Source organism: Pygocentrus nattereri, chromosome 12 (genome assembly GCF_015220715.1).
Source record: "Pygocentrus nattereri isolate fPygNat1 chromosome 12, fPygNat1.pri, whole genome shotgun sequence".
Classification (NCBI taxonomy): Eukaryota; Metazoa; Chordata; class Actinopteri; order Characiformes; family Serrasalmidae; genus Pygocentrus; species Pygocentrus nattereri.
The window spans coordinates 39,641,838-39,713,926 of NC_051222.1; the positions used below are offsets into that span (position 1 = coordinate 39,641,838).

Below are 72,089 nucleotides of genomic sequence, written 5' to 3' on the forward strand. Positions count from 1 at the left end.
CCAACCTGCAGTATGTTGGAGGTAACTCACAGTCTTTGAAACAAAGTGCACAGGTTATTAAGTTAGCTCTACTGAATATCAGATCTCTTACAAATAAGTCTTATATAATTAATGATTTAATTACAACTCACAGGCTTGATTTCATGCTTTTAACAGAGACATTAAACTCATATAGTGCTGATATTGTGTTAACTGAGACGGCTCCACCAAACTTTAACTTTTTAAACGTTTCACGCACCGGCAAGAAAGGCGGAAGTGTAGCAATGCTGTTTAATGATACTTTCCAATGCAAGCAGTTACCACTTGGTGATTTCACATCTTTTGAATATTTAGATGCGATTTTAAAGGGGGCACAAAGAATATTATTAGTAACTGTCTACAGACCTCCAAGGTACAATGCTAATTTTATTGATGACTTCACAGATATGTTATCTTTTATTTCTACTGAATTTGATCATTTTGTTATTGCTGGTGATTTTAACATTCATATTGATAATCACAAGGATAATTACGCCAAAGAACTCTATGATGTACTTGAATCTTTTGAACTTTCTCAGCATGTGACTGGAAGCACACATTGCCATGGTCACACTTTGGATGTGGTTATCTCAAAGGGTCTTAACATTTCAGCCTCTATTAAGGATGTTGCATTGTGTGATCACTACTGTGTATTTTTTGACATGTGGACTTCAATCCACAGCAGTGCCAGGCAAGTTAGGTTTAAGAAAAGACAGATAAATAACAGGACATCTGCACTTTTTGTTACCAAAATGTGCTCTTCCCCTTGCCAACCATCTGAATCATGACCTTCCTGTTGTGTCTCTCAATGTATCTGGTGTTGATTATAATTTTCTCATTGATACCGGCGACACGCTCTCTTCGCTATGAGGGGCCTTTATCATCTAGAATCACTAGCTCTGTGGGTATTACAGGACCGCCCTTCTAATCTCCGTATACGCCCCCACTTCAGTTTGTATGCGACGCAGTGCAATTTACTCATTCTTTCGTGTTCATGCCAGATTGTCCATTTAACCTTATGGGGCGGGATTTAATGAGTAAACTTGGTCTATCCCTGTCCTTTTCTGGTTCGCGCATGACCGTGTCCACGGGAGATTTCAATCGCAATCTCAACATCGCCAATAAATCCTTTAAATCACCTGTGTCTGCTCTGCTGTCTGTCTCACACGCCACAGAGGTTCCTGAGCCTCTGCGTTCTATACCACACACTGTTTGGGCTGCACATAGGGATGATGTTGGCAGGGTTGACTGTAAACCATATGAGGCTACTCTAAAAAGCCCCACTCCTGTTTTTGTTAAACAATACCCTTTGCCCGAGAACAAACTGTGTGGTATAGACTCTATTCTACAGAAACTTCTCTCTTTAGGTGTGGTCGTCCCATGTCAAAGTGCGTATAACACACCGATTAACCCAGTCCCCAAGCCGGACGGTTCTTGGCGATTCACTCAAGATTTTCGACGCCTTAATGACGCCATCGTGCCTATCGCCCCAATTGTGCCTGATGTCTCTTCGATATTGATCTCCATTCCGTGTCAACACGCATTTTTTACTGTCTTAGACGTTAGTTCTGCTTTTTTCAGCATTCCTGTTGAACCTGACACCCAGCCGATTTTCGCTTTCACTCATCGCCAACGCCAATACACGTGGTCTCGTTTGCCGCAAGGTTTCTGCGACTCGCCTGCGGCGTTCGCCGCGTCGCTCTGGACCTCATTTCTGACCTTTCCCTCCCCAGGGGTGCTGTGCTCCTGCAGTATGCAGATGACCTTCTGATTTCGGCCCCTGACAGCTCCACGTGCACTGAGGCATCTAAACTGGTCCTCATGCGCTTGGCTACCCTGGGCTTCAAGGTTTCACTAAAGAAACTGCAGTTCTGCCTACCCCGGGTCCAATATCTGGGTCATGAACTATCTCAAGGTCAACGCCTCCTCTCCGCTGACCGAGTGTCATGCATCACGCAGCTTCCCAAGCCCGCCACCAAGCAGGCTATGATGTCTTTCCTCGGCCTCATCAATTACTGCAGACAGTGGATTCCTGACTGCTCCGCGCATGACAAAACACTGCGTGCCTCCTTCACTCACGAACAGGCCATGACTCAACGCCTCACATGGACTACAGCCATGAACTGTGCATATTCTGCTCTACTGTCCTCACTGCAGTCTGCACCAGCCTTGGGCCTGCCCAACTACGCTCTGCCATTTCACCTGTGGGTGTCAGAGTCGGGGGGCACTGCTGCTGCGGTTCTGGCTCAGCCCCACGGGGGAGGTTTGCGCCCTTGCGCATATTATTCTAAAACATTGGACGTTACGGCCCGAGGCCTTCCGTCCCGTCTCCGAGCGGTCGCGGCGTGCGCACTAATGGTACAGGATGCTGAAAAAATCGTTCTAGGTCATGACTTGACCTTACACACCTCTCATCAGGTCTGTCAGCTCCTAAATAACTGTTCTACACAGCACTTGTCTGCTCAGCGGCGTGCAGGCTATGAGAACATTTTGTTGAACATCGAAAACCTCACTGTGCGTCCGCACTCCTCACTAGATACTGTCTCTTCCGCTTTAATGCGTTTACTTCTGTTACCACACGACGCCTCCAGTCCCACTCTAGACGTGCATGACTGCGAGACCCGTCTGGCCGGTGAAACTTCTATTCGTGTCTTCCACCCCGTTGCCTTCTGGCCTTGCATTTTATGTTGATGGATCATGTTCCGAGCCATCATCGGATGGCTCAAGACCAAGATGTCACTATATACACGGACAGCCGTTACGCTTTCGCCGTAGTTCATGATTTTGGGGGAATCTGGCATCAACGCGGTTTCGTTACTACTGATAACAAACCCATTTCCCATGCGTCGCTTATCGAGGACCTGATCAGGGCTAGCTTCCTGCCCTCCCGACTGGCCGTTGTTAAAGTTTGCGCTCACCAGCGTAGTAGCGACCCTGACTCTGTTGGTAACAATACCGCCGACTCTGCCGCAAAACGCGGAGCTCTTCATGGCCCCACTTGCCCTTTTATGAATCCGGCTTCCTTCTCCTGTGCTGCACTCACGGTTGACTTACTTCCTGGTCTTGATCTTGACTGTATTCAGGCCACCGCCTCGGACTCTGATATCAAGCATTGGCTGTCATCGGGCTACGATCCAGCCGTCAAACCGCTGCGCGACGCCCGCACATTGTGTTCCGTTCCTCTTCCCGATTTTCATGGTATTTCGCATCGGGAACGAAGAGGGGTAAAGCGTGACATGTCCGAATTGTTTTGCATTCACAATTTGAACTCTGCCGTTGATCGCATATTAGACCATTGTCTTACATGTGCACAGAATAACCCAAAACCGGCCGGACCGCACCAAGTTCTTCCTAAACCGGAAACACCTTTCCAAGAATGGCAAATCGATTTCACACACATGACGACTGTAGGGCCATACAAATATTTACTGGTCTTAGTAGATAAATTTTCTCGTTGGACAGAGGCGTTCCCATGCAATAAAGAAAATGCAAGTACAGTTGTGACAAAACTATGCCAAGAAATCATACCGCGTTACGGTGTCCCCTTAGGAATAGACTCCGACAAAGGCACACCGCTCACCTCCAAAGTCACACAGATGCTCGCGAAGCACCTGAGCATAGACTGGGCTTTCCACATCCCCTATCACCCTCAATCCTCGGGTATGGTCGAAAGGGTTAATCGGACTATAAAAGGGCGGTTATGAAAGGCCGTGCAGACGCAGAACACTACTAATTGGGTGAAGGTTTTACCTGTAGTTTTGGCCAAACTGCGGATGGCGCGCACAGACACTCTGGGTGGTCTGTCGCCGTATGAAATTGTCATGGGACGTCCGTTCCCCCTCCCATGGCGGACTTGGATGTGCGTCGCAGCGAGTACACCGCAGGGTTGTTAACTGTTCTGAATGAATACTGGGAGAGGGTCAACCAAACCATCACAGACCCTCCCAAGGCCCCAACCCATGCTTTTAAGCCGGGCGATCAGGTATTGGTCAAGAAATTTGAGAGAAAGGGTTTTTCAGACTCCCCTTTCTCTGAACCCACTACTGTACTCGCTGTCACACGCACGGGGGTATTAACCGATCTTTTTCCACAGTGGATTCATGCCTCCAGATGTCAGTCAGCCCCGCAGTGATGTATATACATGTTAGACGTCTAACTATTTTTGTTTCCTATCTCTAACCTGTCCTGTGTTACAGAAGTATGTTGCAACTAATATTAATCCTGTGCCTGGTGGAATGTGCTGGCGGATCCCCCATGGATAACGTTTTCTGGCAGTATGCTAACTGGACAGCCAAGCAGTACAACAATGACTCCTGCTACGTGTGTCACCTGATGCCCTCCAGTGTGAACAAGCACTCCATGGTCACGGCCCCTCTGGATCTCTCTGCTACTCTGCAGGCTGTAGCACACACCTGTCTGTCTCCTGACTGTTTGAATGTTACTCATTATGATTACCCTCACATTAATTATTCTCTTTCTCTATCACAGGATTTTTGTTCTAAAACTCGCAACACTACAGATTTTGCTACATGTTTGCAGTACATTCTTAAATATGTCCTTACTAACTCCTTACTAACTCCTTATTAACTACTTACTCCTTATTTTGCCATGGCTGTCCCCATTATCTGTATGGTTTTGCTGTTGTTGTGTTTGGGTCCTTGTTTTTTTCAGATGCCTCATGGAAAGGGTCTACGCGCTGGCCTCTGCGATGCGACCCCCGCGGCCCGTATACCAGCCTCTCATCTCCAGCACCAACCATATGTATGTGTGTTCTCACGCACCACAGTAACTCGCCCAGTTGGTGAGGCATAAAAGAGGGGAATGAAAGGGTTAACTCTGCTCTAACTCTGCTCTAAGCAGACTTTGCAGCAAGCATAGCTACTGTCCTTGGCAGTTTGCACAAACAACTTGCTCCTCTTATCGGGACAACATTCTGTCCAGAACCATTTGTTCTCTTTCGTAGGTAAGATTATCGTACACAGAGCAGAAGCCCCTCTCCTTTGGGCAGTTCCGGTGGTCCGTGAGTGTCAGCTTAGCATTTCATGACTGTTAGACAACTTATTTGGGTCCACCCTGTTTGCTTGTACGCAACAGGGCAGGACGTGTTTGTATAAAAGAAGGAGTGCCCTTCTTTCTGTGTGCAGAAGACTTAATAAACTCTTTGATTGATTAAGAGAGTCGTTCTGTCTTCCTGCACCGAGCGCTCCCGCTGCAACTGAGACTTTCCACAGGACAGGTGATCCACTCTCTGGTTCCTCTTCATGAACGGACCAAAAACGGCCGGTCCTTTCAGTCATGTACAAGGCTGACAAACAGGTTTATATTAAACCTTTACACCACTGTAAACCACTGCTGGACCACCTTTGGACCACTCACATTACTGTCCTGCATACAAGCCAGAAAATAATCGAAGACAACTATTGCAAACAACTGAGCTAACATATACCGTCTGACATACAACGATCTTATAGGAAAAGCTGTTGCTGACACTGAGCTACACTCTTAAAAAGATGGTTCTTCAAGTTTTCTTTAGTAAAGAAAATGGTTCTATACAGAACCATGAGCACTCAAAGAATCCTTTGCATGATTGAAGCGTTCTTTGTATCATAAAATGGTTCTTCAGATTGATAGAGAACGTGCTGTGGATGGTTCTATACAGAACCCATAAGGGTTCTGCGATTGTAACAGTCTTGACATTGTAATAATAGACCGTAAATCAATGATGCGGTTCTTAATACTCAATATGTCTTATTAATAGTTTAATTAATCACATCAATCCAGAGAAAAGGAAGTTGTAATGATTTTGTAAGGATTTAAATGATGTAGTGATGTCATTTAACCACCAGAGGTCGCAAAATAGGCTGTAATGATCTTTACCCACCGGAGAAGATGAGACACAAAGACAAACCCTGGCAGTGGCGTGTTTATCAGACAATATTCATAATTTAATCTTTTTTATCTTTCATTTCCCCTCTGTTAGACGAGCTCCTTGTGGAACATGGAGAAAGGTGGTGATGAACTCACTTTACTGCACATATAAAATTTTAATCATATAATATTTTGACCACCATAAAATATAATTTATAACCATTTATTTAGTCTATAGGATCTGAGTTTTTAAAAATCACTTAGACCAAAAATCTTTACATATAAACAATAACGTAAATCATCCCAAAAAGCTGCAGAGTATTTACATAAAACAAACAAATGTTCAGTCATTTCTTTATAGAAAGCACAAGCGTTTTCATCCAACGTAACCACTGTAAAGTCCTCAGAAGGATGTTATGTACATAGTTCAGAGTTTACATACAGAAAGCTTTGCGAGAAAAAGAAGGATTGAATTCCTACAAAACACATTTGGGGACAGTGTCCTGTTAGAACAGCTCCTCAGAAAGTTACTGGAAAGTTTTGTATTTTAAAATGTTCCCTTGTGTTTAAAGCTGTTTCTTTGTGTCAGTGGTGGTGAGGTGTAGCAGGTGTATGAGTCTGGCCCTGGTGGAGAGGTGTAGGAGGCTGGCGTAAATGAAATTATAAGCGATCATAAATTTGACTTTTTTTGTCTTACTGAAACGTGGGTTAGACCAGGTGAATATTTAGCTTTAAATGAAGCCACGCCTGTAGGCTATAATTATGCACATAGGCCAAGCTTATCAGGCAAGAGAGGTGGAGTCTGTATCTTCTTCGTCTTTCGGCTGCTCCCTTTAAGGGTCGCCACATCGGATCATCTGCCTCCATCTTGCCCTATCCATTGCCTCCTCTACTTTTACACCAACCATCTCCATGTCCACCTTCACTACATCCATAAACCTCTGAGGTCTACCTCTTCTCCTTCTACCCGGCAGCTCCATCTCCAACATTCTTTGACCAATATATCCACTATTCCTCCTCAACACATGTCCAAACCATCTCAACCTGGCCTCTCTGGCTTTATCTCCAAACTGCTCCACCTTCACTGTCCCTCTGATCTGCTCATTTCTAATCTTGTCCATCCTTGTCACTCCCAACGAAAATCTCAGCATCTTCATCTCCGCCACCTCCAGCTCATCCTCCTGTCTTTTAGACAGAGCCACAGTCTCCAAACCATACATCATATCAGGAAGCACTACTGTCTTGTAAACCTTCCCTTTCACTCTTGCTGCTATCCTTCTGTCACACATCAGCCCTGACACCCGTCTCCACCCACTCCATCCTGCCTGCACCCTCTTCTTTACCTCTTTTCTATCAAATCAAATCAAATTTATTTCTATAGCGCTTTTTACAACAGATGTTGTCACAAAGCAGCTTTACAGAAATTCAGAAAAGACAAAGTTTCAACAGGACTGTAAGAATGTACAGAAACCCCCTGATGGGCAAGCCAGGGGCAACAGTGGCAAGGAAAGACTGAAGAAGAAACTGACTATGACAGCTTAACTAAAAGGAGAGAACCAGAAGGACACACAGACACGGCAGCACTCAAAAACAGTTTGGCATCCCTCCGCTCCACCGTCCACAAACTTGAGTGACTGCGTGCGAGCAGCAGGAAGACAGCACAGCAACTCAGTTTACTATAATTCCCTGTGTCCATGGACCCCTGGATCTGCTGCCTTTATCTAAGGGGGACCATTAGCTACCAAAAGCTAAACTGAACAACACTGTTTCTACACTGTCCATTGCTCTGGATGGTTGACCCAAGATATTTGAAGTCATCCACCTTTACGACCTCTACTCCTTGCATCTTCACCTTTCCACCTGCCTCCCTCTCATTCACACACATGTATTCCGTCTTGTCTCTACTGACCTTCATTCCTCTCCTCTCCAGTGCAAACCTCCACCTCTCCAGATTCTCTTCCACATGTTCTCTACTCTCACCACAGAATACAATGTCATCTGCAAACATCATGGTCCTTGGAGCCTCCTGCCTGACCTCATCTGTCAACCTGTCCATCACCATTGCAAACAAGAAGGGGCTCATAGCTGATCCCTGATGTAACCCCACCTTCACCTTGAAACCATTTGTCACTCCAACTGCACTCCACTATCCTAATACATGTCCTGCACCACCCTATCATACTTTTCAGCTACACCTGACTTCCTCATACAGTACCACAGTTCCTGTCTTGGCACCCTATCATATGCCTTCTCTAGATCCACAAAGACACAATGTAGCTCCTTCTGACCTCCTCTGTACTTCTCTTTTTTTTTTTTTAACAATTCAATTCAAGTTTATTTGTATAGCACTTTTTACAACAATGTTGTCACAAAGCAGCTTTACAGAAGTTTGAAAACACACAGTTACAACATAAATCCCCCAGTGAGCAAGCCAGAGGCGACGGTGGCAAGGAAAAACTCCCTCAGTCTGGAGGAAGAAACCTTGGGAGGAACCAAGACTCACAAGGGGAGACCCATCCTCCTCTGGTCAAACAGTGTTTACAATTTAATGAGCTAAATACCAAATAAAAGCTAAGAGGATCTCTGTTTGAAGACTGGATGGTAAAGCTTTAGAAACTGCACTGGTAGAGGAAGTTTCTGACTGAGTCTTTATGAAAAGTGGGAGTGAGCTGAAACAGTCCCATCCTATCTCAAAGCTGGTACATCTGGATTGCACAGTGATGTAATTGAGTCTGTTGCGGTTGGCACAAATGAACAGGAAAGCAGGTTGGTGATGGTGAGGAGGAGGCCCTGATGGGAGGGCAGTCATTATCTCAGGAAGAGTAAAGAGACAAAATTAGTTCTGGTCAGGAGTATGACTGTAATAAATATGATTTCCCCCAGAGTGTGGTTGGTGACTCCGGCAGATCTAACTATAACAGCATAAACTAAAAGGAGAGAACCAGAAGGTAGGATAGATATGAGAGTACCCTGAGACACTGGGATTCCCCCACTCCACCGTCAATAAACCTGTGTGATCACATGACACATTCATCCTCTATATACACCCACACATCCACCTGCTCTCATATATACACCTACACATAGACCCACACACCTATATACACCTGTACCGAACCATTCCAGTCAAACAACAACAGACATCAACGAGACAGAAGACAAGCTGGCCTGAGTCAGGAACCCATTGCCCCCAGTCCACCCCACACCCCCCCCCACTGGACATCGCCCCACCCCCGCCACTCAGGCACCCCAGAACCCCAAGGCACAGACCCGACGCCCCGACGCAAGGTCAACCCGCCCCACCCGGTGGTGCGCCCGCAGCGGCGCAAGCCATCCCCGCACGGGCAGGGACCCAGCATGGGGTCGGGCAGCTATAAGGCATCGGGCCCCGTGTCCCGCCACCAGCCCCGGAGGGGAGGCCAGCTACCCCACCCAGGGCCTGCACCCGCCCTCCACGCATCCCCGGACCTGCACCCGAGGCAAAACGTCGGCGCCCCCCGAGCCCCCACCCATCCACCACCAACCAGGGCGAGCACACAGACACCCCAGGTCAGCCGCCGAGGCCCCCCAGCTTACTCAGGAAGTTACCAACACAAGCAGTCATCCCAGAGTCAATTCCCAGCCACCAACTAGGCCACCCGGGAGATGAAACCACAGCCAACCACCCCGACTAACTAGTGGAGTTGATCAGTGGGAGCCAAAGAGAGTTAAATTCCTCCAACTGGTTTTTAGAGGAAGCAGACATTCTTTCCAGACTAATGTGATCAAATAATGAATTTTTGTAAAGAGTAATATGTAGATCTTTTTTTTGCTTCCAGTTAATGAGGATGGTTTTCTTGGCGATGCATAGGGCAGTGAGAACTATGTGTGATGTATTTGCATCCATAACCAATTCACTGACATCTCCTAAGATGCACAGTCTGGGTGAGGTTGGGATGCAACATTTAAGCCACGTGGACAAGTCTGTACATATCCTGTGCCAGAACATCTGAACAGGCCTACAATCCCATATAGCATGCAGATAGTTATCGGTTACATTGGCTGTACAGTGGGTGCATATGTTTGATTGTGCTAGGCCCATTTGGAACATCCTTTGTCCTGTATAATGTACTCTATGAAGGACTTTGTATTGTATAAGTTGTAAGTTGGGGCTTTTACTTATTTTGAAGATATTTGAACATATTTCTGTCCAAAAGCTTTGATCTTGATTGATAGAGAGATCACGTTCCCATTTGGCTATCGGGAGGGAGATTGAGTCATCAAATTTTAATAATAATTTGTACAGTTTTGATAATAGTTTAGGGGTACATAAATTTAAAAATTCAGTTACCCATGTTGATATTTCCAAATTTAGTTGGTTGGGATTAAATCTCTCTTGAATGATGGATTTCAATTGTTGATATTCAAGAAATTTACTGTTGTCCATATTCTGATATGAGTTCCTGGAATGTGACAAAGTTTCCCTCTTTAATAACATGTTCTAAATTTTTTATTCCCTTTTCATGCCATGATGTGAAATTTAGTACTTTCTTATTCTGACAAATGTCTGGATTGTTCCAAATGGGTGTTAGTTTGCATGGAATAAGTGGAGACTGAGTTAGTTTTAGAAATTCCCACCAGGCTGTCAGTGAGCTATTTATACTGAGGCTTTTAAAAGCGTCGTGGCGCTTAATAATAGAGCTAATGTAAGGTAAGTCTGAGAGTTTTGTTTTTCTACAGAATGCTTGTTCTAGGTCCAACCATGGACTGTCTAGTAAGTCAGGTTTGATCCATTTTGAAATGTATTGTAATCTATTGGCTAAGAAATAATTATAAAAATTTGGTAGTTCTAAACCACCATTGTTTTTCGGCTTTTGTAGAGTTTTCAGACTTATTCTTGATGGCTTATTTTTCCATAAAAATTGTGAAATGTTTGAATCTAAGGACTTAAACCAAGCAGCAGGGGGTTTATTTGGGATTAGTGAGAATAAATAGTTGATTTTTGATAAAACCATCATTTTAATGGTAGCGACTCTCCCCATGAGTGATATAGGTAAGGCGTTCCAATGTTTGAGATCATCTTCTATTGTTTTCAGTAAAGGGATATGATTTAACTGCACTAAGTCTGAAAGCCTAGCAGAGACATGTATGCCTAAATATCTAATATTACCTGATTGTAGTGGAATGGCTGTTGTGTTCTGGAAACTACAGTTTATAGGCAAAACTGTTGATTTTCCCCAGTTGATGGAATAGTCTGATATAGAAGAGAAGCTATCTATTAGTCTATTTGTATTCGGGAGGGAAGCTTGGGAGTTTTCCAGGAAAAGTAATACATCATCTGCATAAAGACTTATCTTGTGGTTTGTAGTTTCTGTGTTAATTCCTTTAATATTTGTATTTTGTCGAATTGCTGCTGCTAATGGCTCAATGAAGATAACGAAAAGTGAGGGTGATAGTGGGCAGCCCTGCCTTGTGCCCCTCTGCAGAGTGAAGCTTTGTGAAGTGATATCGTTTGTCCTAACACGTGCACTAGGAGAGCTATGTAAGGTTTTGATCCAGTTTGTGAAGGTTGAACCAAATCCGAATTTGTGTAGGACTGCTAATAAATATTTCCAGTTTACCCGATCAAATGCCTTTTCTGCGTCTAAAGGTACAATGGTTGTTTCTAATTTGTTAATTGTGCAGTAATCTATTATGTTTACTAGTCTGCGTGTGTTATTGGCTCATTGTCTACCCTTGATAAAACCTGTCTGGTCAGGATGTACTATAAGTGGAGTGATTTCCTCTAATTTTCTGGCAAGGACTTTGCAAATAATTTTAAGATCTACGTTTATGAGTGAAATTGGGCGATAGCTAGAAGGCAGTGTAGGGTCTTTGCCTGCCTCTGTACTTCTCTACCAACACTCTCAATGCAAAAATTGCATCTGTGGTACTCTTTCTGGGCATGAAACCAAACTGCTGCTCACTGATCTGGACCTGTCGCCTTAGCCTTGCTTCAACTCTTTCCCATACCTTCATGGTGTGGCTCATCAACTTTTTACCTCTGTAGTTACTGCAGCTCTGCACATCACCCTTGTTCTTAAAAATGGGGACCAGTTCACTGCTTCTCCACTCATCAGGCATCCTCTCACTCTCCAGGATTTTGTTAAACAACCTGGTTAAAAAAATCCACTGTCTTCTCCAGGTATGTCATCTGGACCAACTGCCTTTCCATTCTTCATCCTTTTAAAAGCTGCCTTCACTTCCACCTTACTAATTCTCTGCACTTTCTGATCCACTATCTCACCCCCGTTGTCCTCCTCTCTCTTGTTTTCCTCATTCATTAGTTCTTCAAAATACTCCTTCCACCTACTCAAAACTCTCTGTTCACTCACTAGTGCATTTCCCTCTCTATCCTTTATCAGCCTAACATGCTGTACATCCTTTCCAGCTCTTTCTCTCTGTTTAGCCAAACGATACAAGTCCTTTACTCCTTTACTGTCCAGCCTCTCATACAGCTCATCATAGGCCTGAGCCTTTGCCTTTGCCACCATTCTTTTCACTATTCAAGGAGATTTTATTGTCATTCGCATCACATGGTACATGAGGTGGAATGACAATAAAATCTCCTTGAATAGTGAAAAGAATGGTGGCATCACTATGTGACTAGCCTCACAGTACTCCTGCCTACTTCCTTCATCTCTCTGGTTATCCCACTTTTTCTTAGCTGCCTTCTTCTTCTGAATACTCTCCTGGACTTCCTCATTCCACCACCAACTTTCCTTCCTGTTGCAATTTTTCCCTGAACTGCCTGCAACCATCCTCCTCCTTCAGCTTCCACCATCTAATCTTTGGCTCTGTCTTCACTCTCTTCCTCTTCTTTGTTTCTAATCTCATTCTACAGACAACCACCCTATGCTGCCTTGCTATACTTTCCCCTGGCACCACTTTACAATCTCCAATCTCCTTTAGGTGGTATCTCCTGCTAAGGATATAATCCACCTGTGTGCACCTCCCTTCACTCTTGTATGTCACCCCGTGTTCTTCCCTCTTCTGAAAATACGTGTTCACCACAGCCATTTCCATTCTCTTTGCAAAATCTACAATCATCTGACCTTCCGCATTTCTGTCTTTCACACCATACATACCCAGCACCTCTTCATCCCCTCTGTTCCCTTCACCAACATGTCCATTGAAGTCTGCACCAATCACCAATTTCTCCTCTCTAGGGACACCATCTACCACTTCATCCATCTTACTCCAAAATTCCTCTTTCTCCTCTGACAACCAACTGACAACCAACCTGTGGTGCATATGAACTGACCACATTCAAAATTACACCATCAACCTCCAACTTCAGGCTCATGATCCTGTCTGACACTTTCTTTACATCCAGAACACTTTTCACAAGCTGTTCCTTTAGGATTATCCCTACTCCATTTCTCTTCCTCTCTACACAATGATAGAACAGTTTGAATCCACCTCCAATGTTCCTGGCCTTGCTTAGTTTCCATCTGGTCTCCTGGACACACAGAATATCTACCTTCCTTCTCTCCATCATGTCTACAAGCTCTCTGCCTTTACCAGTCATTGTCCCTATGTTCAGAGTCCCTACTCTAACCTCCACACTCCTGCCTTTCCTTCTCTCTCGCTGCCTTCTAACCCGCCTTCCTCCTCTCCTCTTTGATGGTCTTCGACCTACAGTAGTCCAATTTCCACCGGCACCCTGCTGTCAACAGCACCGGAGGCGGTCGTTGTTAACCCGGGCCTCGACCGATCCGGTATGGCAATCATATTTGTCATCCGCATGATAGTTTTGGCACAAGTATTATGCCGGATGCCCTTCCTGACGCAACCCTCACCATTTATCAGGGCTTGGGACTGGCACCAGAAGTACACAAAGTACACCCCTAATGGCTGGTTTAGGTGGAGTCTGTATAATATACCAAAATACTCTCGATATCAGTCAGACACAATGTGACACTTTCACTTCCTTTGAGGTCCTTTCTATTCACGTTACAAATCCGGTCACAAGAAAGAAGGCATTTTCATTATTTAACATTTACAGGCCACCAGGGCCCTACTCTGAATTTATAAAAGAATTTAGTGACTTCGCTGCAAACCTGGCTGTGTGCAACGATAAAGTAATAATTGTAGGGGATTTTAAAATTCACTTTTGAGAAGGTAGATGACCCTCTAAAAAAGGCATTTACTTCAATTCTATTGGTTTTACCCAAAATGTAACAGGGCCTACACACTACTGTAGTCATATGTTAGATTTAGTTTTGACACTAGGTCTTAACATAGACAGGCTTAATATCCTACCGCACACCACAGCAATCTCCGACCATTATCTAATTTCATATGAGCTACATCTTAGCCATTTTTACTGCCACTATTTTGATTTATACATGTTTATTTTGAAAATCCACAGGGAGGAACAAGTCTTTACGTTAGTTTCCATCCGGTCAATTAAGAAGCTCGGAGGTGCAAAGTGATGTAACTTGTTGTACCCATGTGCTAAGTTAAGAAGTCTCAATATAAGAACATTAAGTTCTCATTTCTCTTCTCAAGCTCAGGTCAGCCAGCGAGGTATGTTTATGTTAACCTTTCGTCATTTTTGTGTATTTATTTTCCTGCTTTATACCTGGTCGTAATTTGTGCGTTATGTTATGTTCATTCTTAGTTCAACGGTGGCACATTTGCAAAGCGAACACATTTGCAAGGCGACACAGTTGTAAAGGTGATATCATGGATGTATCAAGAATATAAATAAACATCCACAACAAGCCACAATAAAACACCATTTGAGCCATCTGTAAAAGAACTCTTTATTGACTACAAGAGAAGAGGAGTGATAGCCATAATATATATACGTCCCCTCGTTATTCAACAAAGAGCTCAATAAAACCTTCTACCGCCCTATAATTTATAGAAAATCTCCCAGAGTTATCAACCCCAGTCTCCACTGCATCAGACCCAATGGAACTAGATTTACTACCCGATTATTTAGAAAATACCTTGCGATCCACTTTAGAAAATGTGGCCCCACTTAAAATAAAAAGAATAAGGCAGAAAAAGCCCCATGGTACAACGATAAAACCCGGACCTTAAAACAAACAGTTCAGAAATTAGAGCGGAAATGGCGTCAAACCAAGCTGGAAGTGTTGCACTCTGGAAGGATGGCCTTATAGAGGATAGAAATGCCCTCACTGAAGCTCGCTCAGCTTATCTGGCCTTGCTGATCGAGAATAATAAGTGTAATCCTAGCATACTGTTTAATGTGATTTCCCAAATCACAAAAAATCAGGCAGGTGCTGAACTGAAAATATTGAATATAACTGAAAATTGAAAATATTAGACAACAAATTCAACCCACAGTATCAAATTCAAATCCAGCTTGGCTGTCATCTGACTTGGCTGGTATAGAACAAAACACAGCTGTAGAAAAGAGCCTGGAAACTTTTTACCCACTCCCACAGCTGGAGCTAGAGAAGATTATCTCTTCTGCAAATTGCACAACCTGCATACTCGATGCAATTCCATCAAAATTACTCAAATAAGTACTACCAGTTATTATAAACCATATTTCAACTATTTTAAACTCGTCCCTTAGCTTTGGGCCATGTACCCAAAGCTTTTAAACTAACAGTTATCAAACCCCTGATCAAGAAACCAAATCTTGATGTCACCGTTTTGTCTAATTTCTAGCTTATCGTTTATATCAAAGATCTTAGAAAAAGCTGTGGCCCAACAACTTAGTTCATATCTACACAAGAACCATATATATGAAAAATTTCAATCTGGATTCAGGCGACACCACAGCACTGAGACGGCTCTAGTTAAGATAACTAATGATCTTCTTCTTGCCTCTGATCAAGGCTACATATCTCTCTTAGTGCTACTTGACCTCAGCGCAGCTTTCGATACAGTAGACCACAATATTCTCCTAGAAAGGTTAGAAAACATGGTTGGAGTCACAGGGACAGCCCTATCATGGTTCAGATCTTACCTATCAGAACGTTATCAGTTCGTTAGGGTAAACAATTTATCTTCCAATTATTCATAAGTGAGATTTGGAATTCCGCAGGGCTCTATATTAGGACCATTATTATTTACGCTATACATGTTACCTTTAGGCACAGTTGTAAGTAACCATGGCGTAAACTTTCATTGTTATGCAGACAATACGCAACTGTACATATCAGCCAAGCCTGATGACAAATACAAGTTAAAGAAAATGGAGGACTGTGTAAAAGACGTGAAAGGCTGGATGTCACATAACGTCCTCCTATTAAACAGTAACAAAACAGAGGTTCTAGTTCTGGGTCCAAAATTAGCAAGAAGTAAATCACCAGATTTAATCTTAAATCTCGCCGACTTTCCAGCCGCACCTGGATCAGCAGCAAAAAATCTTTGCGTTATAATAGATTCAGATTTATCATTCGATCAACACATAGGCGGCATCACTAGGACAGCTTTTCTACATCTTCACAACATCGACAAGATCAGAAATGCCCTGTCCCTGCGTGATGCAGAAACACTAGTACACGCCTTTATTACTTCCAGGCTGGACTACTGTAACGCACTACTGTCAGGATGCACGAGCAGGAATTTAAACAAACTCCAACTAGTCCAAAACGCAGCAGCCAGGGTCCTCACTAAAACTAGAAAATTTGATCATATTAGTCCAGTGCTATCATCACTTCATTGGCTGCCTGTTAAATTCCGTATTGATTATAAAATCCTTTTATTGACTTATAAAGCCCTACATGGTCTTGCTCCCGAGTACTTACAAGACCTTGTTTCTCATTATGAGCCTTCACGACCACTCAGATCCCAGAGTGCTGGCTTATTAATAGTCCCCAGAATTCAGAAGGTTTCAGTTGGGGGAAGAGCTTTTTCTTTTAAAGCCCCCAAACTCTGGAATGATCTTCCAGAAACTGTTCGGGACTCAGACACAGTCTCTATCTTTAAGACTAGGCTGAAACTCACTTGTTCAGTTTAGCTTTTGGTAGGTAATGTTCCTCCTTAGATAAAGGCAGCAGATCCTGGGGTCCATGGACACAGGGAATTATAGTAAACTGAGACGCTGGTGCCGTCGTCCCGCTGCTCGCACGTGGTCACTCAAGTTTGTGGACGGTGGAGTGGAGGGACGCCAGACTGTCTCAGAGTGCTGCCGTGTCTGTGTCCTTCTGGCTCTCTCCTGTAGGTTAACCTGTCATAGTCAGATCTGCCGGAGTCGTTAGCCACACTCTGGAAATGTTCACATTCCCTGTTTATGTACAAACGGATAGAATAAAACTAATTCCATCTCCCTGCTTTCTTTCCGAGTATACAACCGCCCACATGTCCGGCTGGACACTGAAGGACGATCGACTGCCGAGCCCTCCTGCTACCCACTTCAGACCAGCTGCCCACGCCCCAGCTGCCACCACCTGCCTTGGACTAGCTGCCCACCCTACACTGATATTCTCATAGACTCCTAGCTATTCCTAATACCAATAATACTGCTATTAATATTAGTAGTATAATCACTTGTAGGTAGTTTGACCAGAGGAGGATGGGTCCCCCCTGGTGAGCCTGGTTCCTCCCAAGGTTTCTTCCTCAGTTCTGAGGGAGTTTTTCCTTACCACTGTTGCCCCTGGCTTGCCCACTGGGGGGGGGGTTGTACATTCTTACAGTCCTGTTAAAACGGTCTTTTCCGAAATTCTGTAAAGCTGCTTTGTGACAACATCCGTTGTAAAAAGCGCTATACAAATAAATTTGATTTGCGGAGAGGTGTAGGAGGCTGGCCCTGGCAGAGAGGTGTAGGAGGCTGACTCTCAGGTTTGCTTTCTGTAAAGCTGAATGCATTGGTCTTATAGTGGATATATTCTCAGAGTAGTGGGGGTGCTCAAAGCACAGATTTTGTAGAGCCATGAAAAAATAACTGGTGGATTTTATGTTTGATTGACTTAAATTAGACTAAAATCATTTGCTCTGATTGACCCTGTACCTTGATTTTGTCCCATAAAACCTTTCCTTTCTCCGTCCCCAGCATTTTGGGAAATACAGGGAAATTAACTCGAAAGAGGGCCCAAATAATATAAAGAAATCTGAACCAGAATATACACTACATTCCTTGACGTATGTTTCACCGTTTGCATTACGTGTGATGCTGGAAGTGAATCTCTGTTTTCTGCCAGACACATTTCAATGCGGCGTGCCATGTTCCTGAACATATCAGCAGGCATACTGGGGGAAATAGCGCCAAATGGGGTGCACCTGGAAGTTGAGGTAGAATGTAAGAGCAGCTGTCTGGAACCTACCTCATCGCTCCGATGCAGGCGCATCCTGGCTCGTTCGAAGTTCCATATCCTGAGGAGCTCATTGTACGTTGTTTTGCTTATATTGATTCTTCCTAAAGAGAGTTATTATACAATATTCAGGGCATCTTTCAAGTGAATCTCCCTGTACAAGCTAAATCAGAAATGAACATAAAAGAAAACTAGAATACATACAAGGAAAATGTACCAACAGCACAAAACAAGAAGCAGAAACTCTGCCTGTGAGGCATCACTGCTCCTGTGTCCCACTTCCACAATAAAGCACCACAGTCTACCTGTTCGCATCACTATGATAAAACAACTCACTAAACTGCATGAAGATCCTTACCAGCCTCTCTCTTCTTGCTCAGGATGCTGACAGTGGCATTGCAAGTGTCTTCCCCATCAGACCTTCAGACCTTGAAGTTGCAAATTCCAGTGTATCTTATTGCTCAACTTCTGCAACTCTATTTCTTGGCTTCTTCTTCCCCTCTGGATAAAGAACTTAGTTTTCCAAAGCTCTTAGCTGCACTGATTTCCACTGACCTTGTGACATCAGCCTCAGTCAGAGTTTCTCTTAGCTGTTTACCAAAGACAGCAGTCAGCAAGTTGGTAGCAGCTAGAATGCTAGCATTATTTGTGTCACTGCTCCTGGAAGCCAGACAAGAGTTATAGGCGTCATCGTTTTTCGTTCCTGAGGTAAGAGGCAGGGGGTTTGGTTGGTGTGGAGGCTGGCTTCCTCTTTCCACCTGATGGTGAGGACGCTGGCATGTAATCATGGTGATCCGTCAAAGCTGCATCCACAGTAGGATTCGCTTTACAACTAGGCATCTTATCTCTCGGTGAATCAGTGGGCATTTCACAGTACTTCTCAACCAAGCCACACTTCTTTACCTTCCTGTGTGATTAGTGTCTGTAACTCTGAGGACTGGTGCTATATTTCCACAATATGGGTCTAACAAGCAGCAGATTACAACTGCTCAACCACCTGGTCTGCTATCTTGCCTGGAACCTGGTCACAAAATAGGCCGTAATGACTTATTTATCTATTAGAGTTCACTAAAGAAGTTGTAATGATCTTCAAGATCCACTAGAGGTCGTTAAACATTAAAATGATCTTTATACACTGGAGGTCACTTAAGGCCATGGTTTAGCTCAAGCTTATAAAGAACAATACTACCAGATTCATCAAATGTAATGAATTGCTTGACACAGCTTGACAAAATAATGTCTTTAATAAGAGTTTATTTCTTAACTTCATGCTTAGAAATCACACTGTAAGACAAACTGCCATTCTATTATGAATCTAAAGAATTTTCAGAGCTGTTTTTTTAAAGGTGTGCTAATCCAAAATCAGTCTCATGCTATATGTGTATATAGGGCTACAGATCTAGTAGTCTAGAAAAGGATTAACATGAACTCCAGTCGTTTCCTGATTTAGCATGAACTCCAGTGGTTTCCTGATTTAGTGTGAAGTCCAGTGGTTTCCTGATTTAGCATGAACTCCAGTGGGTTCCTGATTTTGTATAAACTCCAGTGGTTTCCTGATTCAGTGTGAACTCCAGTGGTTTCCTGATTTAGCATGAAGTCCAGCGGTTTCCTGATTTAGTGTGAAGTCCAGCAGTTTCCTGATTTACCATGAAGTCCAGTGGTTTCCTGATTTAGCATGAACTCCAGTGGATTCATGGGTTAGCATGAACTACAGTAGCATCAGAATTAATGCTGACTGAGAACAGATCAGAGAAAAGCAACACAGTAGATCCTTTATTAACAGAATTTTAAACAAATGTAAAACTTCTGAATACATAATACCTGTAATGAAAAGGTGCACTGTATGTTAGATTAGCAGGAACATGACAGCTGTACACATTTAATATGGACTAGCACAAGCATTCTGTGGAGAAACTATTGGGTAAATTTGGTTACTGCATCATGAGTGTGTTTCAGTGTCTCAGTTTAGATACCATAGAATCAGAGTTTCAGAGAATCAGAGGATTCACATCAGATACAGTAGAGTCAGGGTTAGCATCAGATACAGTAGAGTCAGGATTCACATCAGATACAGTAGAGTCAGGGTTAGCATTAGATACAGTAGAGTCAGGATTCACATCAGATACAGTAGAATCAGGATTCACATCAGATACAGTAGAGTCAGGGATAGCATTAGATACAGTAGAGTCAGGATTCACATCAGATACAGTAGAGTCAGGATTCACATCAGACACAGTAGAGTCAGGGTTAGCATTAGATACAGTAGAGTCAGGATTAGCATTAGACACAGTAGAGTCAGGGTTAGCGTTAGATACAGTAGAGTCAGGGTTAGCATTAGATACAGTAGAGTCAGGATTCACATCAGATACAGTAGAGTCAGGATTCACATCAGATACAGTAGTCAGGGATAGCATTAGATACAGTAGAGTCAGGATTCACATCAGATACAGTAGCGTCAGGATTCACATCAGACACAGTAGAGTCAGGGTTAGCATTAGATACAGTAGAGTCAGGGTTAGCATTAGATACAGTGGAGTCAGGGTTAGCGTTAGATACAATAGACTCAGGGTTAGCATTAGATACAGTAGAGTCAGGGTTAGCGTTAGATACAATAGAGTCAGGGTTAGCATTAGAAACAATAGAGTCAGGGTTAGCATTAGATACAGTAGAGTCAGGGTTAGCATTAGATACAGTAGAGTCAGGGTTAGCGTTAGATACAATAGAGTCAGGGTTAGCGTTAGATACAATAGAGTCAGGGTTAGCGTTAGATACAATAGAGTCAGGGTTAGCATTACATACAGTAGAGCAGGGGTGATAGTGGGTAAAATTCCTGAGCCTGAACTTTTTCTCTGCTCGGGAGGTGAGCAGGGTGGGGGTGCTATGTATACGACACACTTAACACATAACTTGTTGGCCCCTGGGTGCAGATATACGTCTATTTATAACCCTGATCTTCATTACTGTCAAAGAGTTTTTGCTTTTGAATTAGTCCCTTCAATGATAGATTGTGTTGAAATTTGTTGAAATACATGAACAACATTCAGACATGAGATGAACAAACCCAATATAAGCCTATATTTCAGAAGCTTGTGCAGATTACCAGAACTCTTGGGACTAGCAGGCCTGCTCAGGAATCCATACCTGTTTTTAACTAGTCACATACCTTATTGCTTCTATAGCATAGAAGACTAGATACTACAGCCATACCAAGAACGGTCAGCAGGTGGCAATAACAATACTCCTAAACTAGGAATTGATTAGTAGCCTAACCATTGACTAAATGACATGAACAAGGACACATTCATTTCTTTTAAAAATGTAATAGCAAATTATGCAGCATTTATTTTAAATATTTTAAGTATTTTAAATACTTAGTTTATACGTTTCGCGTTGACAGTGGAAAAAAATTCGCACATGTATTTCCCGGGATTTCCTACTGAATCTATCAATTTGTTTGGTCAAAGCAAGTCCCGCCCCCCCTGTTTCTGACTGGCTTAATGGCTAGTAGGCTAGGCCTTGGTGTTGGTTACAGTGAAACCTGCGCATGTCAGATCAAGAGAAGTGTCAGATCCTATGGTCAGATCACGAGGCCAGGGGTCGGCAACCCGCGGCTCTTTGATCCCTCTGATGCGGCTCAGCTTTTGAAAATAATTAATTTAATTAACGTATATTATTTTTGAGACTTAAAAAAATGTTCGGGCGGAATATCACATACTTTCGGTTCGCTTGACTGACATGTCGGCGTCGTCACCCCCCCCACCCCCCAGTTCGCTAGAGTGAGATGTCGTCGTCGTTTTAATATATTATGTGGCTCTCACTGAAATAAATTTCCAATTATTTTGCTTTTATGGCTCTCTGAGTCAAAAAGGTTGCTGACCCCTGCACTAGGCGAACCTTTTTTTTTCTCGCAGACACGTCGGTACGCCGGAATTCCGGTGTGGCGCCTGAAAACTATCAGGCCTGCAGTAGAGTCAGGGTTAGCATTAGATACAGTGGAGTCAGCATTAGCAATAGATACACTAGATTCAGGATTAGCATCAGAAACAGTAGAGTCAGGGTTAGCGTTCGATACAGTAGAGTTAGGGTTAGCATTAGATACAGTAGAGTCAGGGTCAGCTTTAATCTCTTAAATCACTGTCATGAAGAACAGTCTACTTTTTAAGGTCAAAGCTAATTTGATATGTGAACAGATTGTCAATCTGGACCCAGTGGTTTGTTACGGCTCTGTAGCCACAGGGAAATGCTGCATTTAGCTTGATGAACAAATCAGACAGTAAACCAGAGCAACTGCATCCAGACTGAGGTTTGAACCGCCAAAGCGAGTCTCAACAGGTAGACGAGGCCGTCTTAGCCTACAGTATCTATCAGAACGTCTGTAGGTGGAGCCAGAGAACTTGTAGAGAGGAGACTTTCAACTCTGTCTTTTGGGTTACTCAAACACTAGGGGTCAAAATGAATGGGTTGATATGGAGCATTTGAACAAAATCATAGTTTATAAATGCTGAAGCATTTTAACTATAAAAGAATTCAATAATTTCCTGAACAGCATAAAACATTTTAACAGTGCTGTTATATTATAAGAGCTTTTAAACTTGAGTTATAGGAATTTAAAACGGCACCTCATGTATGTTCATGATGTCAGTGAGCGTGAACAGCCAATGAGCTGCTCTGCTCGCCGACCAATCAGCTCTCAGTAGCAGTAATGCTAAACAATCAGCTCTCAGTAGCAGTAATGCTAACCAATCAGCACTCCGTAGCAGTAATGCTGACCAATCAGCTCTCAGTAGCAGTAACACTAACCAATCAGCTCTCAGTAGCAGTAACACTAACCAATCAGCTCTCAGTAGCAGTAACACTAACCAATCAGCTCTCAGTAGCAGTAACACTAACCAATCAGCTCTCAGTAGCAGTAACACTAACCAATCAGCTCTCAGTAGCAGTAACTCTAACCAATCAGCTCTCAGTAGCAGTAACACTAACCAATCAGCTCTCAGTAGCAGTAACACTAACCAATCAGCTCTCAGTAGCAGTAACACTAACCAATCAGCTCTCAGTAGCAGTAACACTAACCAATCAGCTCTCAGTAGCAGTAGTGTTAGTGTCTGTTTTTTGTAGATAAAGGAAACATACAGGTGAGTTTCCTTTGGTGTTTAGTGAAACACTTCCGTCTGCTGTCTAAAATTAAAAGAATGTTTTGTGTAAAAGATTATAAACTGCTTTAACTTTTAGTTTTTAGCCTTTGAGTTCCATTCACCCCGACTCCCTCGAGGGCGCCCTCTGCTGTTCTGCAGTTGTGTTTTTAATATAACAGGGGAAATAGGAAGTGGCCAGATTCCTCATAAGCCAGCTCTGGCGAAGCGTCTGAGGCTATGAGTAGCTTAGCTTCAGCTACAGCTGGCTCTGGTCTGTGTCATTGTGGGCCACGTTGCAGTTGTGTCTATGTGATGTCAGGTTCTTCAGGATGTAGTGGCCCATGTGGGTGTGTCGGTAATACTTGCAGTAGCAAAAGGAGACCACAATTACCAGCAACACCAAGCAAAGCACAGCACAGACAATGATGATCAGCATGTAGTCCTCTAATAAAGAAACAAAGGAACAGAACATCAGCTTCACTTTCTCAGATCAGATCTACATGTACAGCGTTTACATGATCTTCACACTCACCTACAACGTTAACCACCACAGTCACTGAATCAGAGCCTTCATCGTTGTTGGCAGTGCAGATGTACTGACCCTGATCCTCTGACTGGACGCTGTTGATGAAGATGGAGGAGTTTGTGTGGTTCTTGTTTCTAGGTGAGCTCCAGGAGTACTGAGGACTGGGGTTACCATGAGCTGAACAGTTCAGAACCAGCTCATCACCCTGAGTTAGCGATATGGTACCGTTGGAAAGTTGTGTTATGGTGGGCTTGTCTGATGAGAAACATAGAGGACACTGTTAGACACAGATGGTGACTAGGTTTCAATACATTTTAAATACACTGTCATTAGAAGATCCTGAGGAAACCGCAAAATAAAGATAATAAAAGATAAAGACACTGTAAACAAAGGAATAAAATAAACAGGACAGAAACGAGAGAACATACAGCAAGGCTACGAGGTTACAGTAGAAGAGCAGTACTGAGTGAGGGGATAAGTTTTCAGTCACAAAAGTGAGTGGCTGTAGCTCTTGTTGCCAGCAGGAGCTCAATCTTTTAAACCTGACTGTTTACTTGAACTAAACACCTGCAACGAGTTCATTAATACAGGCTCAGTTTCTGAGCTGCTGAGCTGAGTGTTGAGTGTTTATGTTGCTTGAGCTGCAGCTGAAATGAAGCTAGTGCATGATAGGACTGGTAATAATAATAATAATAATAATAATAATAATAAGTTTAGTTTATATAGTCCCTTTCACAAACCCAAGGACGCTTTACATCATAAAAAATTAAGACTACAGACAGGAAAAAAGGAAGGCTTTTAGCGGGGATTTGAAGGAAGACAGAGAAGAGCAGTTACAAAGAGTGGAAGGTAGAGAATTCCAGAGTTTGGGGGCAGCAGCACTGAAAGATCTGCCACCCATGGTAGAAAGTCTAGTTGAGGGAACTGTGAGGAGTCCAGAATTAGAAGATCAGAGGGCACGAGACGAACAATATAGAGAAATGAGATCAGAAAGGAATGTCGGAGCCAGACCATGTAAAGCCTTGAAGGTAAGAAGAAGAATTTTGTACTTGGAATTGTGTGGAATTGTGTAGAACTGAGGTGTAACTGCTGCCCCATAGATTGTTGTTGGGGAAGGAGAGTCGGGGGCACATTGCGTTACAGTGCATGATGGGGACTGTAGTGCAGTACATTGTGAAATGGGCTAATATTTATAAAAACTGAAAAACCTTCGTGGGCCGGTTCTTGTGTTTGACACATGGGATCAAAGAGGTCATGATGTTAGCCTATCCCTGAAGCCGTTATCCCATAATCTTGCAATTGAGTCTTTTATGAAAACATAAGTAAACATTTTATGAAACCTTTTATGAAAACATAAATAAACCTGAGCTTTTATTTGAATCAAATGGTGTCCATGGTTTGGTCTGTCAACCGGCCAACACTGGACTACAGCACTGCTACACAGTTCTGTTCACAGGTGTAATAAACTCACAGTGCACTGTGAGCTTCAGACGTTCTGATGATCCCACTTGTGGTTGTTGGAGCTGCTCCAGCTTCAGTAGAGCTGTACACTGATACTGGACTCCATCTTCATCACGGCTGGCTGAGACATTCAGTGTGGACGTCACATTCCCGTTCTTCCTCTCCTCTCCAGAAGCTCTGAAACTTCCATACGGCATTTCAGTCATGTTGTTGTTCTGGTCCACTCTGGTCCACTGCACAGTAAGGTTCTGTAATGGACCCACATTCTCAATCTCACACTTCAGCTTCATCATCTGACCTTCTGACCACACGCTGGACTCAGAGCTGATCTTCACACTGTCTGGATGCTCTGAATAGAGAGAGGCAACACATACAAACAATTTATAATTATATTAAAAAAAGATTTATTTATGTAGCACTTTTTACAACAAGCATTTTCACAGAGCAGCTTTACACAGAATCCAGATCAAAGCTTAAAATAACTGCTGTTGACAACGACAGTGCAAAGAAAATCTCCCTCAGATGAAGAGGAAGGAAATTTGACAGGAACCAAGACTCAAAATCCTCCCCTGATTGACACCAAAATTGATAATAAATTACAGTGAAAATTACATTAACAGGCCAGCTAGACTAAACTGGCTAGACAAACTCTAATTACCTAGAACATGGAAAAAGAACTGACCATCAGTGGACAGGAGTATTCATACTAACTAATGAGAGCCAATGACTGTTAAAAGCCTCTCACTCTAACAAATGAGAACCAGATGAATGAAAAGCAGTGACTCCTGTTAGAATCGTATCCCAGTGATCATTTCTGTGGTCGGAGTGTAAATCCACAGTAAACTCTGGGATCAGAGAGTGGATCTGTGTAAGGCAGTGAGTGGAAAGTGGAAAAGCAGCTTTCAGCTTTTCAGTGCTGCAGTACTGAGGAAGCTGAGCAGGTGGGATCACTGTACTCACTGTAAAGCGTCAGATGGACCTTCCGTTTACATTGTTCTGTATTCGGCACTGACAGGTAACAGAACATCTCTCTTCCGTTCACCTCCCACTTTGTCAGACTGGGCGATGTCCACACCAAACTTGTCTCATTCACAGTATCGTCAGAATAAATCTGAGACTCCCAGCCCAGCTTGTACACTGATGAAGGTTCGGATGGTATGGAGCAGTTCACTTTAACAGGTTCTCCGTACTCCACCAGCAGGGAGTCATTGGAAACAGTGAGTGTAGAACAGACATCTGTTAACGGAAACAGAACAGATTCCAGACAGATGTTTATCAGACTGTAAAACCCTCCAACAGTCACAGGGCTGGAGAGCTATTGCCCACTGTCCAGTCTAAATCTCCAGAAATCCCTGGACTAGCACTGAGCAATAAAGTAAGCAAGTAAAATTTCTTTAACTAAAGTACACTTTAAACAACAGGTGATCAAAGTGCTGGACATGAGAATTTATGACAAAAACACAGAACAAATACAAAGAACTTAAAAACAAACAGGCTAATCTATTAATAATGATGCTAACAATAGTAGTCTTACAGAAATAATATTTTAAATAATCCCTCACGCTCTACAGAGTGTCTCCTATTCACCATTTCTCTGACTCCGAGAGACAAAAACTGAGTAGTTTCTGGCTCACAGAATCAGAATCTGATTCTAAATCGGATCATCAAGCACATTATCATAGAATCAGGTTTGGAAAAATTAAGTGACAAAGTTGTTTCTGACCCAAATAATTAGTAAAAGATTAAGATTCATCTTTTTAATAAAGAAATCAAGTCGGTTCTGGATCACAGGATAACTTTAATGTCTGTTTTAGAGATGTGAAAGGTGTTTCTGGCTTAAAGGGTCAGATTAACATTCAAAACCACACACATCTTTCAGATTCAATCATCATCTCAACATTCAGAGTAAAAACAAGGTTTTATAAAAATATTATTATTGTAGTGTTAATAATAATAGTTATTATTATTATTATTATTATGAAATATAATAAGAGCCATCAGCCTGACAGGCTTCATCAGATCAGCTCTGAGAGCCAACAGTCTGACAGGATTTATCAGATTAGCTCGGAGAGCCAACAGCTCTGTGGTTGGTACGCTCTCCATTATGTAACATTCTGATCGGCCTTGCTCTTTCGTGTAGTTACATCCTCACAGCTCCGAGAGCCAACAGCCTGGAAGGATGTATCAGATCAGCTCTGAGAGCCAACAGCCTGACAGGATGTATGAGATCAGCTCCAAGAGCCAACAGCCTGGAAGGATGTATGAGATCAGCTCCAAGAGCCAACAGCCTGACAGGATGTATCAGATCAGCTCCGAGAGCCAACAGCCTGACAGGATTTATCAGTGTCAGTGAGGCTTTACAGTATATACTAATATTATCTGCAAAATTCATTAAATACTGCATTTCAAATCTAATCAGGTACAGAAATTCTTACCAGCTTCAGGTTATGTAGAGCTGCTCTAATCAGTATTAAGTATAGTGACAATTTACCTCAGTTATTTTGTATATAACATTATAATGTGATTCCCATGGAACTGCTAGTGAAAGTTAGTATCACGTCACGATAGATATTGAATGAAATGAAGACCCGAAAGATCAAATACTGTGAACTGAAGGAAAAAACCTGATTTGGTGCATATCATAAAGAAAAAGATGATTACAGACATCCCAAGTCTCCCGGAAGCTCTGGGAGTCACCCGCATATTATACGATTATACATAGCGGCTCCCTGATGCCCACAAGCCAGATAAAATCTCCTGGAATCTAGAACGAGCGGCCAAGAGCGCACACAAACGCACACATAGGCGACACAGACTTTTTTTCCCAATCACGAAAAAACTTCCGGGAGACTTGGGATGTCTGTGATTACAAATAAAAATCACATCTATAGTCGGTCGATGGGGAACATTTACTTCCAGGGAGGAAGCAGAACTGGAGCAGTGGTTTCAGTGGTGTGTGTGTGTGTGTGTGTGTGTGTGTGTGTGTGTGTGTGTGTGTGTGTTTATATATATATATATATATATATATATACACACACACACACACAGGGTGGGCCATTTATATGGATACACCCAAATAAAATGGAAATGGTTGGTGATATTAACTTCCCATTAGTGGCACATTAGTTTATGGGAGGGGGAAAACTTTTCAAGATGGGTGGTAACCATGGTGGCATTTTGAAGTCGGACATTTTGGATCCAACTTTAGTTTTTTCGATGGGAAGAGGGTCGTGTGACACATCAAGCTGATTGGGAATTTCACAAGAAAAACAGTGGTGTGCTTGGTTTTAACGTCACTTTATTCTTTCTGACCACTCATAAAATGTGTTCAGAGTGCTGCCCATTGTGTTGGATCGTCAGTGCAGCCTCTTCTCCCGCTCTTCACACACTGAGAGCAACACCACAGAAGGAATGCCAGCACAGGCTTCCAGTATCTGTAGTTTCAGGTGCTGCACATCTCGTATCTTCACAGCATAGACAACTGCCCTCAGATGACCCCAAAGATAAAAGTCTAAGGGGGTCAGATCGGGAGACCTTGGGGGCCATTCAACTCTTAGGTGGTTGCTAGGCTGCTGAGGGAGTGTTGCTCTGTGGTGACTACAGTGATTAGGCAGCTCTTAGGTGGTTGCTAGGCTGCTGAGGGAGTGTTGCTCTGTGGTTACTACAGTGATTAGGCAGCTCTTAGGTGGTTGCTAGGCTGCTGAGGGAGTGTTGCTCTGTGGTTACTACAGTGATTAGGCAGCTCTTAGGTGGTTGCTAGGCTGCTGAGGGAGTGTTGCTCTGTGGTTACTACAGTGATTAGGCAGCTCTTAGGTGATTGCTAGGCTGCTGAGGGAGTGTTGCTCTGTGGTGACTACAGTGATTAGGCAGCTCTTAGGTGGTTGCTAGGCTGCTGAGGGAGTGTTGCTCTGTGGTTACTACAGTGATTAGGCAGCTCTTAGGTGGTTGCTAGGCTGCTGAGGGAGTGTTGCTCTGTGGTTACTACAGTGATTAGGCAGCTCTTAGGTGATTGCTAGGCTGCTGAGGGAGTGTTGCTCTGTGGTTACTACAGTGATTAGGCAGCTCTTAGGTGGTTGCTAGGCTGCTGAGGGAGTGTTGCTCTGTGGTGACTACAGTGATTAGGTAGCTCATAGGTGGTTGCTAGGCTGCTGAGGGAGTGTTGCTCTGTGGTGACTACAGTGATTAGGCAGGTCTTAGGTGATTGCTAGGCTGCTGAGGGAGTGTTGCTCTGTGGTTACTACAGTGATTAGGCAGCTCTTAGGTGGTTGCTAGGCTGCTGAGGGAGTGTTGCTCTGTGGTGACTACAGTGATTAGGCAGCTCTTAGGTGGTTGCTAGGCTGCTGAGGGAGTGTTGCTCTGTGGTGACTACAGTGATTAGGCAGCTCTTAGGTGGTTGCTAGGCTGCTGAGGGAGTGTTGCTCTGTGGTGACTACAGTGATTAGGCAGCTCTTAGGTGGTTGCTAGGCTGCTGAGGGAGTGTTGCTCTGTGGTGACTACAGTGATTAGGCAGCTCTTAGGTGGTTGCTAGGCTGCTGAGGGAGTGTTGCTCTGTGGTGACTACAGTGATTAGGTAGCTCATAGGTGGTTGCTAGGCTGGGGCTAAACAGTTGTTATTTTATCCCATTTATTTGCCAGGTGGTTGCTATGGTGTATTAGGTTGCTGTTAGAGCATTACTAAGCATTTCATTGTAGTAGGTGCACAACCAGATTTTTTTAAAGCAGGCAGTTTTGTGATGAAAGTTGAGATGATATTGATTAAATCACTGATGACATCACAAATAAAAAACAGGCCGTTTGATGATGTCAGGTTACCCCAACATATCATCAAGACTGCAATAAATACTGTGGTGACTTTTAATATGATAGGCACTTAACACCATTCATTTAAACTTTTACTTACCTGAAGTCCGGGGGGTTCCAGGTGAGGTAGAAGCCACGACGTTGGTACCTGTAAAAGAGAAAAACGTAAGGTTAAATATAGATTAACAATAAAACATGCATCTGTATATAGGAAAGAAATGGCCATTCTATCTCTATAAGCAATTTAATGTGTGGATTGTTTGTTCCATTGTCACCCCAGACTGGCTAATGGTCCAACCCAGAATTAAAATGGGAGGGGCTACCAGGTTAAAAGGGAAGGGGGACAATGGAGAAGGGGAAGGGAAGAACGTTTTAACACTAGCATGACTGAGATTTCAGGATCCTCAGGAAATCACCGCTCCTTCTTGCCAGCAATTAGCAGGACTATAAGTCAACTTTTATTATGTTAATTCACAGAGAAGCACTGAGGCAGCAGCTCTGTGGTGCATCCAGAAAGCCTAGTAACACCTGTCTTTCTCTCCCTATGCCTGTTAATAAATAAATATATAATTTACTGATTGTTGATTGTTGTTATAATTTCTCCATATCATTATCATCAGTATGTTTGATTTTCTACAGTAAATTAAAATGAAAAAGGTTTTGCACCGCATGTATTTGTTTTATCATTATATATCATTAAAAATCCCGTTTTTGGATACAGTTATACAGAACTACTAAATTGTGCCGTGTCTCGAGGAGACGATGTCACGTGACCGCTACAAAGAAATTATGCAGCCAAGATTTTTTGTCGGCTTATATCATAAAATTTGTTCATGTATTTATACACAAATTCTGCCCTCCATTCCTTATCAAGAAAACGGCCTTAGTTAGACAGATCCCCAAAACCCAGTTTTGACTAGACAAGTCATGATCCCTGAGATGATCTCATCAGGAGGCGTGGCCAGCAGTGCATGTTCTCTGTCTCAGCACTTCCAGTCAGCCAGCTAACTGTGTCCTACCAGGAAAGCTGAACAGACCTGTTACCTTTCCCTACTGTTTGCACCAAATCAGTCTCAGGTGTTGATCTGCCTTGCTGTTTAATTCTAACCTTCTCCTCATAAGGAAGACTGTCTAATGGCTTTGATAAATCAGGTGGACAGTATTAGCGTTGTCTGCCATTGCGTAAACCTCGCTAGCTGGCTAATTTACTCCGTCCGAGTCAGCAGTATGAATGAGTGATTGAACGAACTAACGAAACAAAATTAAACTCAAACAAGGAAATGTTGAAATGATGTTAAACTGAAACAGGGAAATACTGTAAGTGTGTTTTATTTACACTGTGAACAATGGAAATGCGCAAGTAATTTCACCAAGCAAACACCAAGAAACGGGCTTTGTCTTTCATAAATAGGTCAAAATAGCTATCAATCAAAATGGGATTCAGCCTTTCGACTGATCCTCCAATCATCTTGGAGGATGGGACTGGGGCAGTCATGGGCTGGAGGTTAGGGAACCAGCCTCGTGACCGGAAGGGCGCCGGTTCAATCCTCAGAACCAACAGCACATGACTGAAGTGTCCTTGAGCAAGACGCCCAACCCCAAACTGCTCCCCGGGTGCTGCATATTGGGCTGCCCAACACTCTGGGCAAGTGTGCTCACTAGTGTGTATGTGGTGTTTCACTGCACGGATGGGTTAAATGCGGAGATGAAATTTTCCTGTTTGTGGGACTAATAAGGGTCACTTAATCTTAATCTTGCAGAAGCTCCGCGTCCAGACCCGCCCACCCACCGCTCCATTCACCCCCAGAGACGCTCAGCATCCAGGGGCAGGACAAAATTGTGGCATTTGTCCAATGAGCGGCGAGTTTCTAAGCAATGAAGAAAACCGTCCCATGCAGTCCCACTGAAGTGAAAAGACGCACAGCTTCTAACGCATTTGTAGTGAGTGAAATGTTAACACAACTGTACATATTTGACCATTTAATTTTAGGGGAAGCTGAGCTTCCCTTGCAGTCTTAGAGGAATCACAGCTGCTCTGTCCGGCGCTGCTAAATGCCCTTGAATTATAACTTTTGAAACACGATTCTACAAATTCTCTGTGGCACTGTTGGATCAGCAACATACACTTGGGTTGTAAGTTCAAGTGCACCTTCAAGTTGTGTCTCGTTAGGTGCTCTGGGAGCTGTAGGATCTTTCTGTGGGCACGGGGGGGGTGGTGCTTCCAACTCATTCCTTATCATTACCAAGACAATAGGCATTAATCACTTCACAGCAGGGGAGTGGGCTACAGGGTGTCTTGTTTTCCTTTACGAACATTTTCGTATTAGGAAAGGTCTGTGTGGCTTTGTAGCCTCTGACCCTATGTCACAGAATTGTTTTAGTTCTGTAGGTGACAAATGGTTGCCAGATGCTGATTGCAGAATCAGTGGGGTCATTTGGTCATGGCTTTGTTTTTCTTTTATTTTTTTTCCTTTTTTTTCCTCACGAGTGTAAATACTTTGGTGTGTAGAACTAAAATAAAACTGTTAAATAGAGTCCTGTTGTCCAAGACTGTTGAGTGGTGAGCCTCCAGACCACTCATTGACCACAGCACCATCAAAATGGCAATCACATTTACCACAGGCTGTCCTAAAATCACTGCTATAGTGAGCTTTTCTTCACACTGAACGTGATGTCACTGTGGAGTGAAGGCCTGGAGAAGGAGGGGTGAGATAGTCGAGTCCTGTCATTGTAATTTGACGTAAAAATGTCAAGCACTAGAACCCTTAACTTTGTAACACTACACTACAGTACAGTACAGTAAGGCTGATTTCTGCTGCCGTTCTAATGGATATGCAGTGTTAAGTTAGTGCCAGGCTAACGGTGGTGCACATTAACAGTGGTGAACATTAACAGTGGTGAACATTGACTTTCCCTCATTGGGTGAAACTCTGATGTTGCTCTAGTTTAAACTCTGACATTTGAAGCCTGTAATGAGCTTTATTGTGTTTTAGTGTTTCAGTAAATCCTTCAGTAAATTCTTCAACTTGAAGCCTCAGTCTGAACCCTGGAGGAGGCTTTAGTCCAGCACGCTTCACTTTACTTAGAGTGGACTAATACAGCTTATGAGCTCTTATAATTTATCATGAACAGCACTTATAATGCATTATTTTAACCATTTATAATGCATAATAAGCATGGCTGTAACATGTAATGCATCTTTATAAATACTTATTTCCATGTTTATGAGGCCTTATGAATGCATTATAACATGTTATGAATGTATTTATAGATGCTTACAAATGTGACATTCATATAATGTGTTACTAATTATTCATATGTTATAAACTGCTTAAAACCCTGAAAGGCTTTTACTACCAAGAGAAAGAACATCAAAGACCAACGATATCAAGAATGAGACACCTAAATACTGACTCTACCAAGAGAAAGAGCATTAAAGACCGGCACTGCCAAGACAAAGAGCCCTAAATACTGGCAGCACCAAGAATAAGACACTTTAACTGGCACTACCAGAAGACACAGCCTTAAAGTCTTTTACCACCAACAGTATGAGTCATAGCATTAGCTAAAAGCGCTACAGGCTGACATTACCACCACAATGCATCCAAAAGTCTGGCACCTAGATTTAGAGGCCATAGGACTGGTGAAAAGCAGGAGTCATAAAAGCTGATAGCATGAAATCTTAAAGCTTTAAAAACAAATGCTACCGAAAGTAAGAGCACTAAAGAGTAACACTACCAAATCTAAGAGCCCAAAAGACTGGTAGTACAAAAAAAATGAATAAAATAGCTGTAAAGACTGGCATTACCAAGAGAAAGAGCCCTAAAAACTGGCACTGCGAAGACTCAAACCCATAAAGTCTGGTATTTTCTCCACTTGTTTCACTGAAAGGTCTCTTATATTTAGCCCTGAGCTGATAGGAAACGTTAAGTGACACACACTCCATATGTACTCACCATTGTTTGTGTGTGTGTATTCCACATACACACCCAGGACGACCACAAATTTGAACAGAACACACACTGTCATCCTGATCCAACTCAACAACTCCACAGAGTAGAGAAAAGAGAAAGTAACATCAAACATACAGCCCCTAACTGACCACTCCCCACTTCCTATCTTTAACCGAGTGGCACATCCAGAACCAGATTCCTCTGTGTGTGTGTGTGTGTGTGTGTGTGTATGTGTGTTTCTGCAAACCTGCAAATTATTTCCTGAGGAAAACACAAGTCCCTCAAAAATTCCTGTTTCTATCTGTGGATCAGGAAGAGAACAAGATGAAGGAGAAAAACTGTGTGATATACGATTACAGCACAAGATTTGTAACTGTTAGAAATGTTTTGTCAGATGGTTTGAGAGAAAAAATAAAACTTTTAAATTGTCTAAAAAAGTGCAAAAGATCTAATAAAGTGTATTTTCTGAAGAAAATGCACAGACTTTACAAACAGCTCTAAACACTGGAACTACCCAGAGTAAGAGCCCTAAAGACTGACAGTACCCAGAGTAAGAGCCCTAAAGACTGACAGTACCAAGAGTAAGAGCCCTAAAGACTGACACTACCAAGAGTAAGATCCTTATATATTCTTTTCCATTTATGTCCCTGCTGCCAATTCCAGAGCTGCTAAATGTTTTTAAATTGTTTTTAAACAATGACGGTAATGATCTATCTATGTATTGGTTGATTAATTTAATTAGACTAAATAAGACAAAGCCCAAATATGTGCCTAGTGTGTGGTGCCAGGACTGGGATTGGGAGTCCGGTCCTAATGGTTCTGGACTGAGTTTAGCAGGTAATGTGTGGTTTTGTTTGGGTTGGCACTCAAATGGTGATCAAAACAATCGGTTACAGTAAGCTAGCACATGGTTTCCTAACTACTGGGCCACAGACCACAACTGGGCCGAGAAGAACCCGTCTGTGGGTGACCCAGTGGTCCGTAGTGGGATGATAAAGGCACTAACAGAAACCTCTAGACAGAAGTTTGAGCTGAAGCTTGGAGTTACATTTCTAGAACATACATTTGTAATATGTTTGTTTTCTGTGTATAATATTTACATTTCTACATCTTTTTAATGCTATTTTGGGTGTTTATAATTCGACTCAAATGGTGGATCCGATCTTTGAGCTGCTTTTCAGGCCGAATTTTAAGAAAAGGTTGAACTAGCGCTTGATTGGCTGCTGTAAGGATGAAAAGCTCTCTAACAGCTTTTACACTGAACTCAGAGAGCTGTCTTGTTAATGCTCCCTGTTGATGTTATAGAAAGGCAACTGGGAAAAGCTGAGTGGGAATTTCCTAGTGGCAATCTGTTCCATTCTGTGGACTTTTCCTGCTCGGAAGTCTGAAAACGCTGTCATGAAGACAACAATACGTCGGGTTTAGTGTTCTGTGAAGTTGGATTAATTCGGCTGTTCTCCTCTGAGTAAAGCAGTCTGAAGAGAGAGAGAGAGAGAGAGAGAGAGAGAGAGAGAGAGAGAGAGAGAGAGAGAGAGAGAGAGAGAGAGAGAGAGAGACAGAGAGAGAGACAGAGAGAGAGAGACAGAGAGAGACAGAGAGAGAGAGAGAGAGAGAGAGAGAGAGAGAGACAGAGAGAGAGAGAGAGAGACAGAGACAGAGAGACAGAGAGAGAGAGAGAGACAGAGAGAGAGAGAGAGAGAGACAGAGACAGAGAGAGAGACAGAGAGAGAGAGAGAGAGACAGAGAGAGAGACAGAGAGAGAGAGACAGAGAGAGAGAGAGAGAGAGACAGAGAGACAGAGAGAGAGAGAGAGAGAGACAGAGAGAGAGAGAGAGACAGAGAGAGAGACAGAGAGAGAGAGAGACAGAGAGAGAGAGAGAGACAGAGAGAGAGAGAGAGAGACAGAGAGAGAGACAGAGAGAGAGAGAGAGAGAGAGAGAGAGACAGAGAGAGAGAGAGACAGAGAGAGAGAGAGAGACAAAGAGAGAGACAGAGAGAGAGAGAAAGGTTGTATGTTACCCTTTGCAGCATTTCTGGGTGGAGTTGCTTTAGTTGAGCTGCTGGTTTTGTTATCCTGAGTGCTGGACTTCCTCTTGACCTTTAAAATGGCAGGAATTAGTCTGTTCTCAATCTCACACTCCAGCGCCCCCTCCTGCCAGCCTGGTGAAACAACAGCACACATCCTGTGAATTCTTCGTTTAGGACCACAGTTCAGAACAAACAATAGGCCCAAATCTTATGAGCTGCATTGGCCACTCAGTCAGCGTTACGGTACAGAAACTTCCAAAGATAAACATCATTTCCTATAAATGTGTAAACTTCCAGTTAGACAACAGCGTTTTAGGAGCAGCTTTACTTTCATTTTTGTAAAACTAACAATCTGAAAACTCTTAATGGCCAGTTTATGTTCCAGGGCAACATTATGCATCTGACTATGTTAACGATGTGGTGCTTTGTTTCACTATACAAACAATATGCAGATGCACTTCCTAACACCCTGCCCATCAAAAGTCTGAGGACAACATCAAAAGGTTTTTAATCTGTTGTACTGTCTCACTATATTATGATTGCATGAACACTCACGTCTGTGAAGGAGTCATACTGACAGAAAACCCAGTATTACTCAGAAGCTTGGATTTTTCTATCAAGCAGTTCAACAACTCACAATCAAGAGAATAAAGTGTTCAACCTGATCAATATACAGTGGTGACGGTCTCAATTTGAACTGCTTCAGCATTCACTGTATATGAAACCCACTGATTCTCATGGAGAACCATTTACAACACAATCACGAAATGGAGAAAACCATTTGAGCATAAAATGTTTCTATATAGAACTCATTGTTGCCTTTACTAAAAAAAACCTTGAAGATCCATCTGTTTGTTGTGTGTTGGAGCTGGATTTGTTTTAGGAGTTTCTGTAATGTAATTCTTGGGATTCGAGACTGGCTGATTTAAACTGGATTAAACATCTTTGTAATTTTATCTCAGACAGCCTGAATCGAATTGAATCAGGCTCTAAGATTAAAACCAAACAAACAAAAAGCTAAAACTTGCTTTAAGGTGATACCCAAAAGAGTAGCATTAGGCTAGTAAAGTGAGCTTGTTCAATTTACCAAACTCCGCCCATCAGGACAGAGAAATCACTGCACTGTTAGAGGCACTGTTAAAATCACTGTAGATTACAGCAGTCCTGGATAAAGGGACTGTAGATTACAGCAGTCCAGGATAATGGAGCTATATATTTCAGCAGTCCAGGATAAAGGGACTGTAGATTACAGCAGTCCAGGATAAAGGGACTGTAGATTACAGCAGTCCAGGATAAAGGGACTGTAGATTTCAGCAGTTCAGGATAAAGGAACTGTAGATTATAGCAGTCCAGGATAAAGGAACTGTAGATTACAGAAGTCCAGGATAAAGGCACTATAGATTGTATAGATTGCAGCAGTCCAGGATAAAGGGACTGTAGATTACCGCAGTCCAGAATGAAGGAACTATAGATTACAGCAGTCCAGGATAAAGGGACTGTAGATTTCAGCAGTCCAGGATAAAGGAACTGTAGATTACAGCAGTCCAGGATGAAGGGACTGTAGATTTCAGCAGTCCTGGATAAAGTGACTATCGATTTCAGCAGGCCAGGATAAAGGAACTGTAGATTAAAGCAGTCCAGGATAAGGGAACTGTAGATTCCAGAAGTCCAGGATAAAGGGACTGTAGATTATGGCAGTCCAGATTAAAGGAACTGTAGATTACAGCAATTCAGGATAAAGGGACTGTAGATTTCAGCAGGCCAGGATAAAGGGACTGTAGGTTTCAGCAGTCTAGGATAAAGGAACTGTAGATTCCAGAAGTCCAGGATAAAGGCACTGTAGATTACAGCAGTCCAGGATAAAGGGACTGTAGATTACAGCAGTCCAGGATAAAGGGACTGTAGATTTCAGCAGGTCAGGATAAAATGACTATCGATTACAACAGTCCAGGATAAAGGGACTATAGATTACATCAGTCCAGGATAAAGGGACTGTAGATTTCAGCAGGCCAGGATAAAAGGACTATCGATTACAGCAGTCCAAAATAAAGGGACTATAGATTACATCAGTCCAGGATAAAGGGACTGTAGATTCCAGGAGGCCAGGATAAAGTGACTGTAGATTACAGCAGTCCATGATAAAGAGACTGTAGATTTCAGGAGGTCAGGATAAAGTGACTATCGATTACAGCAGTCCAGGATAAAGGGACTGTAGAGTTCAGCAGTCCAGGATAAAGGGACTCTTAAAAGTCAATCTCAGTTTTAACAGTTAGCTTTGTCCCTTGGTGGCTGTGGTCTGTTAGCAGGTGCTATTACATTGCACTAAAGTTGATTTAAACAGAATTACCATCACTGAGGGAGCTCAGTATTATAGATAATATTACTAACTGGGTTTATTTGGAGGGGGCTATTAATGCTGCTGAATGAAGAGAGCTGAGCCGACTGATCCGACTCACTGAGAAGAGCGGAATCCCCATCAGCAAAGCTTCCAGTCAGCAGCTGATGACACCTGATTGCTGATGTAGCTGTGCAATGTGTGGTTCACACAGATGCTGAAGTGTTTACTTCTGTTTATTAAACACTATTTTTATGTATCAACTTGATCCAGCAATGCACTGATGCAATATAACATTAGAAAGCTTGAAATCTCAGGATTTGATTCCCACAAACAATTTTATGATCTGTTATTCACAGCAGTTACGATTCTCTCATTTGCAGCATAAGAAAAAAGTCTCATGGCCCCCACAGAGACATCATAATCCAAAACATGTGGTCTGATAACACGGCAAGAGTCAGAGATCAGTGTAGAGATCTATGAGTCAGGAGGAAATAACTCTGTCCTCCATTCTAGACTCTGTTACTGAGTCACTAACTCAGACAGTTATAATGTGTTTCCTTTCAAATGACACAGTCCAAAGCATGTGAGAACAGCACCCCCTTTGGGTTAGAGGTCTGCACAGGACTTGTTTTTCAGTCCTGCTCCCGCCTGCTCCCGCTCCCAGTCCTGCCTGCTCCTGCTCCCGCTCCCGCTCCCACTCCCACTCCCGCCCGATCCTGCTCCCACTCCCGCCCGCTCCTGTTCCTGCTGCAACTGAAACATTCGCTCCCTCTCTTCCCATGAAGCTCTGAAAAGGTTCTCTACTGAAATAACAGCAGTTGTGGTCATCAGGTTCACTGAGTGACTTCACCAAACACTGTTTAAACACAGAGCAGGAGTTAAACTGCAGTGTTACACATGAGGGCTGTGCAGGTTTCTCTCTCATGTGCTGTCTCATTTTGACCAATCAGAGAGCCCGAGTGGACCACTTTGTGCTGCAGCTTCTCATCCCACTGCTTGGCAGGCAGTGGTTGTGCTGCTCTGTTTATTAATAAACGCTGACATGTTCATTTACTTTGTTTAATCTATCAGTTCTTAACAACACTGTCCTGCTGGCTCTGTTACTGTCATCACCCTCACTTTTAGCTTTCTGTTTCCTGAGCCACATTAATGACCATTTGTTCTTAACGTTTTGGGCCAGTTTCCTATGGGAGGAAGAATATGCATGCTGGTTATGTGATCAGCTGCTTCACAACTCCTAAAATGACTTTACTGTTTTCCTTTTATATTGTTTATATGATTTGGTTATCGCTCTTCTTTACCTAGACACTTCTGCTAACAGGTTGTTTTTTTCCTGCCTGCTCTCATGAGGAACACTGAAAATGACTTCCGTGCCTCAAGATACTGTGTCGGTGTTAGTTAGGACACCCTTGCACCCTCAGCAGAGTCTGATTTTATTAATACATGTTAGTCACTGGGGAAAAGACAGGCCAAAGGAAAGTTAACCTTTTCAGTCGGGAATGCAGACCTCTACTCTGGGTACAGTTTCAGGCCAAATTGGGCCACAGTTAACAGACTAAGATTCAAGATTCAAGAGTTTTTTTGTCATGTGCACAGCAGAACAAGCAGTTGCACTGTACAAAGAAATTCTTACTTTATTGTTGCTCCATTCACCAAATATAATCTTAAGAGAATAAAAAAGAGAATAAGAATAACTCTAAAAGCAGTAGTAAAAAAATAAAAGTACAAGTAAAAATGTACAGTATGTGCAAAGTTGAAATAAAATTTAAGTTACACCTGCGTATGTGCAAATATGTAGAGTAGCTGTTCATAAAGTGCATCAAGTAACAGATGTAAACAGATGTAAACAGTAAACAATATTACTCTGTGCAGTAATAGATGTAAACAGTGTTGTTCTAACAGCAGCAGTACAGTGTAGGTAAGGTGCAGTTGTTGAGTGTGAGGTTAAATCAGTTCAGACTGGGAGGGGGGAAGAGGTAGTTAGTGAGGTGTTCACCAGCCTGATGGCCTGTGAATAGAAACTGTTGGTCAGTCTTGTTGTCCTGGACTTCACACTCCTGTAACGTCTGCCTGAAGGCAGGAGTGTGAAGAGTCTGTGTTGGGGGTGTGTATTGTCCCTGATGATGTTGTGGGCCCTCCTGATGACCCTGGCATGATAAAAGTCCTGTAGTGGGGTGAACGGCTGCTCCTGAGATGGACTGGGCAGTTTTGATTACACGCTGGAGAGCCTTCCTGTCCTGAGCAGTGCAGTTTCCATACCAGACCATGATGGAGCTGGTAAGAACAGTCTTGATTGTACTCATGACAACAATCTTTCCTTGAATGCAGAAAAATACCAAGGAAATGATTGTTGATCCAAGGAGGAAGCAGGAGCTGCACTCACCCCTGTATGTTGGTGAGACTGAGGTGGAGAGGGTGAAAACCTTCAAATTCCTCGGCATCCACATCAGTCAGGATCTCACCTGGTCTCACAACACACACCTCGTCATCAGGAGGTCCCAGCAGCGACTGTACTTTCTCAGAAGGCTGAGAAGAGGCTTGATTGTTGTGTTTCTTCCCTTTCCTCTCCCCTTTTTTCCAGACCCTGCCCCTGATTGTAACCACCTGCGTCTTGTTAACCCTCGTTATTCCTTGTATTTTTTTTTTGTATTCCTTTGTTTATTCTTTGAAATGTATTGTATTCATTGGGTGTTTGTTCTTTTGGCCTGCGTTATTAGGCTCTGTTTTTGTGTTTATTCTGTATTTCTTTTTGTTATGTCTGTCCCTCCATCCCTCCTTGTTGGCTGTCTGACCCTGGACTGTCTTGACTCTGATTATGGATTTGCCCCTAATAAATCTCACTTCTCTCAGCGTATGCGTCTGCCTCATCATCGCTGCCTGGCATTACAGTTGTCAAATCATTACTGAGGCAAAACCTGGGGAAATAAAATCTTCAAGTGGATTTCTATATCTTTCTTTTCACTAATAAAAATTAAAATTATGTTCTCGTTAGCATATCTGCACACTTCACAGTTAAAGCTTATACTCACTGATGCCCAGAGGCTCCTTACACTCGGTTCCATCCTCATACTTTATGTAGCAACTCATGCCACTCTTGAGTAAAAAATGGCAGCCAATGGTGTATATCTTGTCCTGGGCTGGCACTGAGCAGCTTACCGTATCATCCTTCAGCTTCTTAACGAGTGGCTTCCTGCCTGCACACGAATCTGAAACAGAATTAAACAGAATTTAAACAGAGACAGAGAGAGAGAGAGACAGACAGAGAGAGAGAGAGAGAGAGACAGAAAGAGAGAGAAAGACAGAGAGAGAGAGAGACAGAGAGAGAGAGAGAGAGAAAGAGACTGTAGGCCGGTGTGGTTAAGTGCTGTGTTGTGAAGTGTTAGGAAGGGTCTCCTAGAACAGTGCTCTCCCTCAGAAACCAGAGAATGAAGCGATAAACCTGCTCGGCAATCCTACTAAGTCCCAAGACAGAGAGAGCTCTCGATGCAATAATGAACAACACTCTCGTAGAGAGATGAGAGTTTTATTCATAAAGCACACAGAAGAAGGAGCAGTCCCCTCTTTATAAACACAGAGAGCCCGTCCCACGTGCACGCAGGCAGCCAGGAAGGGACCACATTCTAACATATGTCGTAACCTGCTGGTCCATACATGGAGTTGTTTTTCTCCATCTCTGGATGTGCTCAGTTCAACATCAAAATCCAGTAAGTCAAAAGTGCAAGTGGTTTGCAGAATAAAAGAGGAACAATAGTTATTAACAGCCTGTAAGTATGTAGAAAGGGCAGACACCCTTGCACCCTCAGCAGAGTCTGATTTTATTAATACATGTTAGTCACCGGGGAAGAGACAGGCCAAAGGAAAGTTAACCCTTTCATTCCCCTCTTTTATAACTCGTTGAAGACGGGTTATAAGCAATACGCACATCAGAGAGAACAGAGAAAAAGGCTCCTACACAGAAACAGAAACAGCATCATCATAAGATGGTTCCAATGACGCGTAGACGGGCTGTCGCACGGTCTGTGCCATAAAGACGTAGTCGGACCGGTGGGGGATGAGCGAGGAGGCCAGAGCGTACACTCGATCCATGAGGCACCTGAAAAGACACGGTCCCATACACAACAGTAGCAACAGCACACATACACATACAATAGGAGCTTTCATGGCGAGATACCTTCCGAGCAGAGAAAGAGCATTATCAGCAGCATCATGCTTCTGCAACACAAAAGAGAGACTAATAATAGGCAGAGTGGGTTATAATTCAGGAGCTTTAACACAACGGGAGGCGTGGATCCACTGTGGAAAAAGGTCAGTTAAGACACCAGTACGCGTAACAGCAAGTACAGTTGTGGGCTCTGAAAAAGGAGGGTCAGAAAAACCCTTTCGTTCGAACTTTTTAACCATGATTTGGTCCCCGGGCTTATACAGATGCGTGGGGGTCTTGGGAGGGTCAGTGATGTTTTGATTGACCCTCTCCCAGTACTCATTCAAGACTGACAACAGGCCCGCTGTGTACTCACTGCGACGTACCTCAAGGTCCGCCAGTCCCCCCAGAGCCGTTACTTGTCGCCATGGGACAGGAAATGGTCGTCCCATGACAATCTCGTATGGCGATAAGCCACCTAAGGTGTCTGTTCGCGTCATGCGCAGTTCAGCTAAGACCACAGGTAGGACTTTCACCCAGTTGGTTGTGTTTTGAGTCTGCATGGCTTTTCTCAGCCGCCCCTTTATAGTGCGGTTCACCCTTTCTACCATTCCAGAGGATTGGGGGTGATAGGGAATGTGAAAAGCCCAGTCTATGCTTAGCTGTTTAGCAAGCGCTTGTGTGACCTTTGAAGTGAAAGATGTACCTTTGTCGGAGTCAATACCTAGAGGGACGCCATGTCGTGGTATGAAGTTTTGTCACTACCGTGTTCGCGTTCTCCTTATTACACGGGAAGGCCTCAGTCCATCTTGAGAATTTATCAATCATTACCAGTAGATACTTGTGGGGCCCTACAGTTGTCATGTGTGTGAAATCTATTTGCCATTCCTGGAACGGCGTCTCAGGTTTGGGAAGAACCTGGTGAGGGCCTTTAGGCTTTGGATTGTTCTGTGCACAAACTAGGCATCGGTCTAGAATGCGGTCTATAGCCGAATTCAAATTATGAATGCAAAACAAATCTGACATGTCATGCTTCACCCCTCTTCGCTCCCGATGAGAAATACCATGAAAATCGGGAACGAGAAAAGGAACACAATGGGAGGGGAGACACAAACGGCCCTTACCGTCACGGAACGGCACAACAGCAGAGTCATAACCACACGAGAGCCAATGCTGCACATCCGAAGGCGAGGCAGAAGACTGGATATCAACCAGATCCAGGCCAGGGAGGCAATCAACAGTAAGAGCAGCACAGGAGAAAGAGGAGGAGTCAAGAAACGGGCAAGGGGGCCCATGGAGCGCGCCACGCCTGGCGGCAAAGTCAGCAGCGTTATTCCCGACAGAGTCAGGATCGGAGCCACGCTGATGAGCACGGACCTTGACCACAGCAAGACGAGAAGGCAGGAAACTAGCGCGAATGAGGACCTCGATAAGCGAGGCATGAGATATGGGCTTATTATCAGACGTAACAAAACCACGTTGAGACCATATACCTCCAAAATCGTGTACGACACCGAAAGCGTAACGACTATCAGTGTAAATAGTAACGTCCTGATCCTGAGAGAGAATACAGGCGCGCGTGATAGCATACAATTCGGCCGCCTGAGCAGAGGAGAAAGGCAGAGAGAAGGACTCCACAACAGCAGAGGGAGGGGAGCAGACAGCGTAACCACAAAGGAAAGTGCCGTCAGAAGGCTTAGAGCAAGAGCCATCCACATAGAAGGAAAGACCACTAGAAAGGGGGGTGGACAGGACGTCCGGGCGAATAGAAGTTTCAGCGGCCAGGCGAGAAGTGCACTCATGCAAGTCAAAAGAGGAAGAAGTGTGTGAGTCAGACAAGGAAAGCAGGCGCATGAGAGCAGAGGACACAGAATCAAGGGCAGAGTGAGGACGGATAGAAAGATTTTCTGTGGCGAGAAGAATGTTCTCATAACCTGCACGGCGCTGGGCCGATAAATGCTGTGTGGAACAATTGTTAAGAAGCTGACACACCTGATGTGAATTATGCAAGGTGAGGGCATGACCTAAAACGATTTCCTCCGCACAAGCTGCGACCGCTCTGAGACAAGACAGGAGACCTCTAGCCGCAACGTCAAGTGTTTTCGAATAGTATGCGCAAGGGCGCATCCCCCCCCCGTGGGACTGAGCAAGCACAGCAGCCGCGGCACCCCCAGACTCCGTCACCCAGAGATGGAATGGCAGGTTGTAGTTAGGAAGGCCCGAGGCAGGTGCAGAACGAAGGGCAGTAAGCAGCGCCACATAGGCAGTGTTCATGGCATCAGTCCAAGTCAGGGAGGAAGACATGGGCTGTTCATGGGAGAAGGAGGCCCTCAGGGTCTTATCGTGGGTGGAGCAGTCGGGAATCCACTGTCTGCAGTAATTGATGAGACCCAGGAAGGACATCATGGCCTGTTTGGTGGCAGGTTTAGGAAGGCCTGTGATGCAAGAGACCCGGTCAGCAGAGAGCAGGCGTTGACCTTGAGAGAGTTCATGGCCTAGGTACTGCACACGCGGGAGGCAGAACTGCAACTTTTTCAGTGAAACCTTGAAGCCTAAGTCAGCCAGCCGTGTGAGAACCAGCTTGGAGGCATCAACACAGGTGCATTCGTCTGGGGCCGAAATCAGGAGGTCATCCGCGTACTGCAGGAGCACAGCGCCCCCGGGGAGGGAGAGGTCTGAAAGGAGGTCCCTAAGCGACGCAGCGAAAGCGGCAGGTGAGTCGCAAAAACCTTGCGGCAAACAAGTCCACGTATATTGGCGCTGACGGTGCGTGAACGCAAAAATGGGCTGTGTGTCAGGCTCAACCGGAATACTGAAAAAAGCGGAACTAACATCAATCACGGTGAAAAATGCATGATGGCAAGGAACCGATGACAGAATTGATGTCACGTCAGAAACAATAGGGGCTATCGGCACCACTGCATCATTTAAGCGTCGCAAATCCTGTGTGAAACGTCAAGACCCGTCCGGCTTAGGAACCGGATTAATTGGGGTATTGTAGGTGCTTTGACACGGGACCACCACGCCCAGAGACAGCAATGTAGTGAGAATGGAGTCGATACCACGCAGTTTGTGTTCAGGCAGTGGGTATTGTTTCACATACACCGGTGTAGAATGTTTAAGAGTGGCCTCATAGGGTTTACAATCTACACACCCCACGTCATCCTTATGGGTGGCCCAGACCGTGTGAGGAATGGAGCTGAGAGGCTTCGGGATGGTTGAGCTGTCAGAGGGAGAGAGAGAAAAGAAAGCAGGTGAAAAAGACTTATATGATTTGTTAGCAATCTGCAAATCTCTAGAGGGAGAGCCAGTGGAAACAGACATGCGAGAGCCGCTGAAAGTCAGAGTAATGCCAAGGCGGCTCATGAGGTCACGGCCCATGAGATTAAACGGGCAGTCCGGCATAAAAACAAACGCATGGGAAAAACGGAGGTCGTCGCAAAGAACTGATAGCGGGGGAGTGTAATGGGATACAAAGGGCTGACCAGTTATACCCACAGAGCTAGTGGTTCTAGATGACAAAGGGCCCTCATACTTAGGTCCGAGCGAAGAAAGAGTGGCACCAGTATCTATGAGAAAACTGAAGTCCATGCCCGACACGTTAAGCGAAATAACGGGAAGATCGTGGTTCTGGAAAGAGGAAAAAGTAGTGCTAAGATAAGCTTCACTCGGGACCAGACTCTGTGGGCAGCCCTATACTGGGGGAGGTGGAGGAAGAGGGCCATGAGGACGAGGAGGGCCCTTCGCCATTGCCTTCAAGTCCCTCGCACGTTTTCTACACTCTGGTTGCCAATGACCCTCCCTGCCACAGTAATGACAGTTCCCTGGTTTTCTATCAGGGGCTGGCCTGTCCGGCCTGCGGTTAGATCTGACCTGACCTGAACCTGGATTTCCCTGATACTGCAACAGAACTGTGTTAGGGGCCATATCAAATAACCCATCTGATTCCATCATACGAAGCTTCTTCCCTACATCCTGTATTCTCAAGTTACTCCGATCAGTCAGCTGCATTTTCAGCATCTGCTGACAATCAGCACGACAGTTACTCATGAACGTATTAATGAGCAAAACATTCGGGTCTTTCTCATTCACATCCATACCACCCTGGAAAATCCAAACATTCTTAAACCTTTCCCAAAACTTAACAATTGGCTCACCCTTCTCCTGCTTACATGAGGTTACTTGAGACAAATCCTGCCTACGCTGTTTGCGAGTGGACAGATATCTAGTCAACAAAGCCTGGAGCCTGTCCATAGCTGTCCAAGACAGCAACAGCCAGAGAACTCCGTTCCGATCCCGGGGTCCACGGACCCGGTGGGGGATCGGGGCGTGTTCCAGGGTCGTAGTCCGGGTCTCTTCCCCGTCCAAGTCCGAATCATCATCATCGGGCTTGGGGACTTTAACTACAGCCAGAGACAGGGACGGGTCTGAGGTGTTTGGTCTGGCCTTGGGCTTTGCAGCAGAATCAGAAGCCTTAAGATCAGCTTTAAGAGCAGTAAGATCTGGGTATAACCCCGGAGCGGCAGGCGGCGGAGGCTGATAAGGGGGTGGCAAGACGGGATTATTTGTTACCAGAGGAGCCATTGGGCTAGTAGGGGATACGGTGTTCATACTACAACATGATGCCTGGTTTGAGGGCAGGGACAATTTGGGCCTTGCCTTTTGGCCTTAATAGGCTTCGGAATTGTTTTCAGCACGCTTTTTGGAGTAAAAATCTTTTTAAAATCATCCCACACCTGTTTCATGTCATACCACGACGTATAACCCTCTTTCATGTAGGGGAGGTCCCATTGCGGATCCCCAATACCTTCATAAATCATTCTATGAGCAGAACTCAAATACCCTGCATCAAAAGTCCCATTCCTAGGGTATGGCGGAATCTGAGGATTACTCTCAGTCCATCCTGCTAGGTTAGAGAGAAACGGGTCAACATAGTAGGCCAGATTACATCGCCTCATCCAATCAGCAGGTTTCTCATCCGGCTCTGGTTTGGGAAACGACGTACCCATATCAACAAACACAATACAAATACAAACAACACAAATCTTGGGAGTCAGAGGGATTGTGAGCATAAAACCACTAGGCACCTAGGTTTGTACCCTCGTTACAGGGGCAAAAATCCTGCTTCATCTCATACTCCCGCCCACCAGACAGGGCTGGGTAGGTTAGCTGAGCCAAAAAGGAGCGCGATATCGTCAACCAGGCAGAGGTCCAAAGGAAGGAAACGGACTTACCAGGTGAGGATATCACGTCGGGTCACCAAGACTGTTAGGAAGGGTCTCCTAGAACAGTGCTCTCCCTCAGAAACCAGAGAATGAAGCGATAAACCTGCTCGGCAATCCTACTAAGTCCCAAGACAGAGAGAGCTCTCGATGCAATAATGAACAACACTCTCGTAGAGAGATGAGAGTTTTATTCACAAAGCACACAGAAGAAGGAGCAGTCCCCTCTTTATAAACACAGAGAGCCCGTCCCACGTGCACGCAGGCAGCCAGGAAGGGCCCGACCACATTCTAACATATGTCGTAACCTGCTGGTCCATACATGGAGTTGTTTTTCTCCATCCCTGGATGTGCTCAGTTCAACATCAAAATCCAGTAAGTCAAAAGTGCAAGTGGTTTGCAGAATAAAAGAGGAACAATAGTTATTAACAGCCTGTAAGTATGCACAAAGGGCAGACACCCTTGCACCCTCAGCAGAGTCTGATTTTATTAATACATGTTAGTCACTGGGGAAGAGACAGGCCAAAGGAAAGTTAACCCTTTCATGAAGTTTCTGGTGTCCAATGAACTGGTTTGGGATGAATTGGAGTACAGAAGCTCCACTGATCTTTTTTGGGATGTGTGATGGAATAAATACCTTTGGGATGAGTTGGAGTGATGGGGCTTCTTTAGAGTGAGTTAGAGAGCTCTGTTAGGGATGGAGCTCCACTGAACACCTTTGGGATCAGTTGGAGTGATGGAGCTTTATTAACCTTCTTTAAAGTGAGTTAGAGAGCTCCGTTAGGGATGGAGCTCCACTGAACACCTTTAGGATCAGTTGGCTTGATGGAGGTTCGTTGATGGTCACCCTGCACTTAGCAAATCACATCCACAGGTAACGTTTATTTTCCAAAATTCATCACAAAACGTATGATGTGCACACATCCACTCCAGTTTCCTTTACACTTCCATTCTTCTGATAATGAGCCATAGATGGGTTTTTGGGCTTTCATTTCCTAATATTGTGCTCCTGCAAATGAATTTCCTGCACTATTGATCTAAAGCCATGCCTGGATTCTGAACAGCTTGTCTGTTGGACTCAAACTATTTGGTCAAATCTGCTTACAGGCAGTTTAACACACCAGCTCCAAGCTCACTCTCCAGCTGTGAATTAATAGTGTAGCACCAACCTCACTAGTCCAGTACTAACCATAATCTAATGCACAAACTGCACCTGGTAAGCTACTCCACAAGCCCTGAGCTAATGTTAGCCATCTGCTTTGAGCATGTATAGAGAATAAGTTTACATCAGCCACGGAGAACGACCAATAAAATGAGAGAAAATAAACAGTGAGCTGATAGCCAGTTACTCAGCTAGCCTGTTTTTACCATCCCTGCTGAATAGAGATCACCTTAACCATAAGGATTAAAACCTGAAACATTTTGTTTTTTAATGGAATAGTTACCAATAGAGATAGAGATATAATAGTTACCAATAGAGACCACTAGTTTCCTATTGAAAACCATTAAATGCATCTGAAGTCAGAAAACCAGTTATGACATTAGATTCCTTTATGATGAAAAGTAACAAAGTAAATCAAACAGTCCACAGAGTGCTGATCAGAGTAAATAAATACGTCTATTTTCCTCTATGTGGCAGTTACATTTAATAATTTGCACATTGAATCTGCCCTGATACCCAACTAGCCCACTTTCCATCCTGTATACACGCCCACTTAGAAACTTAACTATTCCACATTTTATCTTGCAGTCAAACCCACTTAAAGTCCACCCGGAACCCAACTAGCCCATTTTTCATTTCGTGTACTTACTCATTCAAAGCCCATCTGGCACTCAGTTAGCAAACTTTTAACCTGTGTAACAACACACTCAGAGCCCACCTGGAAACTAACTAGCCCACCTTCCACCTGGTGTACCTCCTCACTCAGAGCCCACCTGGAAACTAACTAGTCTACCTTTTGTCTTGTGTACTTATCCAATCACAGCCCACCTGGAACCCAACTATTCCACATTCCATCTTGCAGACCAACCCTTGGAACACAACTAGCCGACTTACCATCTTGTGTACCTAGCAAATCAAAACCCACCTGGAACTCAACTAGCCCACTTTTCATCTTCTGTACCTCTTCCCTCAGAGGCCACCTGCACCCTAACTAGTTTACTTTATACCTTGGTACATACCCACTCAGAGCCTACATGGAACCAAACTAGCCCACTTTCCATATCCTGTACCAACCCACTCATAGCCCACTTGGAACCCAACTAGCCCACTTTCCATGTCTTGTATCTACCAAATAAGAACCCACCTGGAACCCAAGTAGCCCACTGCTTGTCCCATTTACCAACCCACTCATAGCCCACCTGGAACCTCTACATCCATAAAGGACCACAGAAAAGACCACATCCTGGACAGTTGTGGTCTTTGTCTGAACACCAGACGGGGGTAGAAATTAAAAATATTTGTACTTAGGTAAAGTAATGGCTTACATTAAAGAACCTTCCCAAAAACAACTTGAGTAGAAATGCAAAAGTTCAGAGTAAAAAAAAACTAAACAGAACAGAAAAACAAACAAAAAAATGAGTGCTGAGTAACTTTGTAACTCATAGAACTGCAGAGGAACATCTTAGAACATCAAACATCTACCAGCACAGGAACTGAAGGCTGTCCTTTTCGACATTGTTTTGCTCTAAAATAAAATACCAAAGCTCCAACGTCAGATATGTGAGCAACCACAAAGCAGAAGTGAGATGTTTTCACCAACAAAGCAGAATGAAATTAAACACAAAAAAGGATTTAGCAACTAAATATGAATGCAGTGCATGTGAGAAGTTCCCAGAGACACACGATTACATCTGAAGATCTTTTCTATCTCCTTCATTCCGGTTCTGCTGAGTGTCAGTCTGGACATTTATCTATGTGAAATGTATTTCAGAACACATCACCATATAAACCATATTTATTTATTTACATTATATGAGGAAATTTTACATTCACACAGAAATAACTGAATGTTTATCAGTTCCATCTGAAAGTGTAGGAACATCTCCAGAACCATGTCTGATGCTCTTCACTGTCTGATTCCTTTAGAAATGAGTTTATCAGCACCATATGAAAGTGGAGGAACATCTCCAGAACCCTGTCTGATGCTCTTCACTGTCTGATTCCTTTAGAAATGAGTTTATCAGCCCCATCTGAAAGTGTAGGGACATCTCCAGAATCCTGTCTGATGCTCTTCACTGTCTGATTTCTTTAGAAATTAGTATGTGTTCCAGTCTCTTCATGTTAAGTCTGATCTAATGGTCCTTTAGCAGGACAGAAGCGAGGGCTGTAGGTATGAAATGCATGGCTGATCTGATATCTTGTTTATGTGAAGTACATTGTGTGTGAGAGTCTGATTGCAGATGTACGTGGTTAACGTAAAGCACAGTGTAGACCACATGAAATACTTATATAACTAATAGGTTTTTTTGCTATTTTCATACATTGTAAAAATATAGTTGATGAATACATTTGAATTTTTTTCCATACAGGTAAATAAAAGCCGTCCTCTATGTCTAAAACCTCCACATTAGTGGTAACATTAACAGTATTTCCTGTCGTCATAGCCTTTGTTTTCCTGTTGTTAAACAGATCAGAGCGTCGCTGTAAAACAAACAATGCTCACCCAGAATAAACCAGTCAGTAAGTAAACCAGTGTAAAGAGTTACAGGGTTACAGTACCGAAAATCAGAGAGAATATATCAGTCCACTCACCAGACTGGGCCATATGAACAAACACTGAGAACACCAGGATGACCACACGTCCCCCTGCACGCTCCATCCTCTACTGACCACTGGTCCAAATTTCCAACAGAGTGTGGACAACAATCCCAGGGACACACCCACTAGTTCATTTCCCACCCTTTCCCTTTATGATTTAATACAAATGGTCCATAAATAGGGACAATAAATGACGATAAAAGTTGCCATGGTAACCTGCTGACCTCTTACTATCCACAAACAGATTTAACCTGGAGCTCCTTCCTTTGGACGGGACTCGTCACACGAACACAGCAAGATACAGGAGGGCCACTTTCTAATAATACATCAAACACAGGCTGAAGATTGAATCTCCTCTGAATGTCAGTGTAAAGTATGGACGAGGGACAACACATGCAGTTCAGCCTTGCTTCTTTATTGTTTACTTGCCTCATTACGGACATGTGCGTGTTTCCGAAGTACAGGTGCCCTTTAGGTACGTAATATTTATTTATTTTTTTGCTTTTGCTTTGAACATGCATGTAACTTTGTAAATGTACATGCTTTGGGCTGTGCAAAACCTAATGTCAACAACGTTAATACAAACAATTTCAGAGTTATAATACTCTCCAAACATAAAAAGGGAAGAGTGAGATATGAAGTCTCCATCTTTGCTAACTACATGAACTGTGCATGCGATATACAAGAATAGCTGGACTTTGCATGATAACCTGAAGAGTTCCGCAATGCATATAGGGAAGTAAGTTTCAATTCAGTCAGCTGATGGATGGTAACTTAAGCCGTGTCCTGTGTATGTGTGTGTCCGAGATTCAGTCCTTGTATCTCACTGGCATTTTCACTTGTCTTCCAGACCTTGTGAAGTATTCCTCTCTCAAAGGTTTCTCAGTTAAATCAGATTGTTCTGCAATACCAGCTTCAGCAAGTGAATAGGATTCACTGACCTGTGGCTGGAAACAAGAATCAACGACAACATTGGGTGAGGCTGATGGGAAATCCTTTTCAGCTGGTTTGAGGTCTGTTTTTTCAGTTTCTCCTTTAGGTTCTTCCATCTGGCATCTGAACAATGAATGATCTTGGCTGTTCATGCTTGCTGATTACAATAGCAGGTTGCCAATGTTGCCTTCTCTGAATTCTCATTTTGTCTCCAGTGTATATGCTTGGCATACTCTTTGTCTGTTTCTCATAATAGCTCTTCTGTATGAGTTGTCTCCTCTCCAGCTTGTCCTGAATCTTTGCTTTCAGGTGTTAATAGAACATTAGAGGTAGGGAGTTTGGATTTCAATCGACGGCCCATCAGTAGCTGCACTGGTGAGTAAACTATGCCCTCTATTGGTGTGTTACGATATTCCAGCAGTGTAATGTATGTATCAACTTTACCATCTTCAGCTGTCTTGAGTAGATTCTTGATGGTCTGCACGGTTCTTTCTGCTTGGCCGCTTGACTGTGCATGTCCCGGACTTGACGTTATGTGTTTGAATTCCCAGTCTCTTGCAAAGTTGCTGAATTCTGCACTGGAATATTGCAGACCATTATCAGACACTACGACGTCTGGTATGCTGTGCCTGGCAAACACTGATCTTAGAGACATGAAGACGCCTTGGGCAGTTGTGTTGGAAAGTTTGCTGATCTCAGGGAACTTGGAATAGTAATCTACACATAGGAGGTACTCTGCTCCATTGTAGTGGAACAGGTCAGTTCCTATCTTGGACCATGGTCTTCCTGGCAATGAATGGGACAGTAGAGGCTCTCTTAGATTGCTGTTTCTGTTGGTATTGCACAGAGCACATTGTGACACAAAGTCCTCTATTTGAACTGACATACCAAGCCAGTACAATATGTCCCTTGCTCTTTCTTTGCATTTTACCACTCCAAGGTGTGATCAAGTTGCATCTCTGGATCATTAGCTGTTGCCTTTTGGAATGTGGTAAGCTTTTCTTCGGATATGGGCAGCTGTGGCATGATCCAGTTTACTTCTAGTTCTTCGCCTAGCAAGTCTTCAGTCTGCTCATTCAGATGTGTGCAACTCAGTGTATCTGCAATGTGCATTTCTTTGCCTGGTTTGTATTTGACACAGAGAATGTATTTTTGAAGCCTGAGCAACATTCGCTGTAACCTTGGTGGGGCCTTGTGCAACGGCTTTTTGAATATGGTCTCTAAAGGCTTGTGGTCACTTTCAACCAGAATTTCTTTGCCATACACATACTGGTGGAACTTTTCACAACCATAGACAATAGCAAGCAGTTCCTTCTCTATCTGTGCGTATCTGCGTTGTGAGTCAGTAAGTGCATGAGATCCATAAGCCACTGGCTTTCCATCCTGAAGAACAGCTGCTCTAATGCCTTCTGAGCTCGCATCTACAGATAGTGTCACAGGTACTTTGACATCATAGAGCTTTAGTGTGGGAGCGTTTGTGAGGAGAGATTTCAGCTTTTCAAAGCTTTGTGCTTGACTTTGTTCCCAGTGCCGCTGAGTGTCATGCTCAAGCAGTTTTCTGAGAGGTGCACTGAATTCTGACAGGTTGGGAATAAACTTGGAAAGGTACTGGATCGTGCCCATGAATCTCATGAGTGCTTGCTTTGTTTGTGGTGTAGGCATATGTGTTACAGCTTCCACTTTCTCTGGATCTGGCTTAAGACCTTCTGCAGATAGTATATGTCCAATTTACCAGATTTGTGATGTTCTGATCTTGCACTTGTTTTTGTTGAATTTCAAATTCCACTGTCTTGCCCTTTTTAGCACTTGGATGAGTCTCCTGTCATGTTCCTCGACTGTTTCACCCCAGACTAAGATATCGTCCATAACATTGACAACACCTTCCAGGCCTTCAATCATGTGTGCAATTGACTTTTGAAATACCTAGGAGGCTGAGGACACCCCAAAAGGAAGTCGAAGGAATCTGTATCTCCCAAAGGGTGTGTTAAATGTACAGAGGTTGGAGCTTTAGTTGTCAAGTTTGATCTGCCAAAATCCTTGATTGGCATGTAGCACAGAGAATATTTTTGCATTTGGCATGCTGGAAACCACCTCTTCCACTGTGAGCAGTGGGTTGTGTTCTCGTTTAATTGCTTTATTAAGGTCTTGGGGTTCAATACATATCCTGATCTTGTGTGGTTTCACCACTGTGATCATGCTGTTTACCCAGTCAGTCGGTTCATGCTGTCTGGTGATTACACCCATTTTCTCCATTTTGTGTAGTTCATCAATGATTTTGTCTTTCAGGGCAATCAGGACTTTTCTTGGTGGATGAATCACTGGTGAGACCTTGGGATCTACTTGAATGTGGTGATGCCCGCGTAGGCATCCAAGACCAGTGAACAGATCATGAAAGTCTTTCAAAATGTCATTTTCAGTTGTGATTCCATGCACTCTTTTAACCATGCCTAACATATCACATGTCTCACGTCCTAGTATCGCTGTTACCTCACTGTCAACAATCTGAAATTCAATTTTGCGTTTTTGGCTTTTGTGCTCACAGGTGAGTGTTAGCTTTCCCAATGGTGACATGTGGTGGCCAGAATATGTGGGCAGTTTGCAAGCTGAATTTTTGAGCTTTGTTCCAAGTCTGAGTGACTTGTAGACCTTTGCTGAGATGACATTGCATTCAGCACCAGTGTCCAACTTGAAGACAATGTTCTTGTTGTTTATTTTGAGGTTTTCAGTCCAATTATTCCTTTCACATTGGGCTTCTGTTGTGACAATGCCAATGGTTTTCTGATTTTCTGTTCTTTTGATATCAACCGTTCCAATGAAGAAATCTTCCTGCTCCGCCTTTTGTTCTACTGTATGCATTTTTCTCATCATACTGCTCTGATTTTTTGTTTTGCACATTTTGGTGAAGTGATTCTTTTTGTTGGAGGGTTTGCATACTTGGCCATAGGCAGGACATTGTTTCTGTTTATGTTCATAACCACAATCTGGAGCAGATTGCTTCTAGTTTGGATTTATTTTTGTGTTCAAACCAAACTGTCTTTGTTTTGTTTCTGTTGTTCTGTTTTGTATTTCTGACAAATTTGACCTTGTTTATTTCAACTTCTTCATTGAGCACTTTCACTTGACTGGATGTCACGTCATTTGCACGACAGATATCTATGGCCTTTGTCAATGTCAGATCTGTTTCTCTTAACAGCCTTACCTGCACTTGGTCTTCCTTAATACCACAAACAATCCAGAATTAATGAGTCATGCAATTCACCGAATTCAGTCTTTTGCCTTATTCTTCAGATCTGTGACGTACGCATCAATGCTTTCAAATGGACCCTGAGCTCTCGTGAAGTACAAATGGCAAATGTAGGGTAGGTTCTTTCTTGGCTCACAGTAATCCTTGAACTTGTTTTTCAGCACATTTGTTTTGTCAGTTTCTTCCTCTCCGAATTGGAATGTGTTGTAGACCTTCACTGCATCTTCTCCTGCGACATGCGGAAAGGTGGCGCATTGCACTTTTTCAGATTTCTCAGTGATGCCACTTGCGGTAAGAAATAGGTCCAACTTTTGCACCCACAGTCTCCATATTTCGGCTAGATTGCCTCGCAAACACAGTGCTGAAGGCGGCTGCAACTGTGCCATTTTGGTCACTAGCTCTTTTACTTTTACCATGTAAAGTATGGACGAGGGACAATACATGCAGTTCACCCTTGCTTCTTTATTGTTTACTTGCCTCATTACGTACATGCGCGCATTTCCGAACTATGGGTGCCCTTTAGGTACATAATATGTGACACGCAGCTATGATGCCTTTAGTGACCAGCAGGGTTTGGTGTTTCTCATCACTAATTCAACTTGACTGTTAGGTTGGATCACTCAGAGGCGCTTATTTATCAAGTTGAGTGATCTTTATTCTCACATCTTAATAAAATTTGTATACATTGGAATTAAATGTTGCTATTCAGGCCACGTGGTGCAACACACAACATCAGTACATCACACAACAATGAGAAACGAGTCCAGAACATACATTAAACATAGCACTGATGTACAAATACACAGCATGTACAACCGAAATACCTGGGCAGCAAATATTTATGTGATTGTAAACATTCAAAATAGGTAAATTGCAATGAACACAAACAGCTTTACTGTCATAGTACAAGTGCCACCAGGTTCAGTGTGCACTTGTCTACAAGCTACCTGAATCAGAGAGAGAAATAAAAATATAAATAAAACAGAATAATATGAAATAAAGATATTCAACATAATTACAGTGGAAAAAATATATAAGCCTTGTGTGCCAGTGCAAGACCTGGATTGGGGGTGGGGGTAGGAGAGTAGTTCAGGATGGAGCACCATGGCTGGAGTATTGCAGTACTAAAGTAAGTAAGTGATACTTTTTTGATCCCACAACCGGGGAAATTCCACCTCTGCATTTAACCCATCCATGAAGTGAAATAACCACATACACACTAGTGAACACACACACTAGGGGGCAGTGAGCACACTTGCCCGGAGCAGTGGGCAGCCCTATCCACGGCGCCCGGGGAGCAGTTGGGGGTTAAGTGTCTTGCTCAAGGACACCTCAGTCATGGACTGTCGGCCCTGGGGATCGAACCGGCAACCTTCCGGTCACAGGGCCAGATCCCTAACCTCCAGCCCACGACTGCCCCTAAAGAGGTCAACAGTCGTCAACTTGTTAACACAAATAGCTAATGAGCCAATCACACGGATGCAACTCACTGCATTCAAGCATGTAGAGGTGGTCAAGACAACTTGCTGAAGTGCAGAACGAGCATCAGAATGGGGAAGAAAGGGGATTTAAGGGGCTTTGAACGTGGTGTGGTTGTTGGTGCCAGACGGGCTGGTCTGAGTATTTCAGAAACCGCTGATCTACTGGGATTTTCACGCTCAACCATCTCTAGGGTTTACAGAGAACGGTCCGAAAAAGAGGAAATATCCAGTGAGCGGTCAGTTGTGTGGACGAAAATGCCTTGTTGATGTGAGAGGTCAGAGGAGAATGGGCAGACTGGTTCCAGATGATAGAAAGGCAACAGGAACTCAAATAACCAACCAGAATCTCTGAGGAACGTTTCCAACACCTTGTTGAAAGTGTGGCATGAAGAATTAAGACAGTTCTGAAGGCAAAAGGGGGTCCAGCCTTTTACTAGCTAATAAAGCTAATTAAAGTGTACCTAATAAAGTGGCCAGTGAATGTATACTGTTCTATGCTACACTATGCATATATATACCTGCTATACTATACATAGCAAGTGAGCAATGTGCGATATGCATTGCACAGGTACATATTGTGTAGTTGAAATGCAGTTAATGGTTAGTGAGAAAGACCAACTGCCATTGGTCAGTGAAGTTTATTTTGGTGTACAGACATGATACAGTCCCTCCCTCCCCTCTCAGAAAATGGGAATGAGTTAGTTGAAACATTCATACACAGAGTTAGGAGCTGTATTGATGTTGTGGCACCAAAAGTAACTAAAACTATTTCTGGAAGAATTAAGATGCCCTGGAGAGACACTACATCTATTATAAAACTCAGGCAAGACTGCAGGCAGGCTGAGAGACGTTGGCGAAGGTCAAAATTGGTAGTACATTTTGATATCTATAAAACAACATTACAGACTTACAACAGTGAAGTGAAATCAGCACGGAAAAACTATTACTCTACCTTAATCGACTCAACCAGTAATAACTCAGCTGCCCTGTTCAGAAGTATAGATCGGCTAGTAAACCCCACCTCCCATGTCTTCCCTGAATCCGTTTCAGTTGAAAAATGTGATGAGTTTGCAATATTTTTTAGGGACAAGATTACTAATTTAAGGCAGAATATAGCAACAAGCACTAATAGACTACCAGCCCTGATATCAGTTAGTCATCCTAACTGTAATATGTCTTACTTCAAGGAAGTTGACATGGTAACACTATTTGACGTGATTTCATCACTTAAATCCTCTACATGTGAACTGGACCCTCTACCAACATGCTTTTTCAAGCAGGTTCTGAGCTCATTATCTAATGAAGTTCTAATGATTGTTAATCAGTCCTTGCAACTGGGAGAATTCCCTAATATTCTTAAAACTGCAGTGGTTAAACCACTACTAAAGAACAGAAATCTTGATCCCACATTTCTCAATAATTATCGACCTATATCTAACCTTCCTTTTCTTAGCAAAATCATTGAAAAAGTTGTGTCAACCCAGTTGAATGATTATGTTAAAGTAAACCAAATAAATGACACTTTTCAGTCTGGTTTCAGAGCTCTCCATAGCACTGAAACAGCACTAGTTAGGGTAGTAAATGACCTGAGATTGAATAAAGATGCAGGCAAACTCTCAGTCCTTTTTCTCCTAGATTTAAGCGCTGCTTTTGACACTGTTGATCATGAAATACTTATTGATCGACTACAGAGCTGGGTAGGCCTTAGTGGCTTAGTCTTAGACTGGTTTAGATCGTATCTAACTGGGCGCGATTACTATGTTGCATTAGGTACCTCTTCCTCCACACGTCAAAAAATAACTTGTGGCGTCCCCCAAGGATCAATTCTTGGGCCTTTACTGTTCAACCTATATATGCTTCCATTACCGCATATCATTAACAAACATGGTATTAGTTATCATCAATATGCAGATGACACTCAACTTTACATTTCTTTAGAACCTAAAGCCCTAAAATCAATTAGCTCACTGTTTGAGTGCATAGGTGATATACAGACATGGATGTCAGACAATTTTCTGCAATTAAATAAAGAGAAGACAGAGGTTCTTGTTATTGGCAGTGATTCACAAAAGAATGATGTTCAGACTTATTTAAATCAAATGAATCTGAAGGCCAAACAATGTGTTAAGAACTTGGGCGTCACTTTTGATAATGAGCTCAGCTTTAAATCACACATCATGACTACATGCAAGACAGCTTATTTTCACCTTAGAAACATCGCTAAGGTCCGAGATATGCTCTCTCCTGCTGATAGTGGAAAACTTGTCCATGCATTTATCACATCAAGGATAGATTATTGCAACGCTGTTTTATCTGCTCTCCCAAAGAGCTCTATCTCTCACCTACAGCGAGTTCAGAATGCTGCTGCAAGGGTCTTGACCCGGAGAAGAAAGAGAGATCATATTACACCTGCACTCCACTCACTGCACTGGTTACCTGTCAGTTTTAGAATAGATTTTAAGGTTCTGGTGATGGTTTTTAAATGTCTTCATGGTCTTGCTCCTCTTTACCTCAGTGAAATGATGGTGAGATATGTTCCTGTCAGGTCTCTCAGGTCTTCAAACAGTAATCTACTGGTGATTCCTAAAACCCGGTTAAAGATTGGCGAGGGTGCTTTTAGCCACTACGGCCCAAAGCTTTGGAACTCTCTTCCTGAGGAGCTAAGAGGCATTACATCCCTGTACAGCTTCAAGAGTAATCTTAAAACCTTCCTGTTTAGATCTGCTTTTAGTTAAGAAACATTTGTCTGTTCTATCTCTTTCATTTTATCTTTTTCAGTTTATTTCATTATTTTATTTTGTTTCCTTCTATCTTTATTTCTTTTAATGTGTTTTGCTTATCTTTGTTTTCTTTTTATTTATTCTGTAAAGCACTTTGAGTTGCATGTATGTATGAAAGGTGCTATACAAATAAAGATTATTATTATTATTACAGGAGAGTCGCTGTTGTGCCTTCTTTGCCAGTGCTGTGGTGTTGACAGACCTGGATTCACCCAGGAACTTGAAACTGGGAAATCTTTCTACAACATCACCATTGATGACATGTGGAGCATGTCCATCCCTGCCTTTCCTCAAGGATGAGCTCCTTGGTCTTGCTGATGTTAAGAACTAGGCTGTTGTCTGAACACCACACAGCCAGGTGCTGTACCGCCTCTCTCTGACTTGAGATCAGCCCCATCACTGTGATGTCATCCATATACTTGACGATGACGAGATTTGTACTAGTAACAGGAACGCACATATAGGTGAGGAGAGAGTAGAGAAGTGGGCTCAGTACACAGCCCTGAGGTGCACCAGTGCTCAGTATTAGTAGGCTGACTGAGGGCAATTGATTGAAAGTACAAAGTGCACAGGTACTGACTGAGGCCCAGGTTCAAAAGCTTGGAGGCCAGTTTTTGGGGGAATTGTGTTGAATCTGTAATCAATAAACAGCATTCAAACATATGTGGTGGTGTGGAGGGTGTGGAGACCGGTCGCTCAAAGCACTTCATGGCAACAGGAGTCAGTGTGACCAGATGGAAGTCATTGAGGCTTTTGTTGACTGTTTTCTTTGTTACAGTAACAATGGTTGCAGTCAGAGACATGTTGAAGATACTGGTGAATACCTCTGCCTTCCAGGAATCCCATCTGGGCCTGCTGTGTTCCTGGAGTTTGCACATGTGAACAACTTCCTCTCCTCGCGTGCCTGTAGCACCAGTGGAGGGTCTGATGCTGTGGGTTGTTCTCCAGTTGTTTCTCCAGTTTGACCATTGTCAAAGTGGGCAAGTAAGCTTTTGTAGCTTACGTATAAGTGCTTAAGTGTGGCAGCTCTCTTGAGCACCTTGGAAAACGGTCCTGGCGGGTGGTTTGAGGCAGCCACTGGCCACACATAGCACTCGGTACTCCGGACTATGTCTTTGCCACCCAGCTTCAAGTCTGTTGATGTGCCTCTCAACTTACATCTGCAGCATTTTGCAGGTGCTCATATCTAGAACAACATACAGTTTAAATTTACAAAGATAGGTGAAGGTAGCATTAAGAGCCTTGCCCAAAGACTCGTATTGGTATTGTGCAGGGTGCTTGTCCAGGTAGAACCTCAGTCTACAGCAAGAAGATCAGAGTTGTTATCAACAACACTAACCAAAGATTTCTTTAAGCTTGGTGGCCACATCCCACTTCTGGCACCGATGTGATATCTGCATTCATTTTCTGACTCATCTTCCATAAAAATCACTTTTATTAAAAAGTTGTGGACACCATACATTTTTTGAGTAAAACAAAGGATGAAAATTAAAAAAACAAAACAAAACAGGTTTATGTGTTCTATTACAGCTGTCCTGAGGTTTTCATTGAAAAAATGTAAAATTATTATAATATTTCATAATAATTAATGCGCTCTAAGCTTTTACATTGAAAAATACACACTGTGAGAGGTGCACTGCATTCTGGGACTCCACACCGTACTCCTCTTCACTGTGGTGACCCAATACAATTAATCAGGGTCAGCATTAGACACAGTAGACTCAGAGTTAGCATTAGATACAGTAGAGTCAGGGTTAGCATTAGATACAGTAGAGTCAGCATTAGCATTAGATACAGCAGAGTCAGGGTTAGCATTACATACAGTAGAGTCAGGGTTAGAGTTAAGATACAAAAGAGTCAGGGTCAGCATTAGATACAATAGAGTCAGGATCAGCATTAGATAGAGTAGAGTCAGGGTTAGCATTAGATGCAGTAGAGTCAGGGTTAGCATTAGATACAGTAGAGTCAGGGTTAGCATTAGACACATTAGAGTCAGGGTTAGATACAGTAGAGTCAGCATTAGATACAGTAGAGTCAGGGTTAGCATTAGACACGGAGTCAGGGTCAGCATTAAATACAGTAGAGTCAGGGTCAGCATTAGACACAGTAGAGACAGGGTCAGCATTAGATACAGTAGAGTCAGGATTATCATTAGACACATTAGAGTCAGGGTCAGCATTAGATACAGTAAAGTCAGTGTCAGCATTAGATACAGTAGAGTTAAGGTTAATGTTACTATCAGTAGAGTCAGGGTCAGCATTAGATACAGTAGAGTCAGGGTCAGCATTAGATACAGTAGTGTTAAGGTTAATGTTGCTATCAGTAGAGTCAGGGTCAGCATTAGATACAGTAGAGTCAGGGTTATCATTAGACAGAGTAGAGTCAGGGTCAGCATTAGATACAGTAGAGTCAGCGTTAGCATTAGATACATCAGAGTCAGGGTTAGCATTAGACACAGTACAGTCAGGGTTAGATACAGTAGAGTCAGCATTAGATACAGTAGAGTCAGGGTTAGCATTAGATACAGTAGAGTCAGGGTTAGCATTAGACACATTAGAGTCAGGGTTAGATACAGTAGAGTGAGCATTAGATACAATAGAGTCAGGGTTAGCATCAGACACGGAGTCAGGGTCAGCATTAAATACAGTAGAGTCAGGGTCAGCATTTGACACAGTAGAGTCAGAGTTATCATTAGACACAGTAGAGTCAGGGTCAGCATTAGACACAGTAGAGTCAACGTTATCATTAGACACAGTAGAGTCAGGAACAGCATTCGACACAGTAGAGTCAGGGTTATCATTTGACACAGTAGAGTCAGGGTCAGAATTTGATACAGTAAAGTCAGTGTCAGCATTAGATACAGTAGAGTTAAGGTTAATGTTACTATCAGTAGAGTCAGGGTCAGCATTAGATACAGTAGAGTCAGGGTTATCATTAGACACAGTAGAGTCAGGAACAGCATTAGACACAGTAGAGTCAGGGTCAGCATTAGATACAGTAGAGTCAGGGTTATCATTAGACACAGTAGAGTCAGGAACAGCATTAGACACAGTAGAGTCAGGGTTAGCATTAGATACAGTAGAGTCAGGGTTAGCATTAGATACAGTAGAGTCAGGGTTAGCATTAGACACAGAAGTGTCAGGGTTAGCATTACATACAGTAGAGTCAGGGTTAGCATTAGACACAGCAGAGTCAGGGTTAGAATTAAAGCTAGTAGTCAGAAGGACTTCTCGCTTCCTCAGTCTCCGTGGACGAGAACAGCCTACTGTCTTAGAGAACGTTTGATTGGTATGTGAGCCAGCCCAGTGGTTCACTTCAGCCCTGTAGCCCCAGAGAAATGCTGCTATTTAACTTGACAAGCGTTGTTTCCCAGTGGACAATAAACCAGTACACCAGTGTATACACACGAATGTTTGAACAGCCACAGCGAGTCTTTACTGGTAGACGAGCCTGTCTTAGCCTACAGCATCTATCAGAACGCCTGTAGGTGGAGCGTCTGAGGCTGTGAGTAGGTTAGCATTAGCTACAGCTGGCTCTGGTCCATATCATTTACATTTACATTAATGGCATTTGGCTGACGCTCTTATCCAGAGCGACTTACAATTTGATCATTTTACACAGGTAGGCCAAGGTGGTGTTAGGAGTCTTGCCCAAGGACTCTTATTGGTATAGTGTAGGGTGCATCCCAGGTGGGGATTGAACCCCAGTCTACAGTGTAGAAGGCAGAGGTGTTAACCACTACACTACACCAACCACGCTTAATGAGAAATTATGGACACAAGTTTATTTTTCAGACGTGTAATCAAGCTAACTAATGTTAGCATGGTGGCAAATTGCATCTCCTTGCTCTTTACAACCTAATTAGCTTTGACCAGCAATATCATCGCTGAGGGCTATATTATCATTGTTTCTATGTGATGCCAGGTTCCTCCATTTGTTCTGGGTGTGTCGGTAATACCAAAATCCAATTATCAACACCACGCCAACCACAGCACAGACAGCAATGATGATGATGATCAGCTTGTATTCCACTGATGAAGACATGAAGGAACAGAACATCAGCTTCACTTTCTCAGATCAGATCTACACATACAGACTTTACATGATCTTCACACTCACCTGCAACGTTAACCACCACAGTCAGTGAATCAGAACCTTCATCGTTGTAGGCAGTGCAGATGTACTGACCCTGATCCTCTGACTGGACACTGCTGATGAAGATGGAGGAGATTGTGAGATTCTTGTTTCCAGGCGAGTTCCAGGAATACTGAGGACTGGGGTTACCATGAGCTGAACAGTTCAGAACCAGCTGATCACCCTGAGTTAGCGATATGGTACCACTGGAAGGTTGTGTGATGGTGGGCTTGTCTGATGAGAAACAGAGAGAACACTGTTTAACAGAGATTAGGGCTTATTCTTTGATAGAGATCAAGTTAAAAACTGGTGCAGGAAACTCCAACAGTTCAGGTGCAATCATGTATCTTTCAGGCAGGTTGACAGATGTAACAACAATGTAGTAGTAGACTCCTGAATTTGCCTGACTGGACAAACTGACTGAAACATGTCGCCTGAAATCTTATGCCAAGCGACTCACAGTTTGATCATTGATCATTTACACATCAGTGAAGGCAGTGTTAGGAGTCTTGCCCAAGGACTCTTATTGGGATAGTGTAGGGTGCTTGCCCAGGCAGGGGATTAAACCCCAGGCTGCACTGTAGAAGGTGAAGGTCTTATTACACTACACAGTGGGCAGTCATGGGCTGGAGGTTTGGGAACCAGCCCTGTGACCGGAGGGTTGCTGGTTCGATCCCCTCAGCTGACGATCCTTAACTCAAGTACCCTTGAGCAAGACACCTAACCCCCAATTGCTGCCTGGGTGCTGTGGATAGGGCTGCCCACTGCTTCAGGCAAGTGTTCTCACTGCCCCCTAATGTTTCACTGCATGGATTGGTTAAATAAGGAGGTATAATTCCAGTGTGCAAACACAGTTGGCTAATGGTTCTGAATTCACAAATACCTAAAAAGGCACGTAAACTCCCTGCTTTCTATAATAAACTGCAGTCTCTAGTTCTGTGGAATTGGGTTTGTACATTATATATGTAGTCCGTAGTAAGGGTATTATGGTAAAGCAAACAGGGGTGCACTTCTAACGCGTCCCAGCAGAGGGAGGTAATGTGTTTCAAAAACTCTGTGTGTGCAGGCTTTGTGTTAAGTCTCGTGAGAGTTGCCTCTATCATTTGGTTCACTGTCAGGAGCGCGCTGTCGCTGTTTTAAGTCTCTTGAGATCTAGCTCAGTTATCGTTTGGTTCATTTTACATGTACATTTATGGCATTTTGACAGATGCTCATATCCAGTGTCACTTAGAGTTTGATCATTTTACACAGGTAGCTGAAGGTGGTGTTAGGAGTCTTGCCCAAGGACTCTTATTGGTATAGTGTAGGGAGGTTACCCAGGTGGGGATTGAACCCCAGTCTACAGCGTAGAAGGCAGAGGTGTTACCCACTACACTAACCAACCTGCTTCACTGCCAGGGACATGTGCAGGCAGTGCCAGGATCTCTTAAACAGTGTTTTAATACTTGATTCAGGCGGTTTGGAGTAAATGCTGATAACAGAGCTGTAGGAGTAAGCTGATGTGTGCATGGGGACGCCCAGATACAGGTGTTTGCTGTTTGTTTGCTTATTTTGTGACCATGGTTACAACATAAAGTCACCCTAATGCTTGTTTGGCTGGTCTTAAAGCATACGCTTATTAATTACAGCGTGTGCCAGTATCCTGTAACTGCAGTCCTGTGTATGAAACTAGTGGTAACGAGGGGGGAGTGGAGCCCTCCTTAAGGCAGACATGTCAGAACTTTTTAGAGGATACAGGAGTGGTATCCCTGGCCAGTGAAAATGAATCACTGTTCTTTCCTTCCCTGGAAAGGAAAGGCCTGGTAGGAAGTGGAAAGCAGTAGTTTACTGTTACCATAGTAATTAAATTTAGCTGAGGAACAAGCTTTTAAGGTTCTCTTTTGAAGTGTAGTGTTTATTTATGTACTGATTTATTTATTTTATTTATATTTTGTTTCTGAGTGTTTTGTTTGCTTTGAGCCCTTAATCCTTGTAAATCGTTTTTTATTTTATTCTATGGTTGTACTGCTGATTACCCATATTTTCCAGTTATATGGCCATTGATCCTTCAAGGTGTCATGCTGTAACAGTCAATTCTGGTTTTGGCCTGCTTCTACTGTGTGTTGTAAATTTTATGAGTTTTGAGATTTTCTAATAAATAAAATTGTGTGAAATAAAGTCATCATTTTTGTAATTCACCTCTGGTAATCCACCAGATTCTCTTACCAAACCCGAGTGGGAACTAATGGGATTGGTTAACTATCTACAACCTCTAGGTGGTGTTGGAGCTTATGTTTAACTATTTTGGGACCATTGAAAGGAGGGGTTTGGTGGGCCTAGTGGATGGGGCTTACATATTTTACAAATTCCATTATTCAACAGATTAACCCAGCAAAACATTTTATCAACACTAAACATGGTGTCCACACAATCCTCAACGGAGATAATTAAACCAATTCTGATTTAAAGAATACTAGCTGAGGTTAGCTAACTGGCTAAACCCTCGGCATGTCTCCATGACAACAGCCAGGACTGCATTTGTGAAGGTAAGTATCTGGACGACTGCACTGCTACACAGTTCTGTTCACAGGTGTTATAAACTCACAGCGCACTGTGATGTTCAGAGGTTCTGATGATCCCACTTGCGGTTGTTGGAGCTGCTCCAGCTTCAGTAGAGCTGCACACTGATACTGGACTCCATCTTCATCGCGGCTGGCTGAGACAGTCAGTGTGGATGTCACATCCATGCTCCCTTTCTGTTTTTCAGAAATACTGAAACGTCTATACGGCATTTCAGTCACTGTTCTGTTTTTGTTCTGGTCCACTCTGGTCCACTGCACAGTAAGGTTCTGCACTGGTCCTGTATTCTTAATCTCACACTTCAGCTTCATCATCTGACCTTCTGACCACACGCTGGACTCAGAGCTTAACTTCGTAGTGTGTGGATGCTCTGCGGAGAGAGACAACACCCACAAAGAGGTCATAATTAAGTTAAATTCAATTCAAGGTTTATTTATGAACAGCAGTGAAGTGCCTCATGTTCAGTGGTTAATATGTACTATCGAGCATTCTTAGCATTCCTATAGCAAGCATATTAGCCAGCAATGGATTAGTCAAGATGTCGAAGTCTAAAGCAGCAAAAACACAAATGAGTTTGAACACAATGTTTTATCCGCTGACAATGGCAAATTATTTTGTACTACTTGTTGTGTCTCGTTAGATTACACACAGCAACAGGTCAGCACCACTTGGAGATTGAAACTGATCTTCACAAAAAGAGTCCTGCTGGAAAAGAGCCACAAGAAGGAGCCAAGAAGCAAAAGGTTAATTTAATGTTTAAAAAAAAAAAACAACAGAGCACAGAGGCTCACTATTAGGCAACCGTGGAACTTGCCAATGCAAACGTACCGTAAGAAGAGCTGGACCACACAGCACTAAGACACTACCTGTCAAAATCACAGGAGGTTCACAGAGTGTAAATAAACTCAGACAGGACGACTTTCCCAGGTCTTTTAGGAACAGTTTGAAGAAGTCAAAGAAGTCATTCGCAAATCCGTGTAATTCTTTTTGAGTAATTTTGGATGAGTTTACCAATGAAGAGGTCAATTATGATTGTCATGTTATTTTTTAGTTTATGTTGGACAAGGACTGGGTTTACCATACCACAAGTTTCACAAGCCATAGTTAAAACTCTCACATAATAAAGTGTAGATTTTAACCAAGTTTTTGCTTTCATTACTGATAGTGTAACCTACCTGATAAAGCCCTACATATCTGTACTGCAAGATCTCATGGAGAGAACGAGGGACAGACGTGACGAAAAAGAACACAGGAAAAACACACAACAGAGGACGGAAGAACGATGCTAAACAATACAATACAAAAACCAAACAAAGACCAGCAAACTACCAGGAGAAAACACAGGGCTTAAATACAAACAATATCGAGGGTTAACAAGACACATGTGGTTACAATTAGAGGCAGGGTCTGGAAACAAGGGGGCAGGACTGGGAAGAAACAAAACAAGGAATCACATGGACAAGACCAAAACAAAACAAAAGCACAGGGAGGACTGGGAGGGGCCAATCGTGGCATTCAGTGCACATCTTGTGCAATGCACACTTTATTTCTCTGGTCTTCTAGAGTTGTTCAGTTGGTAAGCTATGTTGAAATAATCAACATCAATAATTTGGAGATGAATGGACTTATTTGTATTTATAATTACTCCAGCTGGTTCCCTGATATGGTTATTCTGCAGCCAGAAAACTGTCAAACACCAAAAACTCATGAGGCTGCACTCAGTGTCTCGTTTTCCAGCTTCTTGTGCAAATTGTCTCATTCCACCTAAAATGGTGCATCAGTTTCACTCTGGCAATGCAGGTGCCCTTTAAGGAATGGGAAAATTCAAACAAGAAGCCGGCCGATGACGAGCTGATTTCAGCCTCATAAAAAATCGAAAGTTGAGAGACATTTTACAAGAAACTGTTCTACTTCTGCCTAAAAAGTTTCCTGCTGGAGATGCGGGAAAAGCCACTTAAGCTGAGCTGAAGCTTAAAGCTGAGCAGAGTGAGTCTGCATTTTTTGTTTATTTTCAATTTTTTAGTATATACTAGCACATCATCACATGCTGAGACACATTTACAGCCACAAAGTAGATGGGACATAAAAATGCTGTGGCTCAAGAGGTGGATTGTTTTTTAATTAAAAAAAGTGGCTCTTCTTAACATTTGGGTTGCCAACCTATATCCTACACAATCCTCACCCAAACAAGGTCCAGTTCATTTCCAACAAAGCCACCAAGCTAACGGACTTTCTCTGGGCAGCAACACAGTTGGTCAAAACCTTCTCTGACTATGTAACGCCAGGGAGCGATGGTGAGCTGAGAGAAGTGAGATTTATTAGGGGCAAATCCATAATCAGAGTCAAGACATTCCAGGGTCAAAGAGCCAACATGGAGAGATGGAGGGACAAACATAACAAATAAGAAATACATACTAAACACAAAAACAGAGACTAGGACAAATAACGGAGGCCAGAAGATACAACACCAAACAACACACTGCAAAGACCAGCAACCTAACAGGGGAAAACACAGGGCTTACATACAGGAACAGGTAGCAAGACACAGGTGGATAACACAGGTGAGAACAATCAAGGGTGAAGTCTAGAAACAAGGGAGCAGAACAGGGAAGAAACAAAACAAGGAAGCACATGGACAAGACCAAAAGGTAAACGAGCACATGGAGGACTGGGAGGGGCCAATCGTGACAGATTAAACAGTTAAACAGAAGAGCTTATCACTTGTTTCCTTGCGTCATTCAGTAGATCAGGCAGTATTACGGATATGGAGATGAGTCAAATGAGAGCATTATGGAAAGTAGGTTTCATCCGCCAGCAGCTGAATTCCTTAAAGAAGTGCAGATTCAGATCCTGCACATGATCTTCAACAGTGGATTTAAATGCAATGCCATCCAAGTTACTGATCTACACGTTGCACAAGATAGATAGATAGATAGATAGATAGATAGATAGATAGATAGATACTTTATTGATCCCAAAGGAAATTTAGCAACACATTTCCAGTGTTAACTGTTTGGACAAAATCTTTGAGTTGAGACTCTCATATCTTGCAAAACTAGCACGGCACTGCCAGTCAATCCTGACCAATCCTGTGGATGCAGAGAGTCAGTGTGAAAACGAACAAGTGTTTTGTCTTTGAGACACAGTGTGAAGCCTAGCAGCTCTGCTGAATGTTCAAGGCTTCATTCAGCCATTAAGACTGGCTATGCTGTGTGTAGTAAATAGCAATCTTTTTGCAATTTACGGGTTATTAAATGACTGCTGTGAGATATGGTACATTACAGCACATTTTCCCATGAATTTAGCAGGGACCCATTTAGATTACACATCTTTACACTCACCTAAAACATTAACTGTAACATTCATAGAATCAGAGCCTTCATCGTTGTAGGCAGTGCAGCTGTATTGACCCTGATCCTCTGACTGGACACTGCTGATGATGATGGAGGAGGTTGTGAGGTTCTTGTTTCCAGGTGAGCTCCAGGAATACTGAGGACTGGGGTTACCATGAGCTGAACAGTTCAGAACCAGCTTATTGCCCTTAATTACGGAATTGGGGATACCTTTGGAAGGTTGTGTTATGATGGGCTTGTCTGATGAGAAACAAAGAAAACCGTTGTACAGAGATGATGGGTAATTTTTTTTTGATAGAGATTAAACTAAAAATTGGTGCAGGACATTCCGGTGGTTCAGATGTAATCACAGATTATTCAGTCATGTTTACAGACATGGCACATAGCAGTGATATAGCATTAGAGTCCTGTATCTGTGCTAGCTGATATTTGAAACTAACAGAGAATATGGGCGTCTTATTTTTGCATTAGGTTCCAAATAAAACCTCCAACAGAAAGGCATTGGAAAAATGAGGCTGAGCCACTTTTTCATGTATCCAAATGACATTAGCAAACAAGCTACACAAACTGTACCTGACTAGGTGAACTAATTTTAGCAAGATGACTTAACAAATAACAGATTCTGTGTTAACTAACTGGCTATGTTTCCATGACGACTGTATTTGTGAAGGTAAGTATCTGGACGACGGCACTGCTACACAATTCTGTTCACAGGTGTAATAAACTCACAGCGCACTGTGATGTTCAGAGGTTCTGATGATCCCACTTGCGGTTGTTGGAGCTGCTCCAGCTTCAGTAGAGCTGCACACTGATACTGGACTCCATCTTCATCGTGGCTGGCTAAGACAGTCAGTGTGGATGTCACATCCATGCTCCCTTTCTGTTTTTCAGAAATACTGAAACGTCTATACGGCATTTCAGTCACTGTTCTGTTTTTGTTCTGGTCCACTCTGGTCCACTGCACAGTAAGGTTCTGCACTGGTCCTGTATTCTTAATCTCACACTTCAGCTTCATCATCTGACCTTCTGACCACATGCTGGACTCAGAGCTTAAGTTCGTAGTGTGCGGATGCTCTGCAGAGAGAGACAACACCCACAAATAGGTCATAATTAAGTTAAATTCAATTCAAGGTTTATTTATGAACAGCATTGAAGTGCCTCATGTTCAGTGGTTAATATGTACTATCGAGCATTCTTAGCATTCCTATAGCAAGCATATTAGCCAGCAATGGGTTAGTCAAGATGTCGAAGTCTAAAGCAGCAAAAACACAAATGAGTTTGAACACAATGTTTTATCCGCTGACAATGGCAAATTATTTTGTACTACTTGTTGTGTCTCGTTAGATTACACACAGCAACAGGTCAGCACCACTTGGAGATTGAAACTGATCTTCACAAAAAGAGTTCTGCTGGAAAAGAGCCACAAGAAGGAGCCAAGAAGCAAAAGGTTAATTTAATGTTTAAAAAAAAAAAACCAGAGCACAGAGGCTCACTATTTGGCAACCGTGGAACTTGCCAATGCAAACGTACCGTAAGAAGAGCTGGACCACACAGCACTAAGACACTACCTGTCAAAATCACAGGAGGTTCACAGAGTGTAAATAAACTCAGACAGGACGACTTTCCCAGGTCTTTTAGGAACAGTTTGAAGAAGTCAAAGAAGTCATTCGCAAATCCGTGTAATTCTTTTTGAGTAATTTTGGATGAGTTTACCAATGAAGAGGTCAATTATGATTGTCATGTTATTTTTTAGTTTATGTTGGACAAGGACTGGGTTTACCATACCACAAGTTTCACAAGCCATAGTTAAAACTCTCACATAATAAAGTGTAGATTTTAACCGAGTTTTTGCTTTCATTACTGATAGTGTAACCTACCTGATAAAGCCCTACATATCTGTACTGCAAGATCTCATGGAGAGAACGAGGGACAGACGTGACGAAAAAGAACACAGGAAAAACACACAACAGAGGCCGGAAGAACAATGCTAAACAATACAATACAAAAACCAAACAAAGACCAGCAAACTACCAGGAGAAAACACAGGGCTTAAATACAAACAATAACGAGGGTTAACAAGACACATGTGGTTACAATTAGA

The 72,089-nt window shown here is 43.1% G+C and overlaps 2 protein-coding genes across 8 annotated transcripts in view; both read right to left on the reverse strand.

Moving 5' to 3' along the window:
- Positions 1–23,165: 23,165 nt before the first annotated feature.
- LOC108415687 (immunoglobulin superfamily member 10-like) lies at positions 23,166–51,577 on the reverse strand. Of its 6 annotated transcripts, none has more exons than XM_037543684.1 (10): positions 47,757–48,178; positions 42,553–42,593; positions 42,334–42,474; positions 41,411–41,587; positions 36,035–36,175; positions 30,163–30,210; positions 26,223–26,498; positions 25,273–25,611; positions 23,808–24,056; positions 23,166–23,719 (listed from the first exon to the last, which is right to left on the reverse strand). In XM_037543684.1, the coding sequence occupies exons 2-10, from the start codon at positions 42,587–42,589 to the stop codon at positions 23,532–23,534; spliced, it is 1,596 nt and encodes a 531-aa protein (XP_037399581.1). In that variant the 5' UTR covers positions 42,590–42,593; positions 47,757–48,178; the 3' UTR covers positions 23,166–23,531. The 6 variants fall into 6 exon arrangements, with proteins under 6 accessions (XP_037399581.1, XP_037399580.1, XP_037399578.1 ...); XM_037543683.1 differs by lacking the exon at positions 47,757–48,178 and adding an exon at positions 43,647–43,675; XM_037543681.1 differs by lacking the exons at positions 42,553–42,593; positions 47,757–48,178 and adding an exon at positions 43,647–47,136.
- A 12,027-nt stretch (positions 51,578–63,604) lies between these two features.
- Positions 63,605–72,089, reverse strand: part of LOC108441010 (Down syndrome cell adhesion molecule homolog) — a 17,701-nt gene continuing 9,216 nt past the window's right edge. For both annotated transcript variants that reach the window (XM_037543204.1, XM_037543203.1), the window contains exons 5-9: positions 70,718–71,062; positions 69,977–70,228; positions 66,661–67,005; positions 64,062–64,310; positions 63,605–63,973 (exon numbers count right to left, since the gene is read on the reverse strand). In XM_037543204.1, coding sequence (XP_037399101.1) covers positions 63,804–63,973; positions 64,062–64,310; positions 66,661–67,005; positions 69,977–70,228; positions 70,718–71,062 — 1,361 coding nt within the window. In that variant the 3' untranslated portion in view covers positions 63,605–63,803. The remainder of the gene's footprint in view (positions 63,974–64,061; positions 64,311–66,660; positions 67,006–69,976; positions 70,229–70,717; positions 71,063–72,089) is intronic.

Bases quoted from the DNA above. Each gene is read 5' to 3' on its own strand.
- LOC108415687 (XM_037543681.1), bottom strand. From the start codon at position 44,928: ATGATGTCCTTCCTGGGTCTCATCAATTACTGCAGACAGTGGATTCCC. The intron at 42,475-43,646 runs GTAAGGGCCGTT...GTGTCTTTTCAG, and splicing joins TGTTGTGCCGTTCCGTGACG to GTGCCTCATGGATCGAGTGT. The intron at 30,211-36,034 runs GTAACATACAAC...TCTCTTTTACAG, and splicing joins ACCCAGAAATGCTGCAAAGG to GTACCAACGTCGTGGCTTCT.